The 70,374-nt window shown below is 34.5% G+C and overlaps 8 protein-coding genes and 1 long non-coding RNA gene across 11 annotated transcripts; 3 read left to right on the top strand and 6 right to left on the bottom strand.

Moving 5' to 3' along the window:
* The first annotated feature begins 356 nt into the window (after positions 1 to 356).
* On the top strand, positions 357 to 2,263 carry LOC141689267 (uncharacterized). The gene is made up of 2 exons (XR_012562308.1): positions 357 to 468; positions 1,935 to 2,263. It is a non-coding gene; the product is annotated as an uncharacterized LOC141689267 (long non-coding RNA).
* A 3,798-nt stretch (positions 2,264 to 6,061) lies between these two features.
* On the top strand, positions 6,062 to 8,018 carry LOC141689062 (growth-regulating factor 7-like). The gene is made up of 4 exons (XM_074493237.1): positions 6,062 to 6,248; positions 6,383 to 6,559; positions 6,658 to 7,054; positions 7,171 to 8,018. Exons 2-4 carry the CDS (start codon positions 6,394 to 6,396, stop codon positions 7,871 to 7,873), a joined length of 1,266 nt encoding a protein of 421 aa, XP_074349338.1. The 5' UTR covers positions 6,062 to 6,248; positions 6,383 to 6,393; the 3' UTR covers positions 7,874 to 8,018.
* A 10,460-nt stretch (positions 8,019 to 18,478) lies between these two features.
* Positions 18,479 to 20,314, top strand: LOC141689675 (malonyl-coenzyme A:anthocyanin 3-O-glucoside-6''-O-malonyltransferase-like). The gene has a single exon (XM_074494031.1). It carries the CDS (start codon positions 18,574 to 18,576, stop codon positions 20,002 to 20,004), a length of 1,431 nt encoding a protein of 476 aa, XP_074350132.1. The 5' UTR covers positions 18,479 to 18,573; the 3' UTR covers positions 20,005 to 20,314.
* A 177-nt stretch (positions 20,315 to 20,491) lies between these two features.
* Positions 20,492 to 26,887, bottom strand: LOC141689676 (deoxyuridine 5'-triphosphate nucleotidohydrolase-like). The gene is made up of 4 exons (XM_074494032.1): positions 26,693 to 26,887; positions 26,491 to 26,582; positions 26,307 to 26,404; positions 20,492 to 20,773 (listed from the first exon to the last, which is right to left on the bottom strand). Exons 1-3 carry the CDS (start codon positions 26,833 to 26,835, stop codon positions 26,322 to 26,324), a joined length of 318 nt encoding a protein of 105 aa, XP_074350133.1. The 5' UTR covers positions 26,836 to 26,887; the 3' UTR covers positions 20,492 to 20,773; positions 26,307 to 26,321.
* An 8,570-nt stretch (positions 26,888 to 35,457) lies between these two features.
* Positions 35,458 to 38,088, bottom strand: LOC141692765 (protein IQ-DOMAIN 17-like). Of its 2 annotated transcripts, XM_074497705.1 has the most exons (6): positions 37,823 to 38,088; positions 37,346 to 37,514; positions 36,914 to 37,243; positions 36,594 to 36,827; positions 36,337 to 36,474; positions 35,458 to 36,248 (listed from the first exon to the last, which is right to left on the bottom strand). In XM_074497705.1, the coding sequence occupies exons 2-6, from the start codon at positions 37,469 to 37,471 to the stop codon at positions 35,619 to 35,621; spliced, it is 1,458 nt and encodes a 485-aa protein (XP_074353806.1). In that variant the 5' UTR covers positions 37,472 to 37,514; positions 37,823 to 38,088; the 3' UTR covers positions 35,458 to 35,618. The 2 variants fall into 2 exon arrangements, with proteins under 2 accessions (XP_074353806.1, XP_074353805.1); XM_074497704.1 differs by lacking the exon at positions 37,823 to 38,088 and having other exon boundaries at positions 37,346 to 37,780.
* A 1,469-nt stretch (positions 38,089 to 39,557) lies between these two features.
* On the bottom strand, positions 39,558 to 40,061 carry LOC141691940 (uncharacterized). The gene has a single exon (XM_074496686.1). It carries the CDS (start codon positions 40,059 to 40,061, stop codon positions 39,558 to 39,560), a length of 504 nt encoding a protein of 167 aa, XP_074352787.1.
* A 1,880-nt stretch (positions 40,062 to 41,941) lies between these two features.
* On the bottom strand, positions 41,942 to 47,753 carry LOC141692812 (uncharacterized). 2 transcript variants are annotated; one of them, XM_074497754.1, is made up of 15 exons: positions 47,641 to 47,753; positions 47,207 to 47,311; positions 46,610 to 46,810; positions 46,148 to 46,252; positions 45,550 to 45,783; positions 44,886 to 45,199; positions 44,545 to 44,652; positions 44,394 to 44,438; positions 44,225 to 44,297; positions 44,019 to 44,131; positions 43,832 to 43,891; positions 43,686 to 43,733; positions 43,532 to 43,600; positions 42,388 to 42,449; positions 41,942 to 42,296 (listed from the first exon to the last, which is right to left on the bottom strand). In XM_074497754.1, exons 1-15 carry the CDS (start codon positions 47,666 to 47,668, stop codon positions 42,239 to 42,241), a joined length of 1,623 nt encoding a protein of 540 aa, XP_074353855.1. In that variant the 5' UTR covers positions 47,669 to 47,753; the 3' UTR covers positions 41,942 to 42,238. The 2 variants fall into 2 exon arrangements, with proteins under 2 accessions (XP_074353855.1, XP_074353854.1); XM_074497753.1 differs by lacking the exon at positions 47,641 to 47,753 and having other exon boundaries at positions 47,207 to 47,463.
* A 1,881-nt stretch (positions 47,754 to 49,634) lies between these two features.
* On the bottom strand, positions 49,635 to 53,560 carry LOC141689937 (polyadenylate-binding protein-interacting protein 12-like). Its single transcript, XM_074494468.1, has 12 exons — positions 53,362 to 53,560; positions 52,734 to 53,230; positions 52,341 to 52,601; positions 51,827 to 51,937; positions 51,675 to 51,719; positions 51,497 to 51,569; positions 51,286 to 51,398; positions 51,108 to 51,167; positions 50,958 to 51,005; positions 50,807 to 50,875; positions 50,161 to 50,222; positions 49,635 to 50,069 (listed from the first exon to the last, which is right to left on the bottom strand). The coding sequence occupies exons 1-12, from the start codon at positions 53,534 to 53,536 to the stop codon at positions 49,976 to 49,978; spliced, it is 1,608 nt and encodes a 535-aa protein (XP_074350569.1). The 5' UTR covers positions 53,537 to 53,560; the 3' UTR covers positions 49,635 to 49,975.
* A 2,036-nt stretch (positions 53,561 to 55,596) lies between these two features.
* On the bottom strand, positions 55,597 to 59,980 carry LOC141689938 (polyadenylate-binding protein-interacting protein 12-like). The gene is made up of 11 exons (XM_074494469.1): positions 59,826 to 59,980; positions 59,140 to 59,663; positions 58,794 to 58,904; positions 58,654 to 58,698; positions 58,472 to 58,544; positions 58,277 to 58,389; positions 58,091 to 58,150; positions 57,956 to 58,003; positions 57,814 to 57,882; positions 56,077 to 56,138; positions 55,597 to 55,977 (listed from the first exon to the last, which is right to left on the bottom strand). Exons 2-11 carry the CDS (start codon positions 59,632 to 59,634, stop codon positions 55,920 to 55,922), a joined length of 1,134 nt encoding a protein of 377 aa, XP_074350570.1. The 5' UTR covers positions 59,635 to 59,663; positions 59,826 to 59,980; the 3' UTR covers positions 55,597 to 55,919.
* Positions 59,981 to 70,374: the final 10,394 nt, after the last annotated feature.

Raw genomic sequence — 70,374 nt, 5'->3', positions numbered from 1 at the left:
CGAATTAAAAATTTAAAACCGCATCCGAACCGCGAACAAGTTATTTTTAAAATTTATATCCGCTATCAACCCTGTTTCGCGATTATCCGAAAACTTCGATTCGGTTGCGAACGGTTTGGTGCGGTTGAGCGGTTCGTCAATACATAATTAATTTTTTTTTGAACTGGAACACCCCTAATTAATACCTATTTATTATGTAAGTAAATTGACTTAAATAATATTTTGATTATCAATATATTAGTAGTACTAACTTTGAACATGTGCAATGCATTTCTTTTAATACTATATAATTTTATAATCTAATTTAAATTCAATTTTTTAACACATGAAATTTGTTGTTTAATGTTCGGTTATGTAATGAAAGTAAGGACGGGTTCTTTCTTAGCAGGGGCAGCAACGGCGTCGTTCATAGGTCTTTACCTCCTTCACAATGATCATAAGACTCACCAACATTGCATTTCTCAACAGGTTTTTTTTTAATATGTTTTTTTAGCTAAATATAATCCTTTTATCATCTGCTCATAATTCATGATGTTTTTCCCTAATTCATAATTTAACTTGCAAATTCATTTCATAATTGCTGTAAGATTTTGGCTCTGTAATAATCTTGTCTGATACATGCTATAATTGAAACTTTATAAGGCTAAATTCTTGTCAAGTATTCTGAGCTTATCTGACTAGATAAATTTACATTTCATTTTACTAGCTTATCTGATAATCTTGTCTTGATTTATAGTTGTTTGATAAAAACAAAGAATGGCTAGTTTTCAAATTAAATTATACCCGTAGAGCAACTCCAATAGATTAGCTATTCATGCCCCTAACGTAAATTTCAAGGAATGAGTGTAAATGTAATGTTCCAACATTGTCCTAGTAATTCATTAAATCACTAAGACACTCTCTTCATTCTGCAACTCCAGTTAGAGTCTTAGAACATTCCCAAGTTTTTTAAATAGGGCATAAGAGCAAGTCCAGTGCATAGCTATAGTTGGTCTTCTAGCTATAATATAGGACCAAAATGAAAAAAATCTACTCCAGGGCATAGCTATACTTGGTTTTAGTAATACATAAATGGATAGTTGGTCTTATATTTAGGACTAAAGATAGCTGTAGCTATCAAGAGGTGTTGGTTACATTACTGGAGTTGCTTAGGGAATCTCTATCTTCTCCCAAGGTCCTTCTAACTTATATTTTATTGTAAAATATTATAAAAGCTCTTTTCCCCTCTTAGTTGTATGTTGTAGTTTTAGTGACCGAAAGTACTTCATAAAAAAATTGATTAGGACTGAGCTTGGGGAACATTGTTGGAGATGAAACTATCTATCTATTTTCTAAGTTAGTAGGATCTTACTTTTTATATTATATTTAGCATTTACCATTTAGGTAATAGCTTAAGATACTATTGGAGATGCTCTAAAGGCCTAAACGCAAGTGCGATTTTTTTTGGGTTACTAATTAATCCACATATTTTTTGTTGGTTGAGGTTGTGAGAATACTTCAGCAAAAATGTAGACAGCACTTGCTTTTATCTATTTCCAAACTGAATCCTAATTTATCATGTTTATAGCAAGCAGTTAGTTAATACTTAATACAGTAGTCCATCCTACTTGTGTAGCTACTTCATCGACTGTAGTGGGTAATGTCTCTCATTTGCCATTTTTACTACTTATAGCTCGTGCAAAGTGCAAAAGCACGGATCACTTTTAAATGTCTAAAAAAACTTCTAGTATTAAACTTAACGGTTCTCATCAATTTTATTTATAAGTTCTAACGTTAGTGATTGAAAGGGATAACCAAAGATGAGGTGTTAACCAAACTACAAATTATTCCCTAGTTTGTATAGAAAGTATAGATGTAGGACGAATATAAATCGTTCTGGATTTATATAAGCGTTTGTAAATTCTGATCACTAATTTTTAAATGTTGTACTTTAGATGAAAGGTGTACACAAATCACTTGATGGACGAGTTTCTACTTTGGAAAAGTTGAGGGACAATGAAGTTTCAAATCATGCAGCAGCAACAGAATAGATGCCTGATGGGATTAAGGTTTGTTGTTGTGGCTTCTTTGTAAAAGCACGTTCTTGGGATTTTCTTTTCCAAATTAATAATGCTTGTTACTCTGTATGATTTTATTGTGTTTCCTGAGTGGGAGTGACATTGACAGTTTCAAAATTGTATTTTATATGTTAGAATTAAATCTTGCAAAGAACTATTGATTTTCAAGCAATGCACAGATAAAAATACAAGTATTTATCGTTTCATTTTGAAACCCTTACCTCATAAATATTATCTTGCTTAATGAGAAAGTTATACTAGTTATACTATCCCGACTCCTCTTATCCGCAAAAGAGTCCAGTTTAAAATTCGGAAAATATTAAGGCTATATCTTCCTTAAATCCAAATGAATGTTTAGTTTTTTTGATGCAGCATGGCGACGAAGCTATAATGACAAGGTTTTTGTACAGTGTATATTTAGGCTATAATCAATCAGAATGGTCATCTGCTTTAAATGCTATTAAATTAGTAAGCATATAAAGCTTGCATCCCTCCTCCCTTGTTTTACCTCTTAAAGCCTAAAGGACACTGGGGAATGAGATTTGAAATGCAATATATATTATTTTTCTTCCTTTGCATCTGCTTTCCTCCCCATTCAGATCACACGAGCAGAATATTAGTACTAGGTATAAAATCAAGGGTGAAGTGCCCCTAGTTATATATGGATGATCAGAAGATCACATTTTAGTTCCTAACAGTCTGTCACCACTATGCAGACCCTTTTTCGTTCATTCTAATTTGAATGGGTGCTGAAACCTAATAGTCAAGGAATCGTATCTACTTCAGTAGACTTCGATAGTTTCTTTGCTCAAGTGTGGTGAATTTGCAGAAGTTTTATCGTTTGAAAAAATTGTCTTTACTATGATTAGAAAGGTTAATGATCATCGTTTTATTGAACCTTAGCACTCTATATTTTACATTATTACGTTAAAAGATGGAAAAAGCAAAAGTGCTGAACTAGAGCTACAAGATGCCACTTATATGTATTTGTATATACATACATACAAAAACACACACACAGGTATAAATATGGTTAATAATCAAGTTGGTCACTAAAGTGGACTTGATGTATCAAGTTGGTCAGTAATCTGAAAAATGTATCAAACAAGTCACTGAAGTCAGCTCCTTGATAATTAACCCTATATAAATGTGCATGTTTGTAACCACTCGTCAAATTTTTTAGCAGAAATAAATATATTCGTAGGAGGATAGGCAAGACATGGATACGTGGAGGCAAGTGTCTTGTTATTTTGGTTTATTGTTTTGCGATGTTGTTCCCAAATGATAGGAAGGCTCTGGCGAGTTTAATGAATTTAACGTTGTTAAGGCCATTTATTATGTTAGGTTTATATGTTACATCTATTTCACGAGGGTTGTGATTTATTTGCTGGAAACTATAACTCCGTAGTAGACGAGTTGGCTACGGCTGTTCTCTATGTCTGTTGGCCACGGCTGTTCTCTATGTCTTCACGTGGTACAAATCCAGACTGAAAAGCTCAAAATGATGACACAGCTCCTCCGCAATTGAAGGTGAAGATGAATTCAAGATATGGATCGTGATGTTCATTTCGGTGCTTGTATATGTATATGGGATGGACAAGAGGTCGAAAGGTTTGTGTTTGTTTACTTTTTTTGATTCTTGACGGTTTGATGTTTTCTAGTTTCTACATCAGTTTCTTTGTTTAGGTTTTGACAATAAATTTTATAATTGTTCATCAAATTATTCAAAAGAACATGGAGTATTTATAAATGTTATTTCAATATTTTTGTAAGTTTCTCGGTTCTCATCAGTTGGAATCCAGCATCAGAGTTTTCAATAGTCAGATTATTACACCAGTTCTTCCAACAATACAATATAGTTGATTATACATATGGCTTTGGGCTTCTGATAGAAGATGATATAGAAGAATCGTATTACTGGATCAGTAGGGGGGCATTGGGCTGGCCGCTGGCCTGTTATATTTTTGTGGGAGGCATGACTTACCTAGTTTGGAATGTTAGCACAGCAATGTACCCATGTCGTTGACTTATAATGCAAACTTGAGAAGTTGTACTAATAGTATATTATAGTTTAGAAAGAAAGATATGATTGAGGAATCGGGGGGTGGTCATCTAGATTAGATTCGAGATATGGAGCATGGAGCCATATAAAAAATGACAAAGGCCTAGCTGCCTAGAATAAAGATGGAAGTTGAGAAAACAGGGGACCGGCTGAGGAAGAGAAAGAAGTGGTCCCTTTTGAGATATTATAGCCCATGCCAGCCCATATTATTTCTATCTTCTGTCACATTCATTGTAGCCTGTTGCTCCCCGGTTCTTCCCTCCATCTTGAATACCCCTTGCTCCCAAGTTTTTACAGATATTCATATTCTAATACGAATGTATACCCGTTTCTTACGAGACTTGAATCTTAAACGTTGTTTTTAATTAAAAACAGTATCATGTAAGTTACGGATTAGGATGTTAGTGAGTTCAATACACACAACTTAAAGGTTGTTTGCTATGTAGTCAAACTCTTGACCTAGGACAAAAGCTTAGCCAATGTGCCGGCCTTTTTTTGCCAAAGTTAGAAATGTTGATTAGTGAGAATGTAGATTAGTTTAAGTGAATGCTAGTATGTTTTTAGGTAGGGAGAAAAAGAAAATAGAAGAGAGAGAGGAATTTAGTTTAAAAAAAAAGGGAATAAAATAAGAGGGGAGGGGGGAGGAGTGGGGGGGTGGTTTCCCTAGTGGTGGTAGCCTGGGAAATGACAACAAATGTGAAGGGGGAATGCATGTGCCGTGGCCCATATGCTCTACTTATGTCCTTGTTCCTTGTTTGGTAACATCAAACATCTCTCTTCTTCTGCTCCCCCCTCTTCTATTTTTATCTTAAACAATGAATTATTAGCTCAAACAGCCCCCTTCAGAAGTCTGTTCAGAGTTGGTTAAATAATTATTACCACAATTCAAAAAGGTTTAACGATATGAAATGAAATTATGCATAAATTAACCATTGAAATAAAGGAGAGTGAAAGAGATGAAAATTATTGGTGGGGGTGCAGAGGGTCAGAGAGGGAGTTGTGAGCTGAGGGAAAAAGGAGCAGGTATAACGGTCAGTAGACTCAGTACTAACAAGCAATTGCAGAAGCAGCAGTAATGATTCACTACCTACTGTTTGTGTGTATCACTGCTCTATATTTACCGTCTACGTATAGTATATGGTACGTGTAGGCGGCGAGTTTACGACAAACGTATATTATATCATAATTATGCCGAAATTATTTTACAGATATAAGTCATTTCGTAGACACCTAGTACCACGATATGATATAACATATGTTTATTCTGGATCATGGGTCGTATATATACATGCAAAGGTAACCCCGCATACCTTAGTAACGTTTTTTAAGGGAGTTGAATATTGTGAGAAATGGTTATGGAGCTAATGAGTAATGGAGCATTGAGCATAGAGTATTAACTCCGCAACATTTATAAGACATGTTCTTTGATGACTAACAGACCAGTCAGATGTTTCCTGTAATCAATTTTACACTGAGCCTACGACCCCATTATTTACATGCCCCCTGATTCCTACATTTTTTAGTGTTTTAAATGCACGCCAAATCTTTACTACGTAATTGTAGTTCCTGTAACACCTGTACTATTATAAAGCTTCTTTTTTTCTTGATTGAATTGGAATTTTCACTAATCAATTTCGTCTTGTTGGAATTCTATTACTCGTGCTGATTTGGCACCAATTAAGATAAATATGCAATTACAAAGGAGAGCGTTCTTGTAGGTGCTAAAATATCAAGTACCTGATGAATCAAACATATGAATTATGATCAGGGCCGTCCATTCTGAGTACATGAGTGATGACGAGGAAAATAAGAGTGGTCCTCAGGGACAGCAGCAAAATATAATGAAAAAAAAAAAGAGAATAGCTAGCGGGGTTAACGAGGTTATGGTGGGGATGCAGCAATACCAGCACCCCATATATACAACTCATGATACACCAACTTAAAGCACCCTACAACTGCTACCCCAGAAAAACAGTACTCCTACTTAAAATCTCTCTCTCTCTCTCTCTCTCTCTGCAGGCAGTCTTGATAGTAACAAATACTGCTACTACACTTATACCAAAGCACTCAAAACCCATCAGCAGCTACCTCATTATAAAGTCAATCCCACTCTTTCATCATTAAAACTAGTATGACTTGCAACTGTTTATCTTTCTCTCTCTCTTTTATATTTTTCCAAGAAATGCTTTGGGTTTGATGTAGAAAGATGATGGAGTATAAAAGTTTGTATGTATGTAAAAATTAAATGTTGCTTTTGCTGCAGGGGAACTAGGCATGGCCACAACAGTGTATCCTCCATACACAGAAGCAGCTGCTTTTACAAGAGCACAATGGAAAGAGCTTGAAAGACAAGCCATGATTTATAAGTACATGGTTGCTTCTGTTCCTGTCCCTCCTCATCTCCTTTCCTCAGATTTCACAACTGCCACTACCACTTCTTGTAATAATAACTCAACTCCATACTCTCTTATCCTTCTTGAAAAGTTTGCATCTTTTTTATGTGTGTGTAATTCTTGTTTTGTATGCATGTGTTGATAGTGGACCATCATGGTTATTCTTCCATTTTTAATATGAGATATGGTGACAACAAAGATCCAGAACCAGGGAGGTGTAAAAGAACTGATGGCAAGAAATGGAGGTGCTCTAGAGATGTGGCTCCTCAGCAAAAATACTGTGAGAGACACATGCATAGAGGCCGTCCCCGTTCAAGAAAGCCTGTGGAACCACTACTAAAACAACAAGAAGAAAGCTCCCAAAAAACCAACAAGAAAACTCGCTTGGTCTCTACTGCAGCACCACCTCCTGCTTCCCCTAGATTTATGGGATCAACTAATGAGCTCAACAACAACAACAACCCTTCTTCACTTTTACTCAAGACTGTCAACAAAACTGATGATGTCTCCCTTTCTTTGTTCACACAAAATTCTCAAAACAGGTATCTCTCTCTCCCCCTCCCTCCCTCTCTCTATCTCTCTCTCCTCCCTCTCCCTTGTATGTGTGTTACAGTTGCATACAGGTTTTGTTTGATGGTTTATATTTTGTATAATATAGGGAGATGGAGTGGATGATGGAAAATAAGATGATGACAATGGAAACATCTGAGCAACAATGGCATCAGTTAATGAATCAGGGGTCTGTTTACAACACTAGTCAAGCTGATCCATCTATATTTCAACATAGTAATAATTATGAAGTAGAAGAACAACAGCTAAATTTACTTTCTCTTCCACAATTGGGAAACTCCAGCACTGATGATTATAATTTGTTTATGAATACCTACAACCCCCCTAGGGATTTTATTGATGCCTGGTCTAATGACAACAGTCCCCACTCAGAAAATATCAAGAATGATTCATGTTCTGGTATAAATAATGGGAATCTTTCACCTTGTTCTCTAAATCTTTCCATGGCTATGGGGGTGAATGATTCTGAAATGGGTCAGATCCAAATGATGGAAGAAGGTAGTGATACAAATCAAAGATGTGAAGGTATGAGCTGGTCAAGCCCTGTTTCTTGGATGGTTTCAGCACCTGGTGGTCCATTAGCTGAGGTCCTCAGGCCTAGCAATGTTATTGTGAATTCTAATCCAGGGTCTCCTTGTGCTGGTAAAGAATGCGATGAAATTAGCCCTCAGGCAACCTCTCCGTCCGGTGTCTTGCATAGGACAATGCTATCGTTATCAGATAACAGTGTCTGCAATAGCCCAACAGTAGCTGCTGCACCGGAGATTGTTGGGTTCCAGTGGCTGAACTGAATGAATATGCAAATGGAAGAATCATGTTTTTTGGAGTTTTATTAAGGATGTTATTGTTTTTATCTTGTTTGTTTTCTTGAGTTTCAATTGCCAGCATAATGTAGATTTTAATTGTTTCTTTTTCGAAAACAATGTTTTACTAGTAGATTGTCCTTGCTCTTAAACACTTATTATATCATCAAATGGTATGAATGTATGGGTGGTAATATAATTAAACAAAGTTGCAAACTGCAATTGTCAAATATAGGGAGTGAGGTAATAGTTGGGTGTGGACCTAGGGAGTCTGTTAGTTTTGTTGTTTTATTTGTCATGGCATTAAAAAATGACCCTACAAATTTTTGCCTTCTTCTCCTTGCCTTTACCTAAGCAGGGGGGGTGTGGGGGCTGGTAAAATATGTCAGATGGGTCAGATGGATTATTGAATACTACCAGCAGAGAGGAAAGATAGGTAGTGTACTTGGTTTCTTTAACTAAATTTAGATGGGCAATGTGTGGATGGGGATTCGGATTCCGGTTTATCTTTATCATCAAGGAGCTACTTCATACTGTCAAAAAGCATTTGCTTTGAGGCCACTGGAATTGTTTGGTTCAATTATGTGAATAATTTTGTTTTTGTTCTGTGCGACAGTATTAGATCTTTGAATAAAACTTCTTAGTCTATAGTATAAATATTTTTTGAGAAATGGCTCAAAAGGATGTCTCATTTTCTATGCACACTGTCAAAAAGTATTTGATTTTTGAAGATAAATTTTTAGCATGTGGTATAGGTATCTATTGAGAAAGGTCTCAACCTGATATCGCGTTTTCATCTATGCGGTTTCTGTACAATAATTCATGCATATAACAAGCATTAGAGATTTTACGAATTATGTGCATGCCTTGATACTTTGGTGAGATCATGGCAAGAAGAATGAAAACTAAGAAAAGGAAATATATGGTACAAGTGAAATTTTAGCTGCTATTTAGCAAAAAATAAAATAAAATTTAGCTGCTTAAAAACTAGGGCTTTTTTCATAAATATTCAAGCTGTCATTTTTTAAAACAAATTGCAAAAATATTATCTTTCAAAAAATAATTGTAAAAATACGGAGGTTACATTTGCAACCATATCTGCAACTGTTAGCAACCATATATGCAATCACAAATGCAAATTTGTAAAAATTTGTTATAAATTACATTTAGTTGCAAGTGGTCGCAAATGAGTGCCCCTTCGGGGCCGATACCAACTTAACAATTGTCTTGCATCAGGAGTAAGGCTCGCTGTCATTTTCTTCCACAGGACCGAATAGTGACCGAATAGTGAAGCAAACATTTCTCAATATTATTAGCATTAGTGCAACTGCAAGTAGAGCTGGCCACTTGTGTGGTCCATACGTGTCAGGCCGTGCCATACACGGGTTGAACACTCGGAAACATAACACTGAACCGGCCTGTTAATGAGCGAATCGGGCTCGAGCCGGGCTCGAGTTGAAGAAACCGAAGTCGTGACCATCCAGACGAATAACCGCGTTCGAAACCCCCGGGCTCGGGTTGCGTGCTCTGCACCGCTAGACTTCTTTTCCATTCTGCTACTTGATAATATATTATAAGTATTAATATATTTTTAGTCAGAAGACACAGTCACACATGACTGGAGTGTAATGTTAGTGTAGGCTGTACATTGAAAATAATTAATTACCAATATTTGTGTTTTTTAATTTTTCTTTAATTTTTATGTGGTCCCGTTGTTCTGCATAGCAAATAATTTGGACTTTGTGTTTTTAAATTTTTTTGTTAAATAATATATTTCATATTTCATAATTACTTCAATTTTTTTTATTTGGTAAAATAATAATTTTATTATTTTAATTTTTTGGGTTGAAAGAAGACGACGCCTCATATAGATTTTATGAATTTAAAAATATTAAAAATGAATAAAAACAGAGATTATGTATATGAATTAGAGAGAGAAACAAAACAACTAAACAAATGTGCACTCTACTAAACTAAACAAATGTGCACTCTACTGAACAAAACAACCCACGGGCTCGTGCGGGCTGTGCGAGTTGCCTGGTCCGTGCGGCTCGTGCGGGCTTGGCTTTGTGCGGGCTTGGCTTCATGCGGGCTCGTGCGGTCCCGGGTTATTAAAATGAAATTCGTACTCGGTTCGTACAGTTTAGCGAGTTGGGCGGGTTTAAACCGGCCCGGTTCGGTCCAAATTTTCTCCGGTTTCAATATGAGCCGGTCCCGAATGAGCGGTTCGAACCCGGCCATTTGGCCGGCTCTAACTGCAAGTGATGGAAATAAAGTCATGACAGAAGGAGATTCATGCTCAAAAGACATGATAAAACTTGATCATAACAGTAATGAACAAGAAGCATGGATTCGAGATATGATAAAAGGTCAAAATGCAATAATTTTGACCAAGAGACCTATAACACCGTCGGAGGAGGAAGAGAAGTTGAATGTCAGGAGCAGGAGCGCTAAACTCCGAGTTATTCAAAAGGTTTGAAGAAAGATGCTTTTATTTTTATTCTGTTTCGCTTTAGTTGAGTACAGATTAAGATAGAAATAGAGGGAGATAGTGTAATTGTTAAGTTAGTTATGTTGATAATGGCATGAAGCCAGTTAACTAAAGATGTAATTTTGTATCCGAACTTGATGGAGGAGGTGGTGGATTGAGGGTGGAGGTGGTGGATGCAAAAACACAAATTTTTTACATCAATAAAAGACCTTTATGAATAATAATATAATAACTTGAATTTTCGAGACCTTGTAAAACGCTTAATGAATAATAACTCTAACAGACGGGAAATTTTTTTTAGCTCACACTATGTTGTGCATGAGAAAATGAGTTTCGAAAAAATTACGGGGATTACGAGGATCACAATATAATTACGAATTTAAAACCCTACGGATTTATATCCAAGGAGGATACTTCAAAATATGAGGAATAAATACGAAAGGATTTACGTCGCAAACCGTTTGCGAGAAAGTATTACGAAAACATTTAAGCGACCCAACGAACGCGTAAACGATTAAATAAACATAACGCACTAACTAACCGTGATAGAAAAGTAACCATGGTTACTTTATTAAATAGTGAGCTAAGAAAGTAGGATGATCAACTAGGGCTAGAGAATAGTGAAGCTAATGGCTAAGCTAATTAGCTTAGCTTGTAATCTAAAAAGCCTAGCTAGAATTGTCTAGAGATTTGGCAACAAAAATAAATCATATGACTTATACTAGAAGAATAAACAAGATATCACACATCACAAAAACTCTCTCTCCTAAACATCACCATTCGGCTTCATCAAAAAGAAAGGAGAAATCAAAATCAAAACACCAAGCTCTAGCCATGAAAAAATTCCCCCATTAATTCTCAAACTTCATACCACCTAAACTAAGGTAAGATAAATCTTTAAGTTCTTTTTATCAAGGTTTGAGGGGTGAAATAAATTGAAGAAAGATGATAGTGAATAGTATGAATATTAACTTTTATTTAATTTCTTGATTTTAATGGTTGTTTTAGGTTCCAAAAACCCTACTAAGCACTCCCAAGACTTCACCATCATCAAGAACACATCTCAAGCTCTCAAGAAAGGTATAAATCTTTGATTCATCCTTACTTAAGATTTAATTTCAAGATTCTTTTAGAACATAGTTGTAAACCAAGTTTTGATGAAAATATTGTTGTAATCTTGATGTTTAGCTAAGTAGATGTAAGGTTGATTGTTGTTGCCACAAGAACATGATGTTCTTGAGAGGAGTTAGTGTGGCGATGATGATATGTTGATTGTTGGTAGTAGTATAAAGACTTAAGGCATAAACGAAACTCCAATCGTAACCGTAATCTCGCTAAAACGAATAAAACGTAACTTTAAGTTTCTGCAAAACGTCCTGAAGATGTAAACTGTAGTTTCTTGAAAAATAACACTTTATTATGATATACAATGTTATAAGGATCGTTTAGGCGCTTAAATCGCGTGATTCCGATTTATGGATCAAAAGTCATGGCCGTTTTATTAAAAGTGATTTACGCGACAAAAACTGCTAAGAATTACAAATTTTGATAATAAAAAGGATCGATCTAAAAATGTTCATAAATCATGAAATTTTTACAGAGAGTAGTAAATTGACTTTCTTAACTGTCATAAAAATTTCAAGTGAAAATAATGATTTTCAATTTTATAAAAATATCGGAGCCGAGACCGCGCGATTAGAAAGCCGTAGAATCCATAAGCGGGGCCGACGAGGAAAATGAAAACGAACTTAAGACACTTCGAAAAAGAAAACGACTGTAATGAGAACAAGGACTTAAAGAAATAATAAGGGTAATATAAGTTGAGAGGGTTCATAATAAGTAGCGCGTGAGTGCGAGTCGCCGTAAATTAGAACGAGACCTAACAAAACGAATTTTGGTTATGATTATAGATTTCCGAGCGGAACCTAGAGTATCCTTCACCTCGAGATACCCAGACAAGTTTTCAAACCCTACCTTTTGAGAACTGTTGTGTATTGAATATTTTACAAACTGTGATATATGCATGAGATTGCTTTAAACCGTTTTACGAAATTGAGATATATTACATTGCTCAGTTATTGATAATTTTTTGTATATGTTCATAACGAGTTGAAATGTGATATTTAGACCGAGAGTCGGTCAGAGTAAGTTATAAAAACCCGGAAGTATCCCGGAGGAGTTTATATTTGAAAATATTAACGCTAGCGAGTAGCGTGGTTCGTATATAATTTAGACCAAGGATCGGTCGGTAAAAATTGATGAAAACCCGAAAGTATTCCGGAGGTGTTTTAATTAAGAATATTAACGCTATAGTAAAGCATGATGTATAAGTCGTAAGACCGAGAGTCGGTCAGTTTTGTTTTATAAAATATAAACCCGAGAATCATCCCGGAGATGTTTTAGACGATTAAAAAACTGTAATTATTTTATTCCAAGGGACTCAACTTCCACTTCCGAAATATTAAACATCTCGAACTTTTATTAAAGCAATTTTCAAAGATCGTATTCCCTTAACTATACTTATTTCAAATTCGATTAAATATTAAAGATTATTATATTACTCAAACATAAATAAGTTGAGAAATATTATTTCAATATTCTTTTAAAAATCATAACTATTCGAGGTTTAATTATTTATTGATTAATATTTAATTATATATTGTTTATTAAATGATTTATTTATGATTAAAAATCATGAAAACATGATTTAAAATACTTTCTGATTTTTCGGAAAATCATTCGAATAATTTCAGATCGTCGGAGAATATTATCTCGACTTATTTTAAATATTTTGAATATAGTTTCAAAAGAAACTCCCCCTTATTTACTTATCTGTTGACAACGGTCAACTCACATCCTTAATACTTCCTCCGAAAACTTTCGGAAGTACATATATATATATATGAGGTAAAGTTATGCCTATCAACAAGCAAAACGATTGGAGGAACTTCGATATGGTTCGATGATTCCAAATAGATGATAGGATTCTTAAAAAGGACAGGGGAGGGGTAGAGATCCAGTATTTCGTGGACTGGGGAGACTACCAAATTTATTTTCCGTATGAGAAGGTACCATGTGTACTGAAGGACATACGAAATATGCAAAATATACTCGGGATGAATGGGGAAGCATATAAAGCCCGAATACGGCTAGGGTGATAACCGGGATACGAATGTATCATTCTTCTACTAGTAGAAAAGGTTACGATTTCCGTAGTACGACTGATCATCGTATGCGGTGGCTCCAACAAATGTCATATTCTTCCAATTGGAATTGTGATGCAATACCGTAACCCGAGTTTATGTGTTGGGTTTACCATTAAGGTATTCGCAGGATAATAATCCAATTAAAGAATTGTTTTCATAAGAAGGTGTGTATCACCAAAGAAAACTATTTTTGAAGAAAATGTATTTATCATATATGACGTTTTACTTGAGTTTATCATACAATCATTTCATACGGTACATTTTTATGCTGTACATTATAACTCACATTTGCTTTCTTTTAAATAACACAACACAACAGATAACCAGCATGTCGGTGTGAGACTTAGTCGCTTGCAGTCATGGGGAGAATCCCTGACAGCTTTGTCTCAGGTGGACCAGAGTATCAGATAGATATAAGATATCAGTCGTAATTATTGTAACTTCATGTAGAGGTTATGAATAATTATTTGAGATCCTGTAAAGTACATTTGAGTTTTAATAACAGATGATACTTGTTGTACGTCGTTTGTAAGACTATAACTTGTGAGTGTGTGAGATTGGGCGTCTGTGATATGAAATTATTGGATTATTGAGTTAATGCAGGTTACACATGATTGAAAGATTGCGTGACGATCCAGATTCCTGACCCCGGAGTTGGGGGCATTACAGTGGAGGAGGTGGATTCGAGGGCGGTGATGGTGGAGGCAGCGGAGGTGATGGATTGGGGGTGTAGGTGGTGGATTCGGGGGTGGAGGCGGAGGAGGTGGTGGTAGAGGCGGTGGAAGTGGCGAAGGAGGGGGATTCGGGGGTGGAGGCGGCAGAGGATGGTGGTGATGGTGGAGGCAGATGGTGGTGGAGGAAGATGAGGTGAGAAATGACGAGGATGATAAAGTGAGTAGAAAGTTTGTAATTTTACAATTTAATTGTGTGTGTTTTTTAAAAAATAATAAATTTGCACGATTTTTAATAAGATAATAGAGTTGCAAATAAATATATCAAAATTGGTATATTTGTGAATTTCCCTAAAAACTAAGGAGTTCACATTTTCTGTTACGGGAGAAAATGACAAAGTTTGTTGAAATATTTGCCTCATATGACAAAAGCCTGTAAGGGTGGGCTAATTTTAGTCATCAGAACGCTATATGGCCCATTAACTTCTTGAACCTCTTCACTCTTTACTCTTTAAGCTTTAGGATGACATAGAAAGGTTGTACTTTGTAGCCAGCCCAATCCCATAATGCATAATCTTGCCCACCGATTTTTTTTTTCTTGCCCACCGACTTGCTCAAGCTACAAGTTAGAATACTTTGCGTCACCGACTACTTATAAAAGCTTATATATAATATAGGCATGTTTGAAACTTTGCTTCTAAGTCAACTAAAAGCATCTCCAATAGTCTTCTAACTCACTCATAAATATAATATAAAATATTGACTATTAGTGATTTGATGTGAACTCAATTCCAACAATATTTCTTATATTCACTTCTTACTTTATTTTATATTATTAAAAGTAAGATATGTCCATAAAATATAAAAGAAAGTGGACGGAGAGAGAATGTTTGCACATAAATTTATTATATAATATTAGTTACGAGTGCCAAGTACCTCTTAAAATTGAGGAGATAGAAGGGAATTTTAGTGAATTTATGAGTGACTAGGAGTCTCTTGGAGCAAGTAAAACTACAATTTTCTTCAAATTTGAATTTTGAAGGTAATATTAAAAAACTATTGGAGATGCTCTCAAAACTTAAAAATTTATTTTAAAGTTTTTGTCAACTCAATTTATAAATCGAATTTATAACTTATAAGTTGATAAATTGAATGTTAGCAACGATGTATTTTTTCTCTATTTATTTTAATTTTTCGTTGATTTATAAAGTTTAAAATATATATTTTTAAATGTTAATCTAACTTAAAATTCAAGAATTAAGATAATTATATTTTATAATTATTTACTTTAATTCATTAAAGTAAAAAATTCTTACTTAAAAATAAAATTATCAAAACACTTATTTAATTTATAAATATTCTTCTACGTATCATTTATAATCACTTGTTTATTTTAGATGTTTATTTTAGAGAAAACTGAGTTTAAGAATATTCTCAGGCGGCAAGTTACATGAGATTAAGTCCATTTATTTTCCAGAGTTTTTTTATGCATGCAATTATAATATTTTTAGTTATATTCTTATTTGTAAATGTTGTATAATCTCTAACGTAACGTATTTATTTGTGTATAATTTTCATACAAGAAAATACTAAATTAAACAATGTGTCCAATATAGCTCATGAAGAAAAATTTATATATTCTTGTTTGTGTTGTATAATTGTATTTAATGAATGAATATAATTATATAAACATGGTAGTCAGTGTACGTTTAAAATGAAACAAATAAACTTAATATGTAGAAGTCGTTGGTATGTTTATTTGAAAAAGTTAAAAATTAACATATATGTTAAATACAGAGTTGACCAAAAATTTTGAATTTTATTTAAATAAACTATATAACTGGTCTATATTATTACTGAGTTCTCTACCAACTTACAATTAAATTACTCAATTTAAAAAGATAAAAAATGAAAAACTGAATTCAGAATTACTTGCAATCATAATATAAAATAATATAAAATTTACACTACTGTTAATATACTAGTTTATTTTAATGAAAAATATTAGTTTTTGAAATTTAACGTATATATGTTTGGAAAAATGTTAGTTTTTTACACCACTCTTAACAAAATAAGATTATGTTATATGTGTCTATGTTAGCATGTGAATTATCATATGTTACATTTCTTAAGAAATTATGATGATTTCAATTATTTATATGATAAATATCTGATTTATGTACATGTACAATCATTATTAATATCTAAGTGAGGCAATTGATTACTTAAATAATATGTATTTATAATTATTCAAAAATTAAAATTATATAATAAATAAATTGCAATAATTTATATATGGTATTCACATTATCACTAACAAACAATCCATATCTATTTTTTACGCGACTGAGTATCAATAATATAACATAAAAATAAATTATGTATTCTAAGACTTATTATTGATGTTCATGATTTTTTCAAGAATTTGAAGGAAATATTGTAATTATATTGTTATTTAAACTATTTTTAAGTTTTTTTCATTACAACTCTAATATTTATTCATATAATAATTTGATAATATTGAATATTATTCTCCTAAAATTAAATATTTTTCAATTCGATAAAGTTTTATAAATATTAGTTGAACTGGTTAATTCCTTCAAATTATTGAACAATATTTATTTTTTAAAATAGTATAAAATGTATTGAATCAAATGCTACAATATAGTATAGATATAACTTTTATTTGAATAATTCAAAATATTAAAATAATTCAAATTATTTGTACAATATTATCTTGATCAATAAATATTGTTTATCTAAAAGAATTCTTTTTAAAATGCTAGTTTTTTTAAAGTGAAAAATGAAAAATAAATCGAATTAATATATCATCGTAGTTTTAACAAATCTCGTGAGATCTCATATCAAATTTTAAATATTTTTAAAATCGTGACAAGTCTCAAAACACTATTGCGCTACTAGTGAAGTTGATAATTTTAATACAAATAATCAATTGACTTGACACATTAATTTATATTAATATAATATATAAAAAAATTTCACATTATTGGTAAGATATTCTCGTCGAACTTCTAATTTAAATTTACTAAACGTAGAATGTGACAATATTTTTCGGCTAGTCATATAGTCAAATTTCGAGTATTTTTTGAATAATGGGCCAAATTCTGATTTCAAATTTAAAATAAACTAAAATTTATTGACTCATTATAATTCAAACTTATCTAAATATTTAATACCAATCTAGATTATTTATATATAGGCGATTATATTTTCAATATTTTCTTTAAAAATTATATATGTACATTTTAATTACTTTTTATAATAAAAAATATGTTAAAAATATATGAGATATATTTTCAAACAAAAAAAATAATAATAAATAAGATAATAATCCATTTATGTACTATGGCTAACTTTATATCTGAAATTCAATTCTTTAAAATTAATTGTACAAATATTCAAGTAACTATCTTTTTTTTTCGGAATTCAAGTAGCTATCTTTAAAGTTAAATAAAATATTTATTTAGCACACTTACATATTATGTGTGTATGATAAAAAGCACATGTGACAATATGGTGTAGTGGTACGAGGTTGTATAGAAGAATGAAGCAACTTGAATTCGATTCCCAAAAAATACAATTTTTTATATAAATATTAAAAACAGGGGTAGTTTAGTCTTTTAAATGAGACTTTTTAATCTCAAAATATTATCTCTTGTTAGGCTATTATATATAGAAGAGATAGCAAGTCTGTATATACAAACACAACCCCTTATTCTAAAGTATACCCTTATACCACCAACACAATCCCTTAATCTAAAAAATACTCCCCAATCCCTCCCAAATATTATTATTTCTAATATAATGTTCGGCACACATTTCAACATGAATCAAATGTGTGGTTCTATAAATTTTTTAAAAAAATTATTTTTTTAAATAAAAGTTTAAATATTATATTTTTATTCAGAATTTTTTTAAAAAAAAAAATTAATAAAATAATATTTTATATTTATCTTAAAGCGCGTCGAATAACAATTGGTACGGGAATACAATTATATTTCTTTTAATCTGTGACAACTCTTTTGAGCACATCAATCTTTGATATTGAGTATTCAACACATACTCATACGCATTACGTAAGTGCTTAGACTATTTTTATGTCTAGAAGCAGGATAATTTGAAGAAACGAAAATAAGAATAATGTGAATGTGTGGTCGACAAACAAAAGGGCCATACCATATCAATAATATTACGCGTCTTTCCTGGAAAGACAAATAATAGAGACGCTGTACATAAAACAATATTGTATGGGACAGGATGCATTATCTTCAAACAACAGCACCCTCTGTGCAGTAGAAAATGGAGGGTCTATCAGCCACACTAACAGTTTTTGAACAGTGCAGTGTCTCTCCACCCCGCGACCCTGTTGCAGTCACCTCTCTGCCCCTCCAGTTCTTCGACTTAATATGGCTCCCTTTCAATCCCCTTGCCCGTGTCATCTTCTTCGATTTTCCATACTCCACTCAACATTTTGTTCAACACACAGTTCCAATTATCAAGACCTCGTTATCTATGCCTCTCAAACACTTCACTCCTTTAGCTGGAAAATTACTAGCACCCTCCGATACTAGTTCCACCACTGATTTTCAAATTCGATACTTGGATGGAGACTCGGTGTCTGTAACATTTGCTGAGTGCACCGATGATCTCGATCAGTTTTTGGGAAACCATGTACGTGATGTTAACATGTTAAAGCCTCTGGTTCCGCAACTCCAGTCAACTACTTGTATTGATACCTCCGGGGAAAAATGCTCTGCTTCTACTGTGTTTGCTATCCAAGTGACTGTATTTCCAAACCGCGGTATCTGTATTGGAATCACGAACTCACACGTTGTTGCAGATGGAAGCTCCGTGTTCAACTTTGTACGAGCATGGGCTTCGATTGCTAAACAAGTTCATATCTCTGATGGTAAACTTGATGTTAATGATTTGGTACCTTATGAGGACTTTCAAATTCCAAGTTATGATAGGAGTTGTATCAAAGACCCCCATGGTCTAAGTACTGTGCTTGTGAAAACATTAGGACCGCTAGTTAAGCAGATGCAGCAACAAAAGGAGACTACTCAAGATTCCTCAAACATTAAGGTTAGGGCAACATTTGTATTAACTGAAGCAAATATTAAGGCCCTGAAGAACATGGTATCAACAAAACGGCCAAACTTAGCATATTTGTCGTCTTTCACCGTTATGTGTGCTTATCTATGGACATGTTTTGCAAAAACACGGGCCAGTGTTCTGGAAGAGGTGCACAATTTAGATGAGTCTCAGAACTTTGGGTTTGTTATGGATTGTCGTGCTCGATTAGATCCGCCCTTGCCTGCTTCTTACTTCGGCAATTGCTTAGTGCTATGTCTTGGAGTGCAAACAGGCAGGGTTATAGTAGGAGAAGAAGGCCTTGCTGCTGCTGCTGAAGTGTTGGGAGATTCAATATCTGTGAAGCTTAAGGAAGGTCCGTTGCACCGTTCAGACAAGTGGCTGGAGGACCTTTCCGGTGCAATGAGAGGGGAATGGACTATTGGTATTGCTGGCTCCCCCAAGTTGGACTATTACAACAGCATAGATTTTGGATGGGGTAAACCTCTAAAGTTTGAATTTGTGGACGAACCATTATCTCTGTCGAGATGTAAAGATTCAAAAATGGATACCGAGATAGGCGTGATCTTACCTAAAAATGAAATGGATGAGTTCTCAAATGTCTTCGCACAGGGGTTGCGTAGTTTGGTTGGCTAAAATCCTTTTTCTCAATCGGACAACACTCATAAGTCATAACCAGACGCTTAGATATCTGGTGGCAAATTTGTTAAATAATTTGTCTATTTTGGCACACATCTCTCTTTACAGGATTACTACTTCTGGGCACTAACAAGATGGCAGCAGACCATACTTGCTGGATCTGCAGAAGGATTCTTTGAAAGAGCATTTATATTATCTTGAATATCAATACACAAACTGTATGTTTAAGATTGATTGACTAGTGATCTATTCTATTTGATCCATAACAAGGCTGTAACATCAATGGTTAAAGTTTGATTTTAACATATGTATCAGTTACATAGCCAACGCCAACGTGCAAATAGACTGCCACACAAACACCAATAACGGTTTTTGTGTAATGTGCCATAAACACAAAATTTTATAAGTTTAGTTTGTTTTGATTGGATCACACTGCTTTATAATGATGGACTCCCCGCATTCGCAACAACCACAACCATCAAAATACATCATAATTATAAATTTTATTACTTAACATGTGTTCATGAATACACACAACACAAACCCATATTTTTAAACACAACTAAACTAGGCCCCAATGAAATGAAGACAATACAAGACACAATGTAACGTTTTGTGTTACACTCCGGTGGATCCAAAGCCACCGACACCTCGAACAGTCTCGTCCAAATCATTAACTTCCATAACATCAGGAGTCATAATTTTCTCAATAATTAACTGAGCAATCCTGTCTCCAACATTTAACTTGAAACTCAACATCAGAATGTAATGAGAATATTCTGGTCAACAAGATAAAAGTCAACAATAAGTTGCAAGTTCTTTTTAGCCAAACAAACCCTTATTTTAGTTGACAAAATAAATTCTGTTAGAAAGCTAGCTGTCATTTTATATAGTATATATATAGTTTAGGTGTAGTCCCTTCATTCTTCTAAGCTTGTAACAAACATTTCACTATGGGTTAGATGTATACACTTCCTTGTTCTACAGATATATTTGATATAAGCTGTTAACTCCATTAATGTCACAGTACAAAAGTTGTTATGGTATCAGAGCTTACGATCGAAGCAATATTACGTTTCCGCATCGCTAATTTCGTAAGATTTCTTGTTTCTTAATCAATTACGAATGAGATTGTTATTCTTGTGATACATCGCAATTAGGTCTGAGTATTGTGTTGATTTTGCAAAATCTCTTGTTCTTCTTGAAAGTTTCTTATCAATTATGAGTCAGATTATTGTTCTTGTGATAGATCGCAATTAGGCTTGAGTATTGTGTTATTTTGTGGATATATCGTACCTTGAAACATCGTCTTCATACTGTTATCAATGGCTGCAAGTAGTAGTCGAAGTTATGCTAGTATAGTGAGGAACAATAATAATGTGAATGATGTGATAAATGAAAATATGGAGGAGAATAGTGAAGAAACTGCTGAAGTAAATGATCAGGATTTTCTCAAGAATAATTCTCATCCACTCTATCTGCAAAATATGGATCATCCTGGACTCTTGTTGATCTCCAAAAAGCTCACTGGTACTGAGAATTTTAATCCATGGAAAAGATCTCTTTCAATTGCTTTATCAACAAAGAATAAGATTGGGATTATTAATGGAACAATTCCTAGACCAGATGAGTCTTCTCCACTTCGTTCTCAGTGGGATCGTGTAAACGACATGGTGATTAGCTGGATCTTAAACACCGTATCAGATGAGATCAGCAATGGAATGGATTTCGTAAATACTGCTGAAGAAATGTGGAATGAACTGAATGATCAGTTTTCAAGCATCAATGGTCATAGGGTGTATCAAGTATTGAAGGATCTTCATGCTTTGGAACAAGGAGAAAAGTCTGTAGAGATTTATTATCATAAGATGAAAAATCTGTGGGATGAATACACTGCCTTAGAGCTGGTACTTCCATGTAAGATTGGTTGCAAATGTGAGACACACAAGCTTCAAGAAGAAAGGGAACAGAGAAAGAAATTGTTGCAGTTTCTAATGGGATTAAATGAGAGTTTTTCATCTGCTAGGGGGCAGATTTTGATGATGAGTCCTTTACCATCCATTGCCCAAACTTTTTCTTTGATCAAGCAAGAAGAAAGGCAGAGACAGGGTACTCAGATTCCTACATCTTTTATTGCTAATGCTAGGTTTGGTCAATATAATACTGGCAAGCCTTACAATCCACCTGTTGAAGGTTCTGTAACTAGAAAACCTGTCTTGAAGTGCTCTTATTGTCAGAAGGAAGGTCATCAGAGGGAAAATTGCTTCAAAATAATTGGATATCCACCAAAAGGAAGAGGTAGAGGAAAATTTGCATCAGCTAATAATGTCAATTTTGTTGTTGTTGCTTCCTCTGGTACTAAGTTGCAGAATCAAACTGTTTCAACTAATGCACCTGACAATAATGGATCCAATGGTGGGAATAAGAATAATGCTGCTGTATATCAGTCACAGTCACATACCTCTTTTGAACAACTTTAGCAGCAGGTTAATCAGATGGCAAATATGATGACACAGATGGTCAACAATAACAACAACAAAAATTGCTTCACTCCAGAGGATCATGTATCCAACAGTATGGCAGGTTTGGCTTGTTCTATGCTATTTTACTCTGCTATAAGCCTTAAGAATGTTTGGGTCATAGATACTGGTGCTTCTCATCATATAAGTTGTGATAAGTCTCTATTTCAAGATGTTCATAATTCTCTAAATCCTATTCATGTGGCCTTACCAAATGGTCAAATCATTAAAGTGAATCATGTAGGAACTGTCAAGATCACCTCAGATATCATTCTTTGTAATGTCTTGTTTGTGCCTGAATTTAATTGCAATTTGCTTTCTGTGAGCAAACTCACTCATGATTCTGGAATTAAAGTCATTTTCTCAGAAGATCATTGCATTTTTCAGGCCCAGCATCAGGTGAAAACTTTGGCCACTGGTGCTGAGAAAGATGGTCTTTACTACTTCACTCAACCTTCTTCATCTGCTATTTTTTCAAATGTAGTAGATCCTGTAACTTGCATGAATTCTATGTCACCAAAATCAGATACCTGTAGTAAACTTTGGCATTTGAGATTGGGTCATGCCCCAAATCTTGTACTTAGTTACATTTCTGATATTCACAAACTCAGTTCTTGTAATAAAGATTGTCCTGTTTGTCCTATATCAAAACAAACCATGTTGAGTTTTCCTCATAGTAGTTCTTCTCATGCTTCTTCTATTTTTGAGTTAATTCACATGGATGTTTGGGGTCCATATCATGTGGCCACAAATGAAGGTTGCAGATACTTCTTAACTATTGTCGATGACTATAGTAGAACTACTTGGACTGCTTTGATGTCTAGTAAGCAGCAAGTGTTTCCAAAATTTCAGAATTTTGTTGCTTATGTGACTAATCAGTTTAAAACCTCCATCAAAGCCATAAGGACTGATAATGGCAGTGAGTTTGTGAATGCAGATTTCAATCAGTTTCTTCTTACACATGGTATATTGCATCAAAAATCTTGCACTTATACCCCACAGCAAAATGCTAGGGTAGAGAGAAAGCACAAACACTTACTTGAGATGTCTAGATCCTTAAGGTTTCAATCTGCATTACCACTCAAATATTGGGGGGAGTGTTTTCTTATAGCCACTTATCTCATAAATCTTTTACCAACACATGTTCTGAACAATAAAAGTCCATATGAGATTCTTCACAAATCACCCCCAGATTATTCACACTTAAGATCTTTTGGCTGCTTGTGCTATGCTTCATTACATTCAGGGGATAAATTTGCTCCAAGAGCTATTCAATCTGTATTCATTGGTTATCCTTATTTGCAAAAAGGATATAAACTCCTCAGATTGGACAATTATTCTGTCTTTGTTAGCAGACATGTCAAATTCATGGAACATATATTTCCTTATCATCTCAAAAATTCTACATCTGTTCCTCAAATTTCTACCAGTCCTTGTACTTCTTACACATTCATGAATTGGCTTTCTCACAAGTCATCAGAACAAGATATTGATATGTCCCTTACAACAAATCCAGATATTCCTACTGACCTACCTAATGAACTCAATCTTGTGACACCAAATTCTTCTTCTACTTTTCGTGATAACTCAGAAAATTTAGAAATTGAGGGTGGTACATTAAATACACATCCTACTCCTCCTGTGATTAGGAAATCTACTAGAATTGCGATTAGACCACAATGGTGGTCAGATTATCAAGTAAACTATACAAAATTAGAGGTGCCTTCACCTGTGTCTCATCCAACACCTTCAGTTGTCAATGATTCTTTGGATCCTCTGTCTTTACACCTTATACATCATTCTTATGATTCTGATTCCCAGGAGATTTCTGCTTATGCTCACAATTCCACTGTGATTTTTGAACCTCATAATTATCATCAAGCTATTAAAGATTCAAGGTGGGTGGAGGCAATTAACAAGGAATTGACAGCCTTGGAAGCAAATAACACCTGGACCATTATGCCACTACCTCCAAATAAAACTAAGATTGGTTGTAAATGGGTTTTTAAGGTCAAATATTTACCAAATGGTGAAATAGAGAGGTTTAAAGCTCGTTTGGTTGCTAAGGGATATACCCAAATTGCAGGTGTTGATTTTCATGACACTTTTGCACCTGTAGTTAAACTTGTTACTGTTAGAAGTTTGTTGGTTGTTGCTGTTGCAAAAGGTTGGCATATTGAGCAGTTAGATATCAATAATGCCTTCTTACATGGAGACCTAAGTGAAGAGGTATACATGGATCTTCCACAGGGATATTTTCCAGCTGGTTTTATTGACTTAAGGCATCTGGTTTGTAAGCTAAACAAGTCTCTTTATGGACTTAGACATGCATCTAGAGAATGGTTCACAAAGCTTGCTGCATGCTTATTGGAGGCAGGTTATGTAAAATCTATGTTAGATCATTCACTGTTTACTTTCAAGTCTGGTTCTAGTTTTGTTGCAATTGTGGTTTATGTGGATGACATTTTATTATCTAGAAATGACTTTGAGCTGATTAAATCCCTCAAGTCTCTCTTACATAAGAGGTTTAGTATCAAAGATTTAGGTCCAGTAAAATTTTATCTAGGATTGGAAGTGCATAGAACTGCACAGGGCCTTTTTCTTAGTCAGCACAAGTTTATTGTCGATTTATTGAAATCTGCCAATATGGAGAATTGCAAACCTTTGTCAGTTCCAGTTGATCCACATATTAAGTTGTATGATAATGATTTGCCAGGTCCAATTGTTGGGAATGCATCTTCTTACAGAACACTTGTGGGAAAGTTACTTTATTTAACTTCATCCAGACCTGATATTTCTTTTTCAGTACAACTGTTGAGTCAGTTTTTACATGCACCCAGACAAGCTCATGTAGCAGCAGTGGAGAGAGTTCTTCGTTATCTACAGCTAACTTCTCACCATGGTCTATTTTTTCCTGCTACTAATAACCTCCATTTTCAAGGGTATAGTGATAGTGATTGGGCCGGGGATCCGGGTGACCGAAGATCAGTTGGTGGTTATTGTTTCTTGCTTGGACCTGTGTCCATTTCCTGGCGATCCAAGAAACAGCCGTTAACATCTCGAAGCACATGTGAAGCTGAATACAGGGCACTATCAGATGCATCTTGTGAAATTATATGGCTCAAAAGCCTTCTTCAAGAATTGGGAGTCAAGATTACTGCACCTGTTCACTTACATTGTGATAACAAGGCAGCTTTAGATCTTGCTGCAAACCCAGTCTACCACGCTCGTACTAAGCATATCGAGCTGGATTGTCATTTTATCAGAGAAAAAATAACGTCTGGTTTGGTTGATATATACCAGATCACTTCAAAGGATAACACAGCTGATATTCTTACTAAAGGCCTAGGCAAAATGCCACATTGGTCTTGTTCAGCAAAGTTGGGACTAACCTTCCTTAATTTGTCCTCAATTTGTGGAAGGGCTCATGTAATACAATCAACAGATGGCAAAGCATTTCATGTGACAGATGCTTCAGATGTTTCAGTTTATGGGGGGGCTAATGAGAATATTCTGGTCAACAAGATAAAAGTCAACAATAAGTTGCAAGTTCCTTTTAGCCAAACAAAGCCTTATTTTAGTTGACAAAATAAATTCTGTTAGAAAGCTAGCTGTCATTTTATATAGTATATATATAGTTTAGGTGTAGTCCCTTCATTCTTCTAAGCTTGTAACAAACATTTCACTATGGGTTAGATGTATACACTTCCTTGTTCTACAGATATATTTGATATAAGCTGTTAACTCCATTAATGTCACAGTACAAAAGTTGTTAGAATGATTGAACAATATTACTCAAACAGGACCTCTATAATCGCCATCAATTACACCCGCACCAACATCTATCGAATGCTTCCATGTCAATCCTGAGCGCGGCGCTACATAACATAACTATTCCTAATATCAAAGCCTGTTACAAAATCAAACATAAGAAGCGAACTAAAATAAAAATTTATTTATTTACCGATACGAGCATAAGTTCCATCGGGTATTGCTATGCTTAGATCTGTTGGAACCAATGCCTTTCCTCTCGCCGGGACAACAGTCTCTTGAGCGCTAAACAAAACTTAAAAATATGATAAATAAACCCTAATTAGGGTAGTAATTAAATTTTTGTAGATACATTCTGACAATTTTATTTTTTTTGTAGATATATATAAATTTACCTGGAAAGATCGTAACCAGCAGAAAGAGAGGATCCTCTGGTGGGTACAACAACTTTGTTAGACAACTTTTTTACTCGAAGAATCGGAACATTTTGGCTTGATTCTTTGACTTCTGATATGAAAGTATTGCTCTGGGCCTCCATTTGTGATAACTCGTAATCCAGATTGAAAACGATTATGAATTTTCAAGAGAGATTCGTAAATAAAGAATGGGGGTTGAATACATTGTGTTTTATAGAACACTTTTTATTGGCGTCGAGAATTCCCGCCATTTCCTTCAATCTTGTCTTTGGCGGGGTTCAAACTACATTACCTTAATTTACAATTTTTTTTATGTTTTAAAAATTTTACATTTTTTATATGGGACTTTTATCACCGAGACCGGGGACAGTATGAATAATTAAATTTTATTGTTATTAAATAAAGAAAAAGTTTCTGACAAAAATAATAAAGGAAATAAAAGGTTTCAAATATTAGGGGTTTATGGTATACACCCAGTCGATTTATATTTGTGTGATCTATCTCGTTTAATGATCTAATAGTTACACATTTTGGTACACCAGGGTTCAGAAAGAATACTTTTAAATCTGACGATTTTATGTGTATATTGGTACAAATTTTAAGATTTAAAAGGTAATAAGGCCTAAATACAAAGATGGAAGACTTGAATTGTTAGAAAATTAGGATTTTAGAGCTTAATTTAATTATGTTCTTGATATTAATCCTAAAAACTAATGATTGGAATTTGTTCAATGATATTTGAACTTCAATTTTCATGTATGGTTTTAAGAATTTTCTTAATGAAATCCATAAGAATTGAAAGTTGAAAGTAGCTTGGAAAAGCTTGAAATTTTGAGAATGTTTGTCCCACATTGAAATAAATAAAGGGGGTTGTGTGCTTTATATGAGATTATCCACATGAGTAGTATACAACTACTAAGGTGTGTGATGGTCCATTGTGTTGTTGTGTGCTTCACGCGCGCCCCGCCCCGCCACGCCACGCACCGGGTCGGGTCGAAGGGCGATTTGGGCGAATGTCTCGGCGTCTCGCGTACGCGAGGTGACCTGGGCGAGGATTTTATTTATTTGAGAATTAATTTTAATTCGAATTTATTTATCGATGACTAGATTATTATTATTATAATAATAAATTGTTTGGGCTGGGTTAAATTGGGCTAAGTCACGTTGTTAGTGGGCTTAGTCTAAATACATTGAACCTGGACAAGTAATCTGATATGAAACTGATGAATTAAAATTAAATCTGATAATAATATGGGTTTTAAGTGAAAAAAAACTGTTACAAATAATTTAAATTCAAAATCTGATCAGTTTTGAATTTTTAAATTAATGGTGCAGTTTAATTCAGACATTAAAGTGTGGAACAGTTTCATTTTTCCTCTCCTATAAATAGAGGCTTGAGTGAATGTTTTTTTACACACCACATAACATTCTCTTCTCTTCTCCCTCTCTGCATTTTCTCTCCCACAAAACACAAGTTCGAAGTGCTGTAGGTTGGTTTTTACGGCGACTGAGGTGCTGGTCGAGGTGGAGGTTTTGTTGCTGCTGTTAACATCAACTCCGAGCTGTTTTATCCTGGTGGAGATATTGCACGCATCCCAAACGCAGCAGGTAGGGGGCAATATTCTCTTCAAGAGCAGCCAGGACTTCGAGCAAGGCCTGGTGACTCAGCTGTGATCATTTTCTTGGCATTTTGTATATGTGAACCTTTATTTCAGTCACTGTTGAAAGCTATGGTTTCGGGTACATCTTTCTTTCTCTCTTCGTTATTTCAGTTACTGATTTTGTTTTCATGCATGCTTTGTTTTGTTGACTGTGGACTTGGCCTTCGGAAAAGAAAGAAATGGTTAATATATTCAAGATAATTACGTAAACTTGCTAAATTCTTTATACACTTGCCTCTATGTTGCAATATTTGTTAGTGAGATTTTCAACATTCTTGAAGAGAATATTAGTTATTTAGAATTTAGCATAATGGTTAACGAAAGTGAGGTTATCGTTAGTGGTGGTAGCGGTTCGGGTGCAACTGCTGGGGCCATTGATTGGACCACCTATAATTTCCCACAAGTTGTTGAACTAACCGGTTTACCGGAGAAATTCAACGGTGGCATTGGCTTTTCTCGCTGGCAGAAAAGGATGAAGTTGTGGCTAACTATAAAGGGTCTGTGGCCGGTTGTGGAATATGAGAAACCAGTAGTGGATCAAGAGAAGGCTGACACAGTTAAGGCTTTTGCGAAGTGGGCTGAGAAGGATGGAGTGGCTAGGGCGGCCATTCTGGCGGCACTAACAAACACTTTGTTTGATGTCTATTCTTCTGATGCCTACTCTGCAAAACTCTTATGGGAGAAGCTGGACCAGACACATAATACTGACTCACAAGGTCTAGAAAAGTATTATGTGGCAAAGTTCCTCGAGTTCAAGCTGGTGGACAATAAGTCCATGACTGAGCAGGTGCATAAGTTCGAGATGATAGTGCATGCTTTGAAGGAGTCTGAAATGAATCTCCCGGAGAAGTTCAAGGTGATGAGTGTGATTGAAAAGCTCTCGAAGTCTTGGGAAGAGTTCTCTCTCTCCCTGAAAAGACAGAAAGAAGAGATCACCTGGACCAACCTTATGCTGGACATCTCGGTGCAAGAACAACACAAGTCCAAACAGGGACATGTGATGCCAACTGAACACGGTACCTCGAAGGTAAACATAGCAACTGTAGGACAGAAGAGGAAGGCTTTTGCTAAGAAAGCTAATAGTAATAAACCTAAGAGTGACAAGGACAAGGCCAAGAAACCCAAGGCAAACAAACCATGCTGGTCTTGTGGGCATGTTGGGCATTGGAGTAAGGACTGCCCTACGAAGAAAACGAAGAAAACCGAGGTAGCACAAGCAAATGTTGTGCTTGGAACCGCAAGTGGGCCTATAGTGAACATGGTCGTTGGTGAGGCTACGGCTTCTGAAACCGACGTTGACCGGTATGTATCCTACAACCCTGTGATATTTTCTACCTATCTATCAAATGAATGGTTGATAGATACTGGAGCTAATGTACATATTTGTGCTGATATTAGTTTATTTATATCTTATCAACAGAGTCATAGCCTGACTGTGAAGATGGGGAATGCTAGTGCTGCTCAAGTACATGGAGTTGGAAACGTGGATCTGAAGTTCCCTTCAGGACGTATTCTATCTCTTAAGAGAGTGCATCATGTTCCCGATATGCGTAGAAATATAATAAGTGGAAGCTGTTTAGTTTCTAGTGGTTTTGAAATTTCGTTCAAATGTAATAAAGTAGTTCTTATTCACACTGGTACATTCTTTGGCAAGGGTTACTTGTCAAATGGTTTATTTGTTATTAATGCGGATCCCGTTTTGGGAAATTTGAATAATAATGTTATTCCCTCTGTTAACTATATTGAATCCTCGAATATATGGCATGCTAGACTAGGTCATTTAAACTTTGGTGCTCTTAAGAACATGATGAACTTAGAGTTGATACCAAAACATATCATAGAAAAGAATTCTAAATGTCAAGTATGTGTGTCTGCTAAACAAATAAGGAAACCTTTTCATAACGTTGTTAGGGATTCAGACTTGTTAGATTTAGTACACACTGATATTTGTGAATTTGGTGGTGTGTTGACCAAGGACCAGTTTAGATACTTCATTACTTTTATAGATGATAGTAGTAGATACTGTTATGTTTATTTACTTAAACATAAGGATGAAGCACTTAGTAAATTCATTATATATAAAACTGAAGTAGAAAAACAAACTAGTAAGTTACTTAAAAGGTTGAGATCTGATAGAGGTGGTGAGTATACGAGTAATGCTTTTAATGAATTTTGTGCAAACAATGGTATAGTTCATGAAGTTACTCCACCATACACACCAGAGTCTAATGGGGTTGCTGAGCGAAAGAACAGAACATTTAAAGATATGATTAATAGTATGCTTATTAACTCTGGGTTGCCTAAATACATGTGGGGGGAGGCTCTAAATACGGCTTGCCATATTTTGAATAGAGTCCCTCTGAAACACATGGATAAAACATCCTTAGAGTTATGGAAAGGCAGGATGACTAGTCTTAAGTATCTTCGTGTGTGGGGGTGCCTTGCTAAGGTGCTTGTTCCTGAACACAAGAGAAAGAAACTAGGTCCAAAGACTGTTGACTGTATCTTTCCGGGCTATCTTGACACCACTACAGCTATGAGATTTTTAGTGTTAAAATCTGACATAGATGGTATAGTGGCAAACACGATAGTTGAATTTCGAGATGCGACATTCTTTGAGGATGTCTACCCTATGAAGACTGGAATACCTGAAACGACTTCTGAGGAAGATCCTACTCACACATCAAGTTCTATTCCTGATCATGTGGAAAAGATGACAAATGTGGGGGCGGAACCTAGTAGTAGCTCTATTCCTAAGGAACTAGAGGAACCAAGGAGGAGTAAGCGTGCAAAGGTAGTCAAGGATTTTGGAAGTGATTTCATCACTTACAATATCGAGGACGAACCTTTAACTTTCCGACAAGCTATGGATTCTTCTGAGTCAAGGCACTAGAAGGGCGCTGTGAAGAGTGAAATTAATTCTGTTGTTTCTAATAGAACATGGGAGTTGGTTGATCTCCCTCCTGGGTGTTCTACTATTGGGTGCAAATGGGTCTTTAAAAGGAAGTTGAACCCTGACGGCTCAATAGACAAGTACAAAGCTAGACTAGTAGCTAAGGGTTTTAAGCAAAAGGAAGGAATTGATTACTTTGATACATACTCTCTGGTTGCAAGAATGGTAACAATCCGAATGCTTATAGCATTGGCTTCAGTCCATGGTCTTATCGTCCATCAGATGGATGTAAAGACGGCTTTTCTTCATGGTGAACTTGAAGAAGAGATTTATATGGATCAACCTGAAGGATTTGTTGCATCAGGCAATGAAAGGAAAGTATGTAAGTTGATCAAATCCATCTATGGCTTGAAACAAGCTCCCAGAGATTGGCATAAAAAGTTTGATGAAACTGTATTGCCTTTCAGTTATAAGATTAATGAAAGTGATAAGTGTGTCTACACTAAAGTTAAAAGTAATGAGTGTGTTATTTTGTGCCTATATGTGGATGACATTTTACTGTTTGGAACAAATATTGAGATTATTAACGAGACTAAAAAGTTCTTGAAAAGGCATTTTGAAATGAAGGATATGGGTGAGGCAAGTGTGATTCTTGGAATCAAACTGATTCATTCCACTGAAGGAATATCCTTGACTCAATCTCATTATATAGAGAAATCTATACTTGGGAAATATGGTTATTCACAGTGTAGAATCGCTAGTACACCCTATGATTCAAAAGTTGCCCTTGTCAAGAATACTTCAGGAGTGCCTGTGTCTCAGTTAAGGTATTCTCAGATTATTGGGAGCTTGCAGTATCTTGCTAATTGTACTAGACCAGATATTTCATATTCTGTGTCTAAATTGGCTAGATATACAAGCTGTCCAAACAGAACTCATTGGGATGCTCTTGATAGAGTACTTAGATATCTAAAAGGCACAATGTACCTTAGTTTATACTACAGGAGATTTGCTGGTGTGCTTGAAGGGTACAGTGATGCAAGTTGGATAACTAAGAAGTCTGGTTCCAATGGAGTGACTGGATACGTGTTCACCTTGGCTGGTGGAGCAATATCCTGGAAGTCAAGCAGACAGACTATAGTTACTCGGTCTACTTTTGAGGTTGAGTTGTGTGCACTTGATGCCACAGGGACGGAGGCTGAATGGTTACACGGACTTATGTCTGTAATACCTGTAGTAAGCAGACCGCTTCCTGCTATTACTGTTCACTGTGATAGTCGAACAACTATCGATAAGATTAGCAGTAAAAAGCATAATGCTAAAACTAAGAGACACATCCAAGTTAGACTCAAGTCTATAAGGGGTTTAGTGACTGATAGGATCATAGCTATAGAGTTCATAGGAACTCAGAATAATATAGCTGATCCTCTTACTAAAGGACTGGAACCTGCAGTGGTCCTTAAGTCAAGGTTGGGGATGGGACTGTCAACCCATCATAATTCATCAACAGTGGGAACCCAATACACATGAGAGGAGATCCCTCAAAGTGTATTCAATGGGTAATAACAAGCTGTAAGGATGAATTGGTAGTACCTTTGCTACATAGTTGATACTATAGTATCTGAGTCTATCCCCTGTAAACCTAGAAGGTACTGACACTGCTAGAAAAGCAAGAGTATTAAAACTCTGAATGGGGTCAAGTCATTTGACGAGATAGAAGCAGTATATCTCTGGAGATGCCCAGCTAAGCGAATGTAATTGTGTGGTCGCAATTAGAGGATAGGGTTAATCCTTGAAGCATTCGACGAACAGGATCGAGACATGACCATTAATGTCTTAAAGCCGTAGATTGGCACCATAGCCTTTGACTTGTCGTCGTCTATGGAACATGGTTATACTAAACAGATTAAGATTCAAGGTGAAACATTCCATCTGAATCCGATAGCCATTGAAGTAGAGGACTTAGGAGGGTTCAAACCCGGAAGGGTACCTACTTTGAAAAAAAAAGTCATGATGAAAAACCTGATCGCATTTCTGTATGGATTTGTGGGGGATTGTTAGAAAATTAGGATTTTAGAGCTTAATTTAATTATGTTCTTGATATTAATCCTAAAAACTAATGACTGGAATTTGTTCAATGATATTTGAACTTAAATTTTCATGTATGGTTTTAAGAATTTCTTAATGAAATCCATAAGAATTAAGAGTTGAAAGTAGCTTGGAAAAACTTGAAATTTTGAGAATGTTTGTCCCACATTGAAATAAATAAAGGGGGTTGTGTGCTTTATATGGGATTATCCACATGAATAGTATACAACTACTAAGGTGTGTGATGGTCCATTGTGTTGTTGTGTGCTTCACGCGCGCGCACACACACACGCGCGCCCCGCCACGCCACGCACCGGACCGAGTCCGGTCGAAGGGCGATTTGGGCGAATGTCTCGGCGTCTCGCGTACGCGAGACGACCTGGGCGAGGATTTTATTTATTTGAGAATTAATTTTAATTCGAATTTATTTATCGGTGACTGGATTATTATTATTATAATAATAAATTGTTTGGTCTGGGTTAAATTGGGCTAAGTCACTTTGTTAGTGGGCTTAGTCTAAATATATTGAACCTGGACAAGTAATCTGATATGAAACTGATGAATTAAAATTAAATCTGATAATAATGTGGGTTTTAAGTGAAAAAAAACTGTTACAAATAATTTAAATTCAAAATCTGATCAGTTTTGATTTTTTAAATTAATGGTGCAGTTTAATTCAGACATTAAAGTGTGGAACAGTTTCATTTTTCCTCTCCTATAAATAGAGGCTTGAGTGAATGTTTTTTTACACACCACATAACATTCTCTTCTCTTCTCCCTCTCTGCATTTTCTCTCCCACAAAACACAAGTTCGAAGTGCTGTAGGTTGGTTTTTCCGGCGACTGAGGTGCTGGTCGAGGTGGAGGTTTTGTTGCTGCTGTTAACATCAACTCCGAGCTGTTTTATCCTGGTGGAGATATTGCACGCATCCCAAACGCAGCAGGTAGGGGGCAATATTCTCTTCAAGAGCAGCCAGGACTTCGAGCAAGGCCTGGTGACTCAGCTGTGATCATTTTCTTGGCATTTTGTATCTGTGAACCTTTATTTCAGTCACTGTTGAAAGCTATGGTTTCGGGTACATCTTTCTTTCTCTCTTCGTTATTTCAGTTACTGATTTTGTTTTGTTTTGTTTTGTTGACTGTGGTCTTGACCTGAACTTGCTAAATTCTTTATACACTTGCCTCTATGTTGCAATATTTGTTAGTGAGATTTTCAACATGAATATTATTCAATTCTTCTATTTTGTTGGAATGTTTAATTAACATATGCACTTGTGCTTCTCATTTCACTAGCTGTTATTTTAATTGTAATATTACCCTCTTTTAGTAATCCGCATGATTATGTCATCGAACACCTCTTGAAATAGTTGTAACTCCCTCCCTCTCTTTACAGGAAGTAGAAGGTTCAAACCGAACCTTGTCGAAGACAAGAAAGGTGCGTTCATGCATAACTAGCAAAGAAAAAAAAGGGCATGATTGTGTTTTTAACTTAATTCCGGTCTATGTCAAGAATATATGATTCAGCGACAAGCATGCTCAGAGAGGAATGTTTTTACTGGGATTAATCGAACTCATAAAATGTGAAAAAGTATGATAGGATTGCTACATTCATTATTATCAGATTAGACAAAAGTAAGAAATTACTGCAAAAGTTTATAAACTGTAATGGATACACTATACTGCTTTTCATGTTTTGAATGATAGGGGTTTGTGAAAAAGATGAGCATATAGCTTAACTGGAAAGTTGTAGTTGTAGATGCTAATTCAGTCCAATGCTCGAGATATTCCTTTTGGCTTTACTGTTTTTTTATAATTCCTTTCACTTTTACAGTCTTGCCTTTCTCCAGCTTGTAGCTGGTCAAATTATATGCCTCAACCAAGCATATGAAAGTAAGCACTACAATGAACTACTCTGTCCTGCACAAAGATCACTTGTTCAGGTTAAATCTTGAACCAGATGATTGGTTCTGATATTGACCAACTTTACTTAAGTCGCAATTAAAAAGCGATAAGAATTAGTCCAGGACTATTAGAGAACAACAATTAATATGATATATCAAGAACTGATTGTCATACAAAAATGTTAAAGACATAAATGTTTTGCCAATTATTGTCAAACAAGCGTTATTTTCTTTACAAAGACTAATTAAACTGCATACAAGAGCTCTCATTCAATCTGTGCTCTCTAGCCTCTTGCAGGTCTGCCTCACGTTACAATTTAGTTTTCTGCTTGGCATTGCAGATAGTAACAGATAGACTGAGCTTCACCAAGGTTGTCCCCGCGACAATGTGTTTGATCTCTCCCGCATTCCATATATAGAACTTGGGCTACACAAGTTCCTTTCTGATTCTGTATCACTCATGACAGCACAAGCATCTCGTTCAGGAGCTGCGAATGATAGTCGTTTCTTTGCAGAACTCAAATTTCCTCTATCCGGTGTCAAAGGCCTCTGCCTTGGAGCACTTTCAGACCAACTTCTAGCCATGGCCGAAGCTGTTGCTGCCATATAGTTAGGCACTGGTGTTGGTGTTTGAGCCTTCATAAAGTTTCTCGCATATTTTAAGCAACGAGGACTAGCTGAATGAACTTGTAGGTATTTCGTTCTGTATTGAAATGGCATGATAGGAGAGGAATTGGACATACTTCTATTTGTTCTGTGCATCGGAAAACAATCAGATTCGGAGCTCGGATTTTGATGGTACAGATATTGTTGATCAATTGATAATCGTGAACGTGGGACAGAATATGATTGAGCAGTGTCAGTTTCAACTGATTTAATAGAATCACTTCGATCACTAGAATGCCTGCCTATCTTTTTCCACTGATCAGACCATCCATACTTTTCTTCTTCCCCTTCACTACATAGAAATTGGTCCTTACCAGATCTCCACGTCTAAATATTAAAAACAAAATGATGGTTCCTTACTAAAAAACCATATGTCTGTATAAATGCAACAAAAGAAAATAGAGGACTAAATTACCTGACGAGAAAAAGCTGTTGTGAGTTGATTTTTTTGCTCAGAAGCTGCTAGCTTCGTTTTCTGCAACATAGCTTTGATTTCCTCTAACGTATGTCGATGACAATCCCACTCATCCGTAATGTTACTTCCTTCTCTTGACTGTGTTTCAGTAATCACAATGTGCTAGTCAAGACACAAAAATTAAGCATGGAATGGAAATAGCAAGTGATTAAAGATCATATACTTATGTAGACTGACTAATACAAAGATTAACCCACTCGAGATTTTCTGGTCTCAACACGATATTCCCTTGAGCTGTTAGATACACTGAATGTGGAATCCCTGCTGCCTTCATATGAAAGCCTCCTACGTTGATCACGAACTCTAGTTTGAACTCGGACCAAGGACTGAATGCATCGAAGTGTCATCTTTGCTTGTTTACGGATATTTTGTCCCCTTACTAAAGCCTGTAGCTTTACAATTCCTCTAAGTGCCAGCAGAGCTCTTCTAGCCTAAGAGAAACAGAGTCATTTCCTTCTCATATTAAAAACTGACTAAATTGTGAAGACTCAGATGCATGATCGGATACATTATTTACCAGATAGCCTCTAAATGCTGATTGTATCATAATGGCTGCACGGAAATATTTACTGGTAGTTTTAGAGGGACTAGCAAGCCTGATGACTTCCACAGCTGCTTGGACCGCGGCAACTGCTGCCACAGCCTCAGCAGTTGCTGTAGTTGCCGTAGCCAATGCAATGTCTCGCCTGTTGTAATCATCAACCAGGGCCTTGGGATTCACAGCCAAGGTTTGTGCACTAGATTTACCAAAACAAGTATCAGCCGCAATACTAGCTGATGCATAGTGTTGTATTGTAGTTTCATTGATACATTGTTTGCTGAAAATCCACCTCCGCTTTCCTCTCTTCTGCACAAACAAATATCATTTATAATGTAAATGTAATCATCAGAACTGACATTAAATCTACGACTTGTTAGCGTAAAATGTGGCACTGTACCAATATATCACCTTTTCATCATCTTCTTGTTCATGTTCTTCTCTCCTTTTGCTGGACTTGGTGGATTTTATAGGAGACCTGAAAGCTTTCTTGACAACATCTAACCATGAATTTCCTGCTGCAATATTCTTTCCCATTGCTCTTAGGTGCTTGTGTATTTAGAGAAGTAACTCCTGGCAGCTGGTATAGCAAAGTTGTAAGTTGTAAATGCAGCAGCTTAGGTTGAGGCTGAAGCTACCTTAGAAGGATTTAAATAGGAGTAATGGTAGTAAGTGAAAAAGCAGCATTGGTAGTGTCAGATAGTTGGGCACAATAACCTCAAAGACTGTGCCTCTATACCTCTATGTCTACGTGACAAATAGGATCCTGTCTTGAGAAGCTATGCCATTTTCGTCTAAAGCTATAAAAATAATTTGGCATAACTCAAAAAAATGATTGTTAAATTTTGGCCGAGAATCACTTTTACCACAAAAATTATAAATAATTACCTGTTGGTGGTAAACTCTTAAAGTCCCGGTCTCAACCAGTTGAGCTATCCGGGGTGGGTTTCATAGACATACTAATTTGAACGTTTAGACAATCTTCACGGATGATGGTATTTTGATCCATACTTGTTAAAATTATGTTATTAGATAGAGAACATATATTTTTCAAATTTGGCTGGTTCTAATTTAAGAGTGAAGAGCTCCTTTCTCCTTTAGCATGTTAGCAGCTTTAGGAAAGAAGTAAAGAGCAGTTGGGTTTTTGGTTTAAGTCTTTGGCTTGGTCATGTGTACAGTGTCTAGCTTTCAAAACAGAAAGCAAACACACATATTTATGTAGCATGCATGTTATGGTACATATGTATGCTTTTAGGGATTGAGGTACTGTCTTGGATTCTCCTTCTCCCTGACGTACTAGTCTTTTGAAACTGTTACTAATAATTGGATTAACTATTTTATTCATCTTTGCTATTTTTCATGTGTTCAACCTGCCGTCCAAACAACAACAATTTGTTTAAGCTGATTTAAATGTGTGATATGTTTCTCATGATATGTCAATTTTCAGTATTCTCGATACATAGATATTAGATATGATGGACTGCAAGAACTTAAATAGTTTACGAAAATAATATTTCCTTATCAACAGCATCAACCGTTAATTACTGCAGATAATTGATGAGAAAAAAGAAATTACAACTGTGAGTTTGACAGCCTTCATGATCTTTCTTGAAGTTATATAAACGACGTCTTAAACACAAGGAGGAACTGAGAAAGTTGACAAGTTTGCTAGTGTCTGGTGTGGCAGTGGTTGTCCACCAGTCTAGTTTCCAGATTTCACAACATTCTGAATCTTTCAAACTTTCTTAATAGTCTGCGTTATGGTTTTTGCCCTTAAATATAATTGCAATGCAAGTATGCAACTGTTGATTGTATTCAGGGTCGATTAGTAGGTTTATTAGATCTGTTGTTCCTATCAGGACAATGAGACATATTATGGATAGCCTTCTAGAGGATGCAAGAAATCTTCAATTCCATACACTTATAAAATATGTCGAGTCCCGGATCCAGGTAGATGATATGGTATTGTCCCTATTATTGTGATAATTAATTTTTAATTTGCGATAAGTTTGTTTTCATTTTTGGTATGATAATCTAGTATATTATCATTCGCCACTTAGGTTGTTATCATGATAGTCACAATAGTCAAGTGTCTACTTGTTATTTGTTACCTTTTTGCAATAGTCAGAAATCTAGTTATCATAAATCTAGTTATCATATTTGCTGCTTAAGTTATTTGTGTTTGGCATGATAGTCAAGTGTCTGCTAGTTATTAGTTTCATTTAGATCACATCCTATTTGCTATACCATGATCACAGATCTGAAGCTCTAGAAACAGCTTTCTCACAGAGGTAAATACTGCATACAAAGCAAATACAGAAAGATGAAGATCAGTACGCTAACATACAGCAATAAACTGTAACAAACATTCTTCATCAACACATCATACTATCAGTTCTAGTCTGTTACAATTCGTGTAACAATTTTACAGTGGCAATTCTCTCCCATATATTGAGAAATGATGTTCCCATTTATGCTTGAAAATATCATTTCCCTATATATCACCCGCCAGCTCTAGTCTATCTTCCTCTTTTGATTTCTATGTCGTGACTCATACTATGTCGATATGTTATTACAAAACCATCTTATTACACAACATACATACATACCTAAAGCTAATATGCTAGAAAATGCTTATAGTCTCATGTTCTTCAGGTATAGACTCCAGCTCTGGCTTCCAAATTGCCATACATTTTTCATCATAAGTACATGTCTCAGTCTTGAGCCCTGATAAAATGTCAACAGCCAGCACTTGTTTTGACAGCAAATCTTGCAATTGTTGCCTTGTTATAACAACTTTTATCCTTTTGACACCACCACCCTCCTCTTTTTCAACTTTTCGAGATCCTTCTGCACTTTCTAAATCCTCAACTGAAGGAATGAGATAGTATATGTCCCCTAACTTCAACCGCGAACTTAAAGGAAGATGCTGCAGAGCCTCCCTAGACAAAGCAATATTATAACCAGAGAAATTTTGTAACACATCCTTTACAAGAACTGGTGCTGAAAACTCCATGATCTTCCCATCCATCTTCACAAGCTGCACCACTTTTTTGTTGTTGCTTTTTTCAGCAGCTCCCAAACAAGAAGCCTTACCGCGTCTACAGACAGCCGAGCAATTTCCCATGATTCCGCAAAAAATAAAATTTGTAACTTCTATATTTGAATTTTTTTTAAGTGCTGATCAAGAATTTGAGTACAAGGGAACAACTAAAGAGGAAGTTAGTAGTGTTACAAGGTAATGGGGGTAGTTATGTAGCATATAAATAACTTATAAGAGCAGTAGAGGAGTGATTGATAGTTATATTTATAGTTTGGTAGGGGAAAAGAATGCAGAGGTGATAAAGAAAGAGGGAAAAAAGATTGTAAGAATGAGAAAGAAAATGCAATGGGAAAGTGGTAAAGATACTGGGTTTTTTGAAGATGTTGTCAACACGCATGCAAAGATGGGTCGGTTAGTGGGAGGTGGCGCATTGGCATTGCTCACCTTCTTTTGGTAACTACTGTTTAAATTAGTACTAGTATATTTAGTAATGGACCAAGTCTCCCGATGATTTATTAGGACGTTAATCTCATTTCCGTTAACTGGGTTAAAATTCAATGATCTAAACAGTTCGCTGTCCACAATTTTTTCTAGATTGGCGAGGCTCTTCTTTATCGCCATATTTCGGTTAAATATATATATGTATATCAAACCAAATTAAACTTATTCATTTTTATTCCGTTCTTATAGTAGGATAAATTATGATACTAATATATATATGTGCATGATCCTATTGAACTTCGTCTAATACCTTAAAATTTTAGGCGAACCGGTGAGAATGAGGTTGGTTTGTGTAACAATATGTAACTCTATGTAACTATATTAGTTAGACAAAACACCCTACCCTAATATTTATTTAATTAACTTAACATTTTATCAGGAGTAGCATTGTACAGTGTCTTTGAATTGTCATCAACAGACAGGTGATAAGAATTTACCAAGGGAGGTATTGAGCAATGCCACTACTAGTACAATTTGTGGTGTCTAGAATATCTTGCTTGATAAATGTAATTTATTTTTTCAACTTGTTGTATCTGGAAATAGCTTTGTAGTCCACCATCCAGAGCCGTTAGGGACTTTTAATCCTCTTATCAGTACATCATCATGTACATACAAAACAAACTCAAGTACAGCAGATTTGTAGGGAATTACATCTTATATTCTCCTGTAAAGAAAATTATACCAAATTCTCGAAAATTATACTATATTGTAGGGAATTAAGAATGATGAGGAAAGGGGTAATAGGATAGATTTAAATAATTACAACTAGATCTAGATGAGGAACAGAAAGAAAGGGGAAAGAGGAACAGAAGTGCTTGGTGATAATATGCTGAGGTGCAGTTGACATAATAATAAGGTTTTGGGTTGATATGTAAAAAAATATGGTATGAAAATGAAATATGCATCTTTTCTCCCCTAACTTGTAAAATAATATTGTTACTTTCACTGATCCATCTTTTTCTGTTTAAGGGTGCCTTTCATTTTGATTTGCTATTAAGTGGATTTGGGACTTGTTGGGGTCATCCCCACTAAACAAGAATGTCTTTATCACACAGGGAGGTTGATGGATGAACCAAGATCTAGGGTGAGACCAAGATTTTGTTAAGTCCACAAAAGTTGCAACTTTTAATTATTATATACAACCATTCCTACATATCCAATATAAGTTGACTCTCCCATCCAAGTCATTCATACAAACTTACTAACAAATTATGTTTGCAGTAATTCTGTGCAGTAAAACTATTTCCTTTCCTAAACAATCTTCCACATGATATACTAAACTGCAGTTAAAAAAGAAAGATAAACTTCTTTTTATGAACATTAATAGGTTAATTTAGCAGACAATTAATAGGCTAGGTTTTCAAGCACTTTCCTATAAAAACTGTGAATGGAACCAATACAGCAAAATATGCTAAATATTCCGGGCAGATAAGAAAAGCCAAATGCTTGATCAATCAAAAGAATGTAAGGTAAAATCCCTTGAAATCAGACTTTTAAGGAGTTTCAGGTTGAAAACATGCCAACAACTAAAATTCTTTAGGATAAACCAACAAAGTTAAGCTTAGCATGCCACATAGTCAAGCCATCTACAGCATAAGGAATATCATCCATCTCTAAATGATGAACAAACGACATTCTACAGAGAAAACGCTCTTAAATGGAAGTTGGGAGATACTAGGCCAGCATGCAACGGACAGAAGTGCAGGTATATGCAGCTATATTTCTATCAGCACTAAATTGAGAAGACCTTCCAGGAAGACTCATTGATTTGTTCTGCGGGGAACACCTTTCTTGATAGGCGTCTTTGACGGGCTTACCCTGCATGGTTATAAAATCACCTTGTTTCATAAAAGTTTAATAAATTAGATGGAAGGAGGGAATCGACTAGTAGGATCGATGGATAACTAACCTTATTGGCAAGTCTCCCAAGATGACACCACTACATTTGAGGGCTGCAATTGCACTCTCAGGCTGCAGAGGGCAAATAATAAAATCCATTGAACATAAACCTTTTTGTTGACAACAAAAATAATGCACAGATGCAGCACACAGAAAAAAAGAAGATAAGATTATTAATCTTGCAAAACTTATCTAATGACAGAAATGCATGTCTAGCAAGGACCACACGTTACTATAAACTTGTAGCCAGATAATTATCAAGGCGTGTTCCACATATATATCATACACAAGATGATGCTATTAGAGCACTGTTATTATTCAAATGCAATGTAATCGCTTAAAATGTGTATGCCTTCCCAGTTCCCAGTAAAACTTAAAACTGAAAAAAAAACACAGCATGTTATCATGCATTACGGCAGTTGTTAAAAGAGATGAGACTGCATGAGTTAAGATGGTGATTTTGTGCAGAAAAGGATTTGGGGGGGGGGGGGGGGGCGTAAGATAGGGCAGACAAAAAAAGCCTAAAGTTAAAAAACCTTTATAATCATAATCGGAATAAATTAGCAGTGATAACAAAAAATATAAATAAGCATTTAACTAACATATATCAAAACTGTAATAGTAACAAGTTTAAGTAAGGAAACAAATCATGAAATCAGCTGCTGCTTATCTAATATATTAATTATTCTGATCACTAAATACAGACTAATTCATTATAACAGGCAAGAATTCTGTGTATTGATGAACTGGTTCCCAATATATTGTGTCATTACTGAACTGGTTCGCTTTTTTCCTTTTCTATTTTATTGGCTCTACTTTTCTGGGCGCCACCAATTCAAAAGGCGGAAGATAACAATAGCCATTAAAAAGTTATTTTTAAACACTAGCCAACATTTTGCGAATTTAGCGAACCTTTAGCCATATAACTCTTTTATTTATAACAAAAGAGATGGTTGAGACTTTTAAGACAGACATAAATATATTCGAATTAAATCAGAAGGCACTGATTATCCATGGATTACCATAGTCCATAGGTGATTTCTCTTCATTAAAGTCATATTACTTTATAAGCTTCTGAGACAACCAAACCATGTACCCAAACCTCAACCGCAAAAAGAATCTACTCAAGATATTAAACAGCTAATTTTACTTACTGTCACGAACTCCAGGAATCCGATGCAAGTTGAATGACGACGGTCATTAAGCAGCTTCAAGCAAAGAACCTATGGCAGAAAAATTATTTTATAACATAAATTTTTAAATTCAAGAATAGGAGCATCTATACATTTGTAGCATGAAATCTCAAACCTCTCCACAGAAAGATTCAAAAAAGAGTCTGACATCTTCTGGAATAACCTGGAATAAACAAGCATTTAAATTGAACAAAAAAAATGAAGATTACCATACAAAGCTTTCAACCAACAGAAGAATAAATCATTTTTATTCTAAATCACCTTCTTATCTATATTTGTAATATAAATAGTCCTTGTGCATCTCTCTATTTCATCTTCAGACTGAAAAAAGATAAGACAAGGTAATTTAAGTAAGTTCACATTGACTTCGCACTTCCTTATTTCCAGTTGTACGCAAGTATCAGATGATTACAACAAGTCTATAGAGATAATAAACCAGACTACTAACCCTTGGCAAAAGGTTCTGGTTAACAGGTGCAATTGCAGTTTTCGAAGGCTGCACCTTGACAGTGTGGGAACCAAGCATCATCCCTGCAAGACTCAAAGCATTTCTTGCACCTTCTGCACACATGTCAGATAAGAAAAAAAATGAAAGACTGCCCTATCACAAGCACCTGTATGTGCATTGTCAATATAAAAGCTTTAATAGCTTACCCTTTACAGAGAACTCAACGAACCCAAACCGGAGAGCAGATTTCGGGTCACCACATATACGACAATCAACAATCTTAGGTACAAAAAGCATTTTGGAGTTTTAGTAAAAAAAATGTGTCATTACCATGAGTGGTTGTTTAAGAAATAAAAAACAAGTAGGTCACTTTACCTCCCCGCAGCTAGTAAAGAGAGCTGCAAGTTGCACTTCAGCAATCTAAACCCATGCAAAATAGAATATAGAATTTCTGTTTTAACAACAAATCAATCTCCAAAACAAACAGCATTATAATATTGCATGGAAAATTAAGATAATTTACTACCTCATTGTCAATGTCAGAAACAAAAACAGTCCTCTTAATTTTTCTTTGAGCCGAATTAGTTCGCTTACTCTTCGTTTTTTTCTTCCCACGACTAGAGCCAGCCTTCTTCTGAGCAATTCAATATAAATAATTTAAAGTATATAAATTACTATAAAATCAGTATCAAGAGTCTTTTTCAGTCTCTAGTAAGAAAATAGATAAAAAGACAAATATACTGTCTTATATGCACCACAAGTTCACAACAAAATAACCTAGCAGAACAACTAATTGAGAAAAGTGCAGAACAATGGTTATCACAAAATCTCATTTTCAATTTAGCCATTATATTTCTACACCCGTACCTTTTTTGCAGCATTTCCACCAGCAGCAACAAGGGACTCAGTGAGCACCAAAGGATTACCATCAAAATCATCCCCACCGTTCATCTGATGATGATCAGCCACACCAGGACTCTGCTCCTTAGAGAAACCCTTCTCTTCAGCTCCAGCACTGTCATTACTCATTCCCTGCGCCTGATCATGCCTGAAGTTTCCAGCGCCGCTTAATTTGAACTCATTTTTGGTGGTTTGAACGAGTGAATCAGTCTGATTCAGTGACTTATAAGCATTTTCACGAGCTGTAATGATTGATTCCTTGTTGATAAAAATTTCAGTTTCTGCACGAAAAATGATTATCTGATTAAACACAAAAGACTCTTGATATAAACAGAAAGACTGAAGCTTTGTTCCTAAGCATTTATATAAATGTTAACATGTAAATGTAATTCAGCTGGTAATTATCAGAACTTATAGGTCTCACAGTCGATTCCTTCCTAGTACTAGCGATATTTCTAATTATATATTCACTTATTCGGAAACTAAATAAGAGATTGTAGCGATCCCGATCAAAAAATGAGATTTCAAGTGAAAAAATGGTAATATATAATATTCAATCTAAGCCCTCCTCTAAACAAGTGCCTCTAACTAAACAATAACATAATTAGTAGAGAAGATAACAAAAAAATACCTGCAGATTGAGCCACACCAGGACTCTGCTCAAGGAAACCCTTCTGTTCAGCTACAGCGCTGTCATTACTCATTATCTGCGCCTGATCATGCCTGCAGTTTCCATCACTGCTTAATTTGAACTCATTCATGTTGGTTTGAACGAGTGAATCAGTCTGATCCAGTGACTTATCAGCATTGAGTTCAGCATTTTCACGAGCTTCCGTGATCGATTCCTTGATCAAAATTTTAGCTTCTGCACAAAATATATTTATCTGATTAAACACAAAAGAATCTTAAAATAAACAGAAAGACTGAAGTTTTGTTCCAATTTATACATTTATATAAATGTTAACATGTATTATATAATTCGGCTGCTAATTAAGATGTTATCAGAACTTATAGGTCTCAGAGTCGATTCCTTCCTAGTACAAGCGATATGTTTAATTATATATTCACTTATTCGGATACTAAACAAAAGATTCTAGCAATCCCGATCAAAAAATGAGTTTCGGAGTAAAAAAGAATGTTTATATGTAAAATATGATCTAAGCCCCCCGCTTAACAAGTGCCTAAAACTTAAAAATGACATAATGAGTAAATAAGGGAACAAAAAATACCTGCAGATTGAACGAGTGATTCAGTATGATCCAGTGATTTATCAGCATTGAACTTAGCATTTTCACGAGCAGCCATGATAGATTCCTTGATCAAAATTTTAGTTTCTGCACGAAAAATGATTATCTGATCAAACACAAAAGAATCTTGAAATAAACAAAAAGACTGAAGCTTTGTTCCTTGGCATTTATATAAGTGTTAACATGAAATATATAATTCAGCTGGTAATTAACATGGTATCAGAACTCAAAGGTCTCACAGTAGATTCCTTCCTAGTACTAGCGATATTTCTAATTTATATTCACTTATCCGGACACTAAACAAGAGATTGTAGCATTCCGGAACCAAAAATGAGATTTCGAGCGGAAAAAAAGTTTATATATAATATATGAACTAAGTTTCCTCTAAACAAGTGCCTATAACTTAACAATAAAATAATGAGCATAGAAGAGAACAAAAAATACCTGCAGACTGAGCCACACCAGGACTCTGCTCCATAAGGAAACCCTTCTGTTCAGCTTCAGCGATGTCAGAACTGATTATCTGCGCCTGATCATGCCCGAAGTTTCCATCGCTGCTTAATTTGAACTCATTCATTTTGGTTTGAACGAGTGAATCGGTCTGATCAAGTGACTTATCAGCACTGAAGTTAGCGTTTTCACGAGCTGCCATGATAGATTCCTTGATCAAAATTTTAGTTTCCGCACAAAAAATGATTATTTGTTTAAACACAAAAGAATCTTCAAATACAAAGAAAGACTGAAGTTTAGTTCCAATTTATGCATTTATATAAATGTTAACATGTAATTTATAATTCAGCCGGTAATTAACATGGTATCGGAACTTATAGGTCTCACAGTCGATCCCTTCCTAGTAAGTGATATGTTTAATTATTTAATCATTTATTTGGATTCTAAAAAGAGATTTTAGCGAGCCCGATTGACAAATGAGATTTGGACTGAAAAAGAATGTTTTTATATAATATATAATCTAAGCCCCTCTCTTAACAAGTGCCTATAACTTAACAATAGCATAATGAGTAAAGAAGAGAACAAAAATACCAGCAGATTGAACTATTGAATCAGTCTGATCCAGTGATTTATCAGCATTTAACTTAGCATTTTCACGAGCAGCCATGATAGATTCCGTGATCAAAATTTTAGTTTCTGCACGAAAAATGATTATCTGATAAAAAAAAACAAAAGAATCTTGAAAAAAACAAGACTGGAGTTCTGTTGCCATAGTATGTTATTATGTAAATGTTAACATGTATTATATAATTCAGCTCGTAATTAACATGCTATCAGACCTTCCTAGTACTAGTGATATTTTTAATTATATATTCATTTGTTCAGACACTAAACAAGAGATTCTAGTGATCTCGAAAAAAATGAGATTTCCAGTGAAAATGAATGTTAATAATTTTATGATCTAAACCCTCCTCTAAACAAGTGCCTATAACATAGTAATGAGTAATGAAGAGAACAGAAAATACCTGCGGATTGAGTTTCAAGCATGCCCATTTCCCTGCTTTATATAAGTAGATGCTGGTCAGTTTCTTATAAATTAAAAACAAAAAGAATTAAGAGAAGAAGAACTAAAATGTTTTTGGATTTAAGTAGCAATGTCCGGGTTTTGGTACCATGTGTTAGAATAATATAATATCATGAAAAGTGATTATCTGACACCTTAATATTTTAGAATAGAACTCAGAACACTTCCAACATTTTTCACAATTCTCACAATTTATGAGTGACACCAAAGATAAATTACATCTACACTTAGACTCTTAAATGGGCTTTCGAATGAGTGGTAAATTGTATCTTAATTCCTATCATTTAATTATTTGTTTCTTTACGATTTTTAATTTTTATCTTCAACTCCTAGCATTTTATCATTTGTTTCATTACGATTTTTTTACTAACAGTTTTCGTTCCTTACTTATTAAGACAGTAAAGAAAATAAATACGGGAATAATTCCATCCGGTTTCACCCAATGTTGAATGGGTCCCAAAATAAATGTCAGAATATTTTCTAATAAATTAGTGGGGCCCATATTAATGGGTGTTGGTTCCTTTTATTGGTGTTGAAGTAATTCCTTATTATTTAGGAATTTTCTTGAAAAGTAAAGTTGCTGCCTCTAACAATTTTATAAATTTTTGAATTACTTCATTCCTTTACTAAAAGCAAAAAAAAATTAGGAACCACATTTGTTAACAGCATTTTTATATAAAAAAAAAATTCTCCCAAATTTATAATTTGAGAGCATAATTTTAATTAAAATTAAGTATTCATGTAGTTCGTGAAATTTTGAATTATTAAAAAAAGTTGAATTATAATTTGTGAACGGATAACAAAAGTTATATTTGTTAAGTTTGAATTCATTTCAGTTTTAAGATATTTAAATCTTAGAATAAATTTGATAATTTGAAATCATATATAGATTTAGTACATTTGAAATTTATTGCTATTATTTTAAATGGATTACATTTTCCAAAATACAATTTTAATGTATTTAAGTTGATTAAGATGTATTTGAGATTTATGCTAATGAAAGGTTAAGGTTTCAAAGTAAAAAATTCGTTTGAGATTTTGAAATCTTGGCAAGATGAGTACTCTCAATAGCATTGATATACATGAACTCATAATGTCAGTTGATGTCTCATTTTGTTAGTCTTGCATTTTTATTTCTGGGGAAATATAAATTTAATGTTTGTGTTACCCGGTCAGGATTAATAGCATTTCAGAATTTCCATTTTCCATTTCACAAAGCAAAGTGTGATGTCTGATCTTCTTTCCATTATAACTGAACCTTACTATTTGTAAACCAGAAAATGTATAAAACAGTCTTGCAAAAGGAAGTACTAACTAACTCCCGGTGAGATCCTAACCTATATAGTTTTTACTCAAGTAATTCTTAACTACTCATTGTTTAAACTATTGATTGCTTGAAATACTCAAGCTTATTATGATATTGTCGTCATCCGGACCAGGATCAGTTCTTCGACGGTGTTCATTACAGACTAAATAATTTTTTCATTCATAGGTGATTCCATAATCATAATAATTTATGAAAAACTCTATAGTTTCATTTAATCCTTTGATAACTTCATTTATTTCACCAAGTTTTTGTAATACGTAAATCACAAAAATTCGGTAAAATAATAAAATATTATTTTATCGGTAAAGTGATAAAATATTATTATATCAATAAAATAATAAATTTGGTAAAGTAATAAATTTTCCTGATATGGACGGTATTATTTTAAAGAGGTTTACTTGTATTGAGTTTAGTTTATCTGTTTGCCCGGAATTTTAAATCTTTTTAAAGTGGTAAACATTCAACCAACAGTTTTACTTGCAAGCAGGCTACTAGCTCTTTTCATACATCATAAAAGTCTCTGGAATCTACTTCTGTTCTCAGTATCTCAAGTTAGAGTATGGCTATAGGATTTCAAGCACTTCTATATATGAACTCACAGGAAACAATGCAAGAGCAGCAATTACTATCACTACATGTTTTAAACCTTAAAGAGAAACAAAAAAAAAATATCCAGATACTTCATCACCGAAAAGTAAGTTGAGTTAAATCCCATGAACATGGACTTTCAAAGAGTTTCATGGGAGAAACATCCAAAAGCATAACACTTTGAGATAAAGACTACCAAATTCAGTTTAACATGCAGCATAACAAACTCTACGGAACAAACTTCATAAAGAAATCCCATCATATATAAGATACTGGAAGGGGCAATATATAACAATACCATTACCATATATCTCTACGTCTTTGTAGATATATGATAATATTGTATTAGCTGAATTTTGATTCAGTAGACCTTTCTTCCAGTCTGAAAATTGTTTCCAGAGGCTTTCTTCCAAGACCTAGCGCGCGGCCTGACAGGCGTCTTTGAAGGGCTTATCCTACATGGTCAAATGTCCAAAACCAACACAGATTTAGAGAGTGAAAACTAACAGGGAAGAAGAGAACTCCAAATAACTGAGTGAGTTTGACCTTATCGGCAATGATCCAATGACAACACCACTACAGTTATGGGCTGCAATTGCACTCTCAGCCTGCACCAATTGAAATCCAGTTACTACAAAATCTTTTTCGGTTGATGATGACATTAGCACACTAAAGAACAAAATGGAAAGATGTCTATCTTGCAAATTTAATTTAATAATAAATATGCATAAAAATCAGGAATCATAATTCATACCTATAACTATAAGACGTACGATCACAAGTACCACAAAAGCATAGCTAAGTCATTATCAAGATATATATTCCAATATAAAACCAAAAAAGATGCAGTTGATACAATTTAGGCATCTTGAATTTACATCTGGAATGAAATCTGTACAAATATTTTACAAGTATCCAGGAGAAAAATATGTGTTTCGAAAGTTAAAATGTTTAGGCTGCGTGATTAGACCTACACGCCTATGCCTGAACGTGACGAGTTTGCATGCATTAGGTTGTTGTGCTGTAGAAACAGATCATGGATGGATAACGTGAAAGGGGGTGGGGGAACTGAGGGGGTAGGGGAAATAGCCAAAAAAGCCCAGAGAGAAACATAAACTCCATAATTAATTTAAAACAATTGCGGAAAAATTATAAATTTGATTCAAGCTATCAAACAGCTCATTTCACTTACCGTCATGAACTCCACAAATGCAATATGAGTTGAATGATGTTGGTCTCCAAGCAGCCTCATGTAAAGAATCTACGGCAGACAAATATTTCATTACATGTATTTAAATTGAAGAATAGGAGCACACATAGATTTGTAGCATTTAGTCACAAACCTCTCCACAAAAAGATTCAAAAAAGTTTTGGATGTCCTTTTTAGAAACCTGTAATAACAAGCATAAAAATTGTTCAAAAAATGAATAAATCTTGACAAAGCTTTCAACCAACAGAAGAACATATTATTATTTATTTTTAATATTAGTTACCTTCTTATCTATATTTGTACAACAAATAGTCCTTGTGCATCTCTCCCTTTCATCTTCAGACTAAACAAACACAGCACAAGGTTATTTAAATTAGCATTACTAGGCTTCTCACTTACTTATCTTTGAAAGTATGATATAATCATGCACATATTTTAAAGATAACAACCAAACTACTAACCTTTGGTAAAAGTGTAGGGTTAACGGGTGCAATCGCAGTTTTTGAAGGCAGCACCTTGACTGGGTGGCAACGAAGCATGGTACCTGCAAGACTTAAAGCATTTCTTGCACCTTCTGCACACATATCAGATGGTACAAAATGTAAGACATGCTAATGTAAGAGACGCTATCAAGAGCACGTTTATGTCAATATAAAAGCTTTATCAGCTTACCCTCATCTGTGAATTCAACAAAGGCAAACCGGAGAATAGAATTTGGGTCTCCACAGACACGAACATCAACAAGCTTACACAGAAAAAGCATTTTGGAGTATTATTAAAAAAGAAAACAAAATGTGTCATTAGCATAATTAGAATGTTAACGAAATGACACCAAGCAGGTAAAGATTACCTGCCCGACGCTACTAAAGAGATCTGCAAGTTGCTCTTCAGTAATCTAAACCGATGCAACAAAAAATTAATTATACAAATTTTGTTCAGAAAAATAAATTTCCGAAACAAAAACCCGATTATAATGCCAGGAAGATCAAGATACTTCACTACCTGATTATCAATGTCAGGAACAAAAACAGTCCTCCTAATAACATCTTCCCTCTGAGCGATAATAGTTCGCTCATTCTCCCTTCCCTTCCCTTGACTAGACCCAATCCGCGTCTGAGCAATTCAATACAAAGAGGCTTCTTTAGTCTCTAGTGATAAAAAAGCTAAACAGTCAAATATGTGCTCTCTCTTATATTCACTCTGCATAGTATATACTAGTAAAACTAAATGGGGAAGTTACCAAATTTACATGAACCATTACTTAATCAAGAGGCTATAATTGTTTTAGTTAGGAAAAAAATCAAGCATAAACGACGCATAAGTCATAACTTCAAAAAGATTAGGACTTTCTCTATCATATACAGGGTCACGCTCTAGAGAGCCTGAGGATTTTATTCTGGGCATTCAAAACTTAGCAAAACAATTCATACAAAAGAAGAATTCTTACAGAAAGTGCAGAACATTGGTTAACACAGTCAATCATAGCCATTATATACATATACAGTTATACACATACCTTTGTCAGAAAATTTCCACCAGCAGCAACAGGAGAGTTAGACTGCACCAAAGTGTTACTATCAGCATCATAAGCAAAGTAAGGTCCTGAATTTGGTAAAATTGGTCTAACACCCTTAGCAACTGTAGGAGGCACAAAATCTGGAGCCACAGGATTCAAGTTCGAAAACATTTTTTCCATGTTTCTCATATCCCTCTCAAATCGTTCTCCCCCTTCATCATCATGATGATTATTCATCCTCAAATTATTCCCAATATTCACCTGCCATTGATGAGCCTGAGGATCATTATTATGCATGTTTAAAAAATTGTAAAACAATTCTTACAGAAAATGGGGAACAATGGTTATCACAGTTTCGTTTTAATCATAGCTATTATATACATATAAACCAACCTGTGTTGCAGAATTTCCACCAGCAGCAACAGAGGAGTTAGTGGGCACCAAAGTAAAGTAAGGTGCTGAGTTTGGCAAAACTGGTCTAGCATCATTAGCAACTATAGGGGGCACATTATCTTGAGCATTGTGATCCAAATTCGACAATAATTCTTCCAAGTCTCTCATCTCTCTCTCAAACTTATCTTCCCCATCATCATCAAGGTGATTATCCATTCTAGAATCATTAAAGACGTTCATCTGACGGTGATGAGTCAAACCATAGCTCAGCTCCTTAAATAGCCCCTTCTGCTCAGTTACAGCACTTCCATTACACATTTTTTGCACCAGATCATTTTGATCACTTGACCAGAGCCTGAAATTTCCGGTGCTGCTCGATTTGGACTGATTTATGTCTGTTTGAATGAGTGGCCCTGTCTGATAAGGTGTTTTATCAGCATTAGACTCAGAATTCTGATTAAATTCCATGATCAATTTCTTGTTCTTTTTATTAGTTTCTGCACCAAAAATAAGAGCTCAATTAAGCACACAATTTTCTTGAAGAATGAAAAAGACCAAAACTTTATACAATTACATGTATACATGCATGTACATAACAAAATGAACAAAGAACAGAAGGAAAACATACCTGCAAACTGAGTTTCATTACTCATTTTTTGCATCAGATCATCTTGATCATCTGACCAGAGCCTGAAACTTCCAATGGTGCTCGATTTGGACTGATTTATGTCTGTTTGAACGAGTGACCCTGTCTGATAAGGTGTTTTATCAGCATTGGACTTGGAATTCTGATTAAATGCCATGATCAATTTCTTGTTATTTTTATTAGTTTCTGCACAAAAGTAAAAGCTGAATTAAGCACACAATTTTCTTGAAGAATGAAAAAGACTGAAACTTTACACAATTACATGTATACATGCATGTACATAACAAAAAGAACAAAGAGGAGAATGAAAACATACCTGCAAATTGAGTTTCAACAGCATGCTCATTTACCCTGTATGACACTATACATAAGAAAAAAAAGCACTAAAAGAAAGAAAAGAACAAAATCTTCATTAAATGCTCTTGATTTCAAGCTAAATTTGTAATAATATCCAGTATTTGGTAGCAGATACATTGTATCTTAACAGGAAATCCAAAACTTAAACTTTTCATAAGGAAGGATCAAAACTATTTAACTGTGGGACCTTTTATTTGCTTGCTGGTCACTAATTATTTACTATTTGTAGCCAAATAGCAGGCTACTGGATTTGGATTTGGATTTGGATTTAGATTATACAGCTTCTAATATCTTAGATAATATCTTAGATTTTATGTAAGGTGATCTTTTTAAAAGATATTGCAAAAAAATAAATTAATTTCACCTTTTTATCTTAATAGCATGACATAAACCGTATTAATATAGCTTGTGAACTGTCTTGTTCACCTTCTGGACCTTCTTCCTAATATGTCGAAACAAATGATGAACACCACTGGACTTCGTACATCATCCATTAAACCGATATAAAATTTTGTGTTATTTCACTTTTACTCAATTATGTATAATATTAAATGTAAATTTGATGTTTGAATTATGACTTTTGTCATTAGAAAAGGGCATCTTTTCTGTTTTGCTAATAAAAAGGACCATCTTTCGGGGCTAAACACTAAAAGAAAATAACACATCGGTTACTAATTGATATCTTAGGGGTGTATTCATTTCAGATTTTAAAAGATTGTTAATAATCAACGGATTTTAAAAGATTTTCGTTGATTTCAATTTTTCGTGGATTTTGATGGAGTTGATCCAAAATCTTGTAGAGTCTTGCAGATTTTGTGGAGTTTTTTAGAAATCCATCAAAATCTCATGTATTTTGAAAAGATTTCAAGATATTAAAAATGTACTAGCAAATCCATCAAAATCCACAGCTTTTTTAAATAAAAGAAAATCCATGTACTTTTGAATACAATTAGATTTTGATGGATTTTTTAAAATCCAAATTGAATATTACCAAATTTTGATTGACTTTTTAAAATCTAAATTGAATACACTTAGATTTTAAAAGACTTTTTTCAATCCTTGTTGAATACCTTCAGATTTTAAAGGATTATTTAAAATCCAAATTGAATACCCCATGATTTTTAAAATCATAAAAATCTTTCAAAATCCCAATTGAATACACCCCCTTAGTATGTCTAATATATCAGTTATTTAGTTAGAAACGATTCACATCAGTATTAAACCGATGTGAAAAACAAGGATTTTTTACTATACCCACAGATATATAGATTTTAAACATTTTAGCCATCAGTTATTAGCCATCGTCTATTAACCTTTTTCTTCTAGTTGTAGTGAAACTCTCAGCTTCATTATGATCTTACAAGTTCTACCTCAAAAAAATTCAAAATATTATTTCTTTTTTCCATGAACTTTTGTGTTCGCTGATATTTTTAGTGCCTGTCATAACATTTCATAAAGAGACTAATGCCTGATGCCTCTCTCACACTGATCTTCGCCTATTTTCCCTTGTGAGTAGATATAGAACAGAACACTCACTAAACATAAACATTTCCACCAACATCTCGACTACGTAGGTTTAGTTTAGTTTATTTGTTTGCAGGGAAACATAAACATTCCCCCAACATCTCGACTCTGTAGATTTGATTTGGTTTCTTTGTTTGCAGGGATGTTTAAAAATTAGAGAAAGTAAACTAGACATTTCCACCAACGCCTTTACTAGTAGCTCTTCTGGTCGGACTCTCTCAAACCTACGAGGCTCTTAGCACCCTTAAATCCCTCACGGTTATAGGATTTCAAGCACTTGTGTACATGGACTCGCTGGAAACAATATATAACTACATATTAAAAACAGTGAAGAAATAAGAAATGCATCCCAAATACATGATCATTGATAATGTAAGTTTGGTAATATCCGAGGAACATAGACTTCCAAAGAGTTCGTGTTAGAAATCCAAAAGCATAACACTTTGAGACCTACCAAGTTCAGCTTAACATGCAGCATAACCAATCTAGGTGTAGCCTTGAAATTTCATCCAACTCTACGTGTTGAACAAACTTCATAAAGAACCCTATTATATGGAGATACCGGCCGCAGCAATGGACAAATGCACCTTAAAAGTATCTCCATATCTATGTATATATATGTAGATTTCATCAGCAGAAAATTGATTTAGATTGCAGACTTAGTGTGCTGCAGGGCGGGAAATGCGTTGCCTGACAGGTGTCTTTGACGGGCTTATCCTGCATGACACATTGGCCAGAGCCCACTCTGATTTAGAAAGGGAAAAGAAATGGGAATGGGGAGCAGAATCACAAAACTAGGATAAGTAGATAACTAACCTTATTGGCAATGATCCCATGACAACACCACTACAGTTAAGGGCTGCAATTGCACTCTCAGCCTGCATGAATTTACATACAATTATTATGATATCTTTCTCATCGGCAATTATAGTCACATGCTAAAGAACATAACACAAAGATGTCCATCTTACAAAACTTATTCAATAAGCACAATGATTATTAAATTAGACTATGGCTATAAGAAGTACGTGAACAATGAACTATAAAAGTCCAATTAGTTTGCCATCAAGATATATTTGCAATCTAAACCACAAAATACACATTTGTTACCGTCTAGACATTTTGAATGTACATCTGAAATTTTATTGCTTAAATGTTTATATGCATCAATAAAAAAATAGACTTAAAAGTTAGAAATGATGAAATGATTAGGAATTAGGATGCATGATTGGAACATTAAACCTATGCCACTTGCTGAATCAGATGAGTTTGTGCATGTATTAGAAGGATGGTTCGAGTTTGAAAATGATTCGGGGAGGAGGGTTATTAATGTCTTATTGGACCATAAAATCCCCCATAGTAACATGAACTTCATAGTTCATCAGCGTTGACAAACTTGCGGCAACCATATTTATGATATTGATACGTGTAAATTCTGCAAACATGTAATATCAACAACCCTATATAAGGGAATAAACCACTGTGGACATCTTCATATTGGTGTAGATCCTCATTACTAAAAAAGAGTTTTTACTTTCTACAAATTTAAAGACTTGTATTATGCTAGTACTAATCAGTGCATGGTAAAACTTACAAGAAGTGATTATCTGTTTACATTATTAGAATATAATTGGGCAGCCAGAGCCATTATTATTCATTAGTGTAATCTGATTGATAACATTCTCATTTTTGGTTAGTACTGTTGTTTAAACTATTCGTTAGTCCGTCCATACAAAGCATAATAAAATTTAACTAAAATCTTTTTAGTTACAGATGCTATATTTAGTCCCCCGCTATGCTTGCGTTGTGCTTGTTTTATTATAATACTTTCCTTCCACCAAATATTTTATCCAAATGTTTTACTGCACTAGGCAAGAGTTTTGTTTAAATCTTGAATTTCAGTTTCCCTAAACCACATGTTGTTAATAAATAGTTTGATAGTTTCTGTAATCTAGTTACAGATCCAGCAGAAGCGTCGAATCAAATCTAAATAATATATTGAGAATCCCAAGCAAGCTAGCACGAACTAAAGCCAGCTATTAGAATGAGACAATCTTTCTCCACAGCAGATTGTCGCTACCTCTTTAAAAAGAGAAACCTATTTTACAATTTTAGATCCTTGGATCTTACCCAAATTATGCACAAGGACGTGAACAAATTATAAAAATAAAATCTAATGACAAACATTTTCATTAATTTAATTTCTTATTCGGAATTAATTAAAGAACCAAACACAGTTTTAAACAAATGGTTAAATTAACTTGCCCTGGCTCAGTAATGCTTACCGAAATCACCTGCCTGATTTGAGACTGTTCTCCTTTCTGCTCAGAATAGAAGTATGATTTATATGACAAATGAATATCTAACTCAAAACAATCTCACCAGGAGGCAAATTCGATATATTATGGAGAACCATACATGTAATACTTTTTTCAAGTCAACTCAGTTACCAAATAGTCAATTACTTTAGAGACAACTAAGCCACGTACTTACTATATAAAGCATAATTGCAATATGGATCTCCTTAGATATCGAGCACAACATTTTACTTACCATCACAAACTCCACAAATGCAATACGAGTTGAATGGTGATAGTCTCCAAGCAGCCTCAAGCGAAGAACCTATAGATGACAAGAAGTTTAGTTAAGACAGTTATAAATTTAAGAACAAGAGCAACTTCAAAAAGTCACAAACCTCCCCACAGACGGTTTCAAAAAAGAGCTTGACATCTGCTTGAGTAACCTGGAAGAAACAATCATGGTGATGGTAAATGAATCCTTTCAAAGCTCTCAACCAACCAAACAAGAAATTATATGTATTCTAAATAACCTTCTTATCTATATTTGTACAGTAAATTGTCCTTGCGCACATCTCCCTTTCGTCTTCAGACTAAAAAAGACATCGCAAAAGGAAATAATTGATTATAACTCTGCCTCTCAGTTGCATATCTCTGATTATATTTAAGAACGGAATAGTGATGAAAATTATTATGAGACAGTGAACTTAGATACTTACCCTTGGCAAAAATGTAGGGTTAACAGGTGCAATTGCAGTTTTCGAAGGCAGCACCCTGACCGGATAAAAACCAAGCATTGTGCCTGCAAGACTTAAAGCGTTTCTTGCACCATCTGCACACGCAGCATAACAAACAATAAAATATGAGAACCTAATTCAACAGCACAAATGCCAAAGTAATTTTTATAAGCTTACCCTCATCAGTGAACTCGACAAATGCAAAGCGAAGAACAGAATTTGGGTCACCGCAGATGCGACAATCGACAACCTTGTATACAAAAAAAAACATTTCGGGATTTTAATTATAGAAATAATCCTTTATTAGCATGTATTAATGTCAATTGCATGAGATTTATCACATATTAGGTATTTGCTACCTGCCCACAGCTAATAAAGAGAGCTGCAAGTTGCTCTTCAGTAACCTAACACCCATGCAACAAAAAAGTTGTTAAACAACATAACTTACTAAAACTAAACCCTGAGATACTATTGCCCAACAATTAGGATAATTTTTCACCTGATGATCAATGTCAGAAACATAAACGGTCCTCTTGATCACCTCCTCCCTCTGAGCCATACTAGTTCTACTATTCATCCTTCGTTTCCCATGATTATTCCCAATCTTCTTCTGCACATAAAATTACATAATTAATTCACCCCATACTGACGACTGCACAATCAAAAAAAAAACTTTAGCATAATCCTTAAAGGGAAAAAATGTTCAACAACTAATATAGAAACTTCACTAAATCTTCAAGATCCATTCATTAATTAAGAGGCTACAACAATCAAGAACTTATAATTTGAAATCAAATCAAGCATAACCAGCACATAACTTAAAAAGATCAAAACTTTCTTCATACCCGTCTCGCGGAATTTCCTCCAGCTGCAACAGGAGAATTAGTATGCACTAAAAAATTCCCATCAGCAATAAAACCAAACTGAGGTACTGAGTTCTGCAAAATTGGACCATAATTATTAACAAAAGAAGGGGGAACAAATTCTTTTGCCATCGGGTTCAATTTCGACAACATTTCCTCCAAATCCCTCATCTCTTTCTTAAACCCTTCTCCACCATCATCATCGTCATGATTATTATTCATCCTCAAATCATCCCCACCATTCATCTGATGGGGCCCACCATCACCATTAAAGTTATGACTCAGCTCCTTAACTGAACTCTTCAGCTCAGTTCCAGACCCACCATTACTCAGCTGATTATTCCGATCAGTTGACCGGAAAATAGTATTTCCGGCGCCGTGGTTAGATTTAGACTGATCGAACTCGGTTTGAACGAGTGACTCAGTCCGATTCAACGAGTTATCAACATTAAACCCAGCATTTTCAACAACTGCCATGATCAATTTCTTGATGAAATTTTTAGTTCCTGTAAAGAAAATTAAATATCCGATCAAACCCACAAATTTCTTGAAAAAAAGAACAACAAAACAACAAAAAGACTCAAACTTTATCAGAAAACATGTGTAAAATTAGTATATTTATATAGAAATGAATAATTGAAAGCAAGATGAGAAGTGAGGAAACATACCTGCCAAAATTGAGTTTAATTAAAGCATGCCCATTACCTCTTCTAAAGATAAAGATCTTCGGTTTACAAATACAAAACTAAGAAAAAAACATTAAAGAACCAAAACAAAGTACATGTTTTCTTTAGTTTATGCTCTCTCCGTCCCCTCATTTTTTTACATACTTTTTACTCAAATCTCTCCGTCCCCTCGTTTCTTTACATACTTTTTACTCATACTTTATACGTATTTGAAGACCGCTATAAAATATAATTCTATTATTTATTTTTAAAATTTTATTTTTATGTATAAAAATTTAAATAATATATTTTTATTTAATAAAAAAAATTACTTAAAATTATTTCGGAAACCATATTTTACGGGAGACTTAAAATGCGTGTAATCATCGTCCCCCGATATAAAGAACATGGAGGGATAGAGGGAGTAAATTTTATTTTCTTCATTTTTCCGTGTGTTTTAGCCTTTTAGTTTGTCCGAGAGGGAGTATATTTTATTTTTTTCCTTTTTCCGTGTGTTTTAGCCTTTTAGTTTGTCGACTCGAATGAGCATTCGGAAATCGAATATGAATCCGTTCGGATTTAAGCGAGTATTTGGGATAGAAAGCTCGGAAGCCAAAAAATAATACTTGAAAAATTGGTTATTTATTCAAATTTTAAAGACGTAAACGAGTATAACCGATTTTCGAATATTATCCTTATAATACACGAAAGAGAAAATAAACTAAATTAAACATACTAGTTATAGGGAACAAACTGCGTTATCAAGGCCACATTAAATTACAAATCGTATATATCTTGATGCATATTTGATTGAAACAACAGTTATTACATTCGTGTTTATAATTTTTTAACTATTTTAAGAAATTTATCAACATCTTAGGTGAGTAATTCGAACATGTGGTCTAAAACTATGTTTGTAATTTGGATATATAATTTACTTCCATTGTCGCATGCCCAGTTATGTTTTTTCAAAATTATTATTGGTATTATATTTCATCGTGTACAATTTTACAATACGAAAATATTAATGTATAATTTGTATTTTATAACCGGTAAAATAGGAAGAGGGAGAAGGTAGGAGGGTGGGTACTTGGGATAGTCCGTTTTAGCCACCCCACCTTTTTTGGACCTTCTTCACAACACCAAAGGCCAAATTCAACTATATTTGTTGACCATACTAACAATTATAATGTTATTCTCGACTATATTTTTTATATACTTCAAAGAATATTTTGAGATTATACATTTTATTTTCTTATTAACATTATTCATTTATCTCTGAGTAAGCGTTGAAAACATTATTTGTTTAATGAATTACCAAATATATATATATATATATCTTTATAATATTTGGAGCTAACTTATCGAAAGAATACTCAAAATACACCACTTTCCAATTTCAAGTGCCCAGAATACCTACCGGCAGAAGAATTGCCCAAAATACCGACGAACTGCACATTTTATAGATGCGTATTCTGTTTTTAAATTTTTTTGCAAAGAATACGCATATCTGACATGCGTATTCACTGTTTATTTTTAAAAAACAGAATTAATACGTATTCAATGGATAAATTGAGCACTCCCTCCCGTCAAATGCTATTTTGGGCACCAAACCTCAAATGGTAGATATTTTGGTTTTTTACCCTAACTTATCACTAATCTTTATCAAATAATTTAAAAAATATAAAATTAAGGGGAACTTGTAATACTTATTATTTAATAAAATTGGAGATGCTGTATTACATTTTTGGTAAGTCAAATATAACCATGTCTGCGACCTGTTAAATGAAAATGTGCATGTGGTTAGTTTGTTGATTTAAAAACAACGTACTCATTCTAGCCCTTGCCTCAGACTATAGTTCATAGTTGTAGAATATTATTAGGAAAAATAAACTTTGTTTTTATAAATTATTTAAGTCCTAAATAGAAGCTGAGTTTGTAGTTGTCACTTCTTGTCTGTTGAGAGAATCAGGTTCTTTACATAATAATCATAATTGCGTTTTGCCAAATTTTGACAACTTTGCTTGTTCTCAATGTTTGAACTTTGTTTTGTTCTGCTATTTGATAAATAATTACTCTTGTAACCCACGTCTTTGGCTATTACTTAATGTAAGTGACTACAAATTTAGTGCGCGTTTGATAAATCCTAAAATAAGTAATTTATGATTTAAATTAAATAAATGACATACAAGTGATTTTATTATTAGAATATATATATATATATATATATATATATATATTTATATTTATCATTATATTATATATATTATGGTATTTTCGGTATTTAGCTTATATTGTTTTTCTATATAAGTTCGGACATGTATTATAAATTCCGTGTTGATTGTAATAATATTTTATGTTCGTATTATATCTCTAAAGTTAACATGGTATCAAGAGTTTGGTTTAGAGTGATCGTGGAAGTTTAGTTGAATCATTAAATAGATAGAGTTACGTTACAACAACAAAAGTTTCTTGAAAATTCGCAGAAAATTTTCTGCACAGATCAGCCAAACTTGTTTTTACGATTCCCGGAGTTTCAACCGTTGGATCATCCTGAAATTTTAACTACGTTTTCTCTGCATCGGTATCTAAATTTTGAGCGGTGGAGATCGTACTCAATCATGTCCAAGAGAAAGCCTATTGTAAAGCATCTTTATTTGTTTAGAAGCAAGTGTTACATTTTGAAAGACAATTCTGAATATGTGGGAAAATTTGACTCAAAGGTCTTTGAAGCAATTTTTCTGGGATATTCACTGGAAAGAACAGCCTACAAAGTCTATGTGATTGATCAAAAGAAGATTATGGAAAGCACAAATGTGACATTTGACGATGACAAGTGTTCAGGCTTGGAATGCCTTGATGATAATGTAGTTGAAGCCCTTGCATTTGAAAACCTCAACATTGATAGTGATTTTGATGGAGAAGATGAAGTTAATGCACAATAAATGATGAATGAAGAGTCTACTGAACAGGAAAATCATGGTAATGGAAGCTCATCTCAAACACCTGAACTTGATAGCACAAACTCATGGGGAGAAAGAGAAGATAAATCTACCAGTCATACCAATAATGGAGAAAATGATGAAGGCACAAGTCAACAAACTCACACTAGGAAGTGGGATAGAAGTCACTCCAGATAAGCAATTATTGGTGATCCTACTGCTGGTGTGAGGACTAGAAGTGCAATTGCTAATGAGTGCCTACATGCATGTTCTCTGTCTCAAGTAGAGCCTAAGAAAATTGATGAAGCTCTGCTGGATCCTGACTGGATATCTGCCATGCAGGAAGAGCTGAATCAGTTTGAAAGAAGCAAAGTCTGGAAGTTAGTTTATGCACCAAAAAACAGAAGCATTATTGGAACAAAATGGGTGTTCAGGAACAAAATGGATGAAAATGGTATAGTTACCAGAAACAAAGCAAGGTTGGTTGCAATAGGCTACTCACAAGAAGAAGGGATTGATTATGATGAAACTTTTTCTTCTGTTGCAATACTTGAAGCCATAAGATTTTTTCTAGCATTTGTTGCACATTCAAATTTTAAAGTGTATCAAATGGATGTCAAAAGTGCCTTTCTGAATGGTGAGCTAGAAGAAGAAGTTTATGTGCAACAGCCTCCTGGCTTTGAGGATCCAAAATTTCCTAACTTTGTGTATAAGTTACTCAAGGCTCTATATGGACTAAAACAGGCACCTAGAGCTTGGTATGACACACTATCAGATTTTCTATTGAAGCATGGTTTTACTAGAGGAACCATAAACGAGACTCTCTTCTACAAGAAATATGGTGAAGATATGATCCTAGTTCATATCTATGTAGATGATATCATCTTTGGTTCTACTAATGAGAAGATGTGCCAAAGATTCTCCAAGCTTATGCAAAGTGAATATGAAATGAGTATGATAGGGGAACTAAGTTACTTCCTTGGACTTCAAGTCAACCAAAGAAGTGATGGTATCTTCATCAGCCAAACTAAATATGTCAAGGATCTTTTGAAAATGTTTGGAATGGTTGATTGTTCACCTGCATCTACACCTATGTCTACAGCATCAAAGTTGGATGAAGATAAAAAGGGCAAGAGTGTAGATATCTCAAACTAAAGAGGGATGATTGGATCATTACTTTACTTAACAGCCAGCAGACCAGACATCATGTTTGCAACATGTCTATGTACAAGATTTTAAGCTAATCCAAAAGAATCACATTTGATGACTGTAAAGAGGATTTTCAGATATTTGAAGGGAACTTCAAACTTGGGATTATGGTATCCTAAGGGAACTGGTTTTGAAGCTGTTGGATACATAGATGCAGATTTTACTGAATGCAGGGTTGATAGAAAGAGTACCAGTGGAAGCTGTCAATTTCTTGGACAAAGCAAGAAACAACAATTTGTATCAACTTCTACAGCTGAAGCTGAATACATAGCTGAAGGAAGTTGTTATGCTCAAGTGCTTTGGATTAGAAATCAGCTAATGGATTATGGCCTAGTGTTACACAAAATTCCTATCATGTGTGACAATACTAGTGTTATATCTATAGTAGCTAATCCAGTTAATCATTCTAGGACAAAGCACATTGATGTGAGGTACCATTTTATTAGAGAACATGCTACTAATGGTACCATTGAGCTCATTTTTGTACCAACAGAAAAACAACTAGCTGACATTTTTACAAAACCTTTGGATGAAGCAACTTTCACTAGACTTGTAAGTGAAATTGGAATGCTCAATTCTTCATCCTAAGGCAAGAACTCAGCTAATGTTTTGCAGCAGATTAATATCCAGTAAATCAAAGTTAATTTGATTAAATTGGAAATTAACTGAAATATGAATTATATAAATTTCAGAAATCTCTGCATATTTCTTTTTCAAATTCAATTAACTTGGAATTTTTCAAATTCTGAGTAAACCGCTTAGTTGTTAATTTACATTCTTAATATGTAAAATTAACTCAAGGCAGAATTACAATAACCAAAAGTATCTAGAGAACTGAGTTCTCGATAAGTATAAATTGACTTCTCGACAAGTCATTTTAGGACTTCTCGAGTGAGTCTTTGATAAGTCAACTTACTGACTTCTCGAGTGACTTCTCGATAGGTTCAAAATGACTTATCAATAAGTCCTTGTAGAGTTCTCTAGTATTATTCATTCACAGAGTTCTCTATAAGTACAAACTTTAACTTATCAATAATTCAGAACTGAGATAATTTAAATTGATAGATTATTTTGATAAAATACTTTTGGAAAATGCATTATAATTTTATTTTGAATTTATTCAAGTAAAAGTTAGAATTACTTCAGTCCATTTTTGGGGACAAACTGGGTATTTATTTGACATTTCGATAAATCAAGTTTGAGTTCTCTATAAGAGTCATTTAAAATGACTTCTCGACATGTACTTCATTTCTCAAAATGACTTCTCGATAGACAACTCCAAATGTCTATTTTTGACTTCTCGACAAGTCATCTACTTTCACTATAAATACCCAGATTTCTCGATTATTTTAACTTGGAATTTCTCAAAATTCTAAGTAAACTGAGTATTTATTAATTCATATCCTCAGTATATGAAGTTAATAAATAACAGATCAAAAGAAGCAAAAAGTATGAAAAACTGAACAAATTTAATTCATAAATTATGTTCAGAAAAATACTTTTGACATACTTTGTCTCTAATTTCTCGGACTTATTGACACATTTACATGCTTATGTGATTTCTTGTTTATGTGGAAATAGGTTAGTCTAATGTTAGTAGACTAGTACATTATTTGTGATGTTTTGAGTATGCTGATAGTGGTTAAATTATTTGACTATATGCTGATTGGAGTAGTTACTTTTATGTAGGGAGTACTTGTTTACTTGCATGGGGAACGGTTATTCTAAATAGTGAACTAATATTTTTGAGTACTTGCATGGGGAATAGTAACTAGTCATTTCTAACTGTCAAGTATGCTTATGTGATTATTACTCTTATTATCCGGGCAACTCAAGAGTCTATTGGTTTTTATCATTACTCCCTCTATAAATTAAAACGCTTCACTCTCTATCATTCATCACTCTCTTATTCTCAACAAACATCTGATTTCAAACTCACCTCATGTTCATCTTTCTCTCTCTCACTCAAATGGATGCCCCAGTCTTTTACATACTTATTCATGGAGCTTATCAGCCTGTTCATCATTTAGATGAAGACCAAGTTTACTTTGATCACTTCGGACTCCGTGTCCATCTCAGGGGGGTTATTTGTAGCCCCTTTGATATTCCAAGAGAGATATTTGATGAACTCTCATGGGATGATCAACTCAACATCCTTTTCTTTGAGATGGAAGTCTCTCTCGAGCGGGAGAGACGTGCAAGAGTAGTTGAGCAGCAACGCCTTGCTGCTTTGGAGTTGCAGGAGAGAATCATTTCTCTTGCACACTCCATGTCCAGAGCTTACCCGCGCAGGGCAAGGAGGTTGGAGGTAGAGAAGAAGAAGCCTAAACTATAGTAGTTAGGATTAGGATTTACTTGTTGAATCTATGTCTTAATGTACTCTGTTTCCATTATTAATGAAAATCCAAATTCTTCTTTAAACATTCTCTTATTTGTGTAATGATTCCTATGTGCTTATATCTGTATTGAATATTGTCTTCTCTGTAATAATGCTTGAAACTAAAATATCTTACAATGTATTTGTCTAAAGAAACTCCAAAAAGATACTTTTGTTCAATGCATTACAGGTCCTACGCAATCTTCTCAGACAACAACAAGGAATTCAGATAATCTATCCATATGTATTGGTGCTAAAACTGCAGCTAAAACATTTCAAAGCCAAACTGCAGTTCACCTAAGCACGGCAACACAAACACAAACTCAAACACAATCCCACTCAGTTAACTCTCAAAAGGAACCTGTTTTACAAAAGGACATAACCCCCAAAATGTTCTTCAGTTGTTTTGTGGTTTGAGAAAAGAAACATAGTATCACAAACATGGAAACTTATCAGCTTTTCATGAATATCACTAATGCACTTTCATGCGCAAAACAGTCTTAACAGACTGATAGGTTTGAGGGTAGTACTCCTAAGGGGGAGCTATCTAAATCATCTCCAATTCAATTGGAGGTTCCTTATGGAGGAACAACTCCCCTCACAACTCTAGCAGAAGCTGCCTCAGTAGCCAAAGCTAGAAGTACATTTGCCTATGACAATGTCATGAGAAAGGCAAGCATAGCACATTCAAGTGCCAGTATGTTACAAGACATACAAGGGTTTGAGGTTGGTGCACATGGTAGTAACCCGGTCAAATCCCCTCCAATTCAATTGGAGGTTCCCACTATAAGTGGAAGACAACACACTATCAAAACCACAGAGCAATCTATGAGTCAAACTATGACCCTAGTCACATATGTTTATGAACTCACTCTTCTGGTGAAATGAGTATGATTAGACCTATATGGATTTCCCCTACTCATATGATCACAGATAAACTCTTCTCAGCCACCTCTTATTTTTGTAGGACAAACAACAATTGAGCCTTTCATGTGAGAATGTGAGAAAAGATAGAGAGAATAACAGAAAATAAGAGAGGCAGGATCCTTCCTTACAAAAGGAGAGGTAGATAAGTGTATGGATTTAGCAATCCGTGTGAGGTTACTCTGACTCTTAAAAGTCATGAGACTAGTGCAGTAAAAAGTAGTGAGACTACTTATTCAAAAGAACAGAGAGCTTAGGAATTTCCTATTCTATTCTGCTTGATGAACTCATCACTACAGACTTCACTAAAGCTTGAAGCTGCTGATAATGTTCTAAATGGACATTGACAAAAACTTGAACAATGTGCATCTAGCTGGATCTTTCTTCCTGAAGATAATGTCAAAAATGGGGTGTATATATCTAAATGCCAAAATAGCTAATGGATGTTGTCGGATAATAATATTATTTTCTTGATATGGGGAGAAGGAAGAGTAAATATAAATGCAACTCACAAAAGAAGATCAGATGGGAGGATTGGTTTCTGCATTTAGATAATGTTTTGACAACATCAATCAGAACTTGTGCATAATTTCATAATGAACAAGTTGGGGGAGATTGTAATATATAATAGATGATGTCAAAGATTACTGGAGCTAACAATGTCATTAGCATCTATGATCTGAGTAGAAGATTAATGAACAGTTATTTTCAGTAATCAGTTAAGATTGGGGTCAACCCTAAGTAAGTTGTATTGTTATCTAAATTTGTATTATGTACTTGTAACACTTAAAATCTGTAAAATTGCAAAGGAGCAGACTGGAATCTTTTTCCTAAAATAGTATCAAGCCTAAGGATTCTATCTGGAAGAAGATCAAGAAGATCATGCCTCAGAAGAATTTTGAAGAAGCTTGTAGTTGAATAAATCTGTTTGGAGAAAAATGTTCTAAGTCAAGATCTCTACAAGTCACATATTTAATGTTATAGAGAAGTCATTCGAGAACTCCAGAATGACTTATCGAGAAGTCATTCAAACTCCAGAGAGTACCGACGGATGAGCAATATCTACTCGACAGATGAGCAATATCTACTTGACGGATGAGCAATATCTACTCGACGGATGAGCTATATATCTACTCGATGGATGAACAACATCTACTCAACGGATGAGCGTCGACGGATGAGCTATATATCTACTCGATGGATGAGCTATATATTTACTCAACGGATAAGCAATATCCATCGGGAGTAGAGAAGTTAGGAAAGCTACTCGAGAACTCAAGAAGATATCGACAAGTCATTCTTTCGCTAGAGAACTCAGAGTTATCGACAAGTCTATAACCATTCGAGAACTCAAAGATATCTACAAGTCAAGTGAAGTTATAAAGACTAGAGATCTCGATGAGCTGAAGACCTCTACAAGAAAAACTCATTATTGAGTACTAGAGATCTCGATAAGCCTTTGTACTTATCGAGATATCAAGTGTTCTAATAATTTAAATTGGAGATCTCGAAGTACAGTCTCAAAGTACAGAATTGCAGATCAGTTTAATATACAAGATAAACAATCAACAAACAATCCAACAACTGGATTAACAAGTCTACAAAAAGCAGCTTGAAGAGTGTGCAAGATCAATGGCAAAGATTAACTGACAGCCAGAAATGGAAGATTTGCTTTTCTATAGATAGAAATGACAAGTGACAGTTTAGAAAAGTTAATAGCATGTTTATTATCCACTGTGTAAACTAGCAGTTAATTGAGATATAAAGTTAATATTGGTCCTCTAGTTAGTGGTAACAATTTAGATCAAAATTCTTGTAACACTCTCGAGAAGAAGCTGAACTCTTTAACTTCGAAGAGCTTAGAAATTTTGTAGCAAAACATCTTAATTTTTAATACAAAAATTAAGTGAGTTTTGAAGATCTGTGTTCTTTATTTTGTGCAAGTTTAATTTCTGCATGAACACTTTTCTATACAAGATTTAATTTACTTTGTTCAACCATTATCTTTCAAGAAAAGCCTAAAATCAGAAAAACACATTCACCCCCCTTCTGTGTGTGATTCATTACCTAACATTCTCAAAACCTCACAATATATATACCTATGCGTAGGTAACGAAGCGCTGATCGTTTATATATATAATAATTGAAATTTAGACGGACGGTTGAGAAGATATGAATTTTTGAAAATTAAAAGTATATAAATATACGATAGAGAGGAGAGACAGAGAGAAGAGAGAGTAATCTGTTGAACATATAAAAGGAAAGGGGGAGGGGTATTCTTGGGGGTGCCAGGTGGAGGCAGGTGGTTTACACGTTTTTGTTTTGTAATTTTTTTTAATTTTTTTTAATTTTTTTTAACTAAAATCAATACAATATTTATACAATTAGCCCAAAATTAATAATTAACGGGAAATAATATTTAATCAGATAAATATAAAATTTATACCAAAATTTCCTAAAAATTATAAATATTTCAAAAATGCATTATATAAAATATTTGGAAGTCCCGCGATTTTATAAAAATAAAAATACAATTTTTGTGCGGTTTGACGTCCCGATAGGGGCCCGGTCCGATAATTTTTTTCTGAAACCGAAATATTTCTAAAATTCTCGGAATACTTAAAAACTAATAAAATAAAAATTTCATAATTTTTAAAAGATTTATAAATCGCGCGTCATATCCGCATTTTACGATTTAACGTACAAACGTGCGGGTAAATATTACCCAAAAAAATTCTGAAATAAATTTAAATCTCTCGAAATATTCAAATACTAATAAAATAAAAGTTTCATAATTTTTGAAACATTTTAGAATTTAATACCGAATTTACACTTATATATCGAATCCAAAAATAGATTATTTAGTCGTTAAGTAACTATAAAAACGATACAATTTAATACCAAATTTGGATAATTATCAAACCCGAACTTCTTATAAAACACCCTATGAGAAAATAATGTAAAACTATCCCATCTCTCGAGAATACGGGTTTTATTGATCTACCGAAATGATTATCGTATCGAAAATTTTGCGTCGGGACGCGCACGAGTCAAACTATAATCCGGATCGAAAAAGTCAAAACACGAAAAATGTCCGAAA

The sequence above is a fragment of the Apium graveolens genome, chromosome 10, assembly GCF_009905375.1.
Source record: "Apium graveolens cultivar Ventura chromosome 10, ASM990537v1, whole genome shotgun sequence".
NCBI classification, from domain to species: domain Eukaryota; kingdom Viridiplantae; phylum Streptophyta; class Magnoliopsida; order Apiales; family Apiaceae; genus Apium; species Apium graveolens.
This window is presented reverse-complemented; position numbering and strand designations above follow the sequence as displayed.

Bases quoted from the DNA above. Each gene is read 5' to 3' on its own strand.
- LOC141689062 (XM_074493237.1), top strand. From the start codon at position 6,394: ATGGCCACAACAGTGTATCCTCCATACACAGAAGCAGCTGCTTTTACA. The intron at 6,560-6,657 runs GTAATAATAACT...ATGTGTTGATAG, and splicing joins AACTGCCACTACCACTTCTT to TGGACCATCATGGTTATTCT. The intron at 7,055-7,170 runs GTATCTCTCTCT...TGTATAATATAG, and splicing joins ACACAAAATTCTCAAAACAG to GGAGATGGAGTGGATGATGG.
- LOC141689675 (XM_074494031.1), top strand. From the start codon at position 18,574: ATGGAGGGTCTATCAGCCACACTAACAGTTTTTGAACAGTGCAGTGTC.
- LOC141689676 (XM_074494032.1), bottom strand. From the start codon at position 26,835: ATGGAGGCCCAGAGCAATACTTTCATATCAGAAGTCAAAGAATCAAGC. The intron at 26,583-26,692 runs GTAAATTTATAT...AGTTTTGTTTAG, and splicing joins GCTGGTTACGATCTTTCCAG to CGCTCAAGAGACTGTTGTCC. The intron at 26,405-26,490 runs GTAAATAAATAA...TATGTTATGTAG, and splicing joins TGGAACTTATGCTCGTATCG to CGCCGCGCTCAGGATTGACA.
- LOC141692765 (XM_074497705.1), bottom strand. From the start codon at position 37,471: ATGGGAAAGAATATTGCAGCAGGAAATTCATGGTTAGATGTTGTCAAG. The intron at 37,244-37,345 runs GTGATATATTGG...TTGTTTGTGCAG, and splicing joins AACAAGAAGATGATGAAAAG to AAGAGAGGAAAGCGGAGGTG. The intron at 36,828-36,913 runs GTAAATAATGTA...TGTTTCTCTTAG, and splicing joins CAGCATTTAGAGGCTATCTG to GCTAGAAGAGCTCTGCTGGC.
- LOC141691940 (XM_074496686.1), bottom strand. From the start codon at position 40,061: ATGGGAAATTGCTCGGCTGTCTGTAGACGCGGTAAGGCTTCTTGTTTG.
- LOC141692812 (XM_074497753.1), bottom strand. From the start codon at position 47,387: ATGGCAACAGAACTCCAGTCTTGTTTTTTTCAAGATTCTTTTGTTTTT. The intron at 43,892-44,018 runs GTTAGTAGTCTG...ATCTTTTTTCAG, and splicing joins ACCAGAACCTTTTGCCAAGG to TCTGAAGATGAAATAGAGAG. The intron at 42,450-43,531 runs GTAAGTAAAATT...TGCCCTCTGCAG, and splicing joins GATTCCTGGAGTTCGTGACA to CCTGAGAGTGCAATTGCAGC.
- LOC141689937 (XM_074494468.1), bottom strand. From the start codon at position 53,536: ATGGCATTTAATCAGAATTCCAAGTCCAATGCTGATAAAACACCTTAT. The intron at 51,399-51,496 runs GTAAGCTGATAA...ATATGTGTGCAG, and splicing joins TGTTGAATTCACAGATGAGG to AAGGTGCAAGAAATGCTTTA. The intron at 50,070-50,160 runs GTCAAACTCACT...TTGACCATGTAG, and splicing joins ATTGGATCATTGCCGATAAG to GATAAGCCCTTCAAAGACGC.
- LOC141689938 (XM_074494469.1), bottom strand. From the start codon at position 59,634: ATGGCAGTTGTTGAAAATGCTGGGTTTAATGTTGATAACTCGTTGAAT. The intron at 58,699-58,793 runs GTGAAAAATTAT...CATGGGTGTTAG, and splicing joins TTTCTGACATTGATCATCAG to GTTACTGAAGAGCAACTTGC. The intron at 58,390-58,471 runs GTAAGCTTATAA...CTGCGTGTGCAG, and splicing joins TGTCGAGTTCACTGATGAGG to ATGGTGCAAGAAACGCTTTA.